The 72,089-nt window shown below is 46.3% G+C and overlaps 1 long non-coding RNA gene across 1 annotated transcript; it reads right to left on the reverse strand.

Moving 5' to 3' along the window:
* Positions 1 to 5,403: 5,403 nt before the first annotated feature.
* On the reverse strand, positions 5,404 to 25,685 carry LOC140905306 (uncharacterized). Its single transcript, XR_012156814.1, has 3 exons — positions 25,572 to 25,685; positions 25,332 to 25,457; positions 5,404 to 5,615 (listed from the first exon to the last, which is right to left on the reverse strand). It is a non-coding gene; the product is annotated as an uncharacterized lncRNA (long non-coding RNA).
* Between the last annotated feature and the right edge of the window lie 46,404 nt (positions 25,686 to 72,089).

The following is a 72,089-nucleotide window of genomic DNA, read 5'->3' on the forward strand; positions in this document are numbered from 1 at the left end:
AAAGAACCCTCTCTCCAAACTACTGAAACAGTCTCCAAGCCCACAGAACTGCTGTCGTATTGTTTGTCCTCAGAAACATTACAATGCTAGAATCTATCTGCCTGGATCAATGTTGAATGGCCTTTGCTCCTGAGGAGCACATTACCAAAGGTGAGTAATAAAGAAATGTATTAATTTTAAATTTGTTTTGAATGGTAATTGTATTTGTAAGATGATATTTCTGCTCCCAGGGGTTCACTCTGATTTCCAAATCTAGAAGAGGTTCCTATTTGTCTGAGTTAAGTACTATAAGGCATTAGTTGATTCTAACACCCATTGCTTCTTGAAAGTGAGATTACGATGAAACGTATGAGTTTACTCCATATAGGTTTTTTAATTGTAGATTGTATTCTAAAAGTACAATTTAATGGTATTACAATTAGAAGGATGGAAGGAACAATCCATTATAACTATTGTATTACTTATTTATTATCTGCAGTGAGGTAACACTTAAATGGCCCCAATCAAGCTGGGATCCCCCTTGTTCTAGGTACTGTACTAACTTATAAAATATGGATCCTGCCCCTAAAGGATTTACAATGTTTAAAATAGCCCAAGACATACCAAAGGGAGGGGAAAGAGCTAGAAGGTCCAATCATTGTGGCCAGGTGGTGAGAGACACATGTCTTATTGGTTCCACAGTGATGAAGATTATTGTTGTTTTGATTCAAACACTCTTCAGCTGTACTTGGCCATTGTTAGATTAGAAAAACATAGTAATCTCCACTCCCTTTTCCCAATTAGTGACTGTCCCCTAGGGTGCCCTAAATGAGACTTCCTTCTACCTCCAGGTCCCTTTTGCCCATCCCTCTCTGCGTTCAGCAGAAAAACACTCAGGGGAGAATTCTAAACTCCTGAAGAGAGTCTGTGGGGTCCCAATGGGGTGGGGGCAGGAGCCTTTGTGTCCTTCCTGTACAGCTCCAGTGTCCCAGGCAGCCTGCTGCCACCATGTTCTACAGCTTGGTCCTAATGGGATTCATTGACACGTTGTATCAAGAGTAGGGAGATCACTCCTTGGCATGGCCTTCTGGAGAAGGGGCAGAAACCTTCATGGCCCTCCTCGACACAGCCTCTCTCAAGGATGCCAGATGGCAGGGTGTTTGTTATTTGATCTGAATGTTATGCGCTGCACAGACATTCTGTTGACATTTTGGTATGGAAAAATATTTTCTTTAATTGCATAATAATTAATACATTTCACTTTTTGTCTGTAGAGCCTGGTGTTTGATGAAGGCTGGTGTGGTGTATTATCCCTTTATATAGGTGGGAGTTACATGAAGCACAGAGACTTACCAACAGTCACTAATAATTTAGGTCTCTTGCTTGCTAGACCCATGCTCACCCCACTAGAAAACAGAGCTACCCCTAAACCAAATAGTCAATATAATAATATAAATCTCACTGTGCGGTAGTGAAAAGCAGCTAGACTGGAGAGCCTGAAATTCAGAAGTTGTTCCATAAGGGAACCACCAGGGACTATTCTCACTGACTTTTTCAATTATCGTCCTGGCTCCGTGTCTGTCCTTGTTTTTACCATGTCTATTAAGCAGGAGAGCAGTGTCCAACCCACATCTTGCTAAGTTTGAAAAGAAGAAAACGTGGATACAAATTGCTTTTGGGAATTATCATCATGTTGGAATCATTTCACGGTCTCAAAAATAATCCCGGCTGGCAGTGTAGGAGCCCTTAATAGTCTTTAAAATTCATTTTTAAAAAAAATTGAATGAATGATCAAAATAAAAGAAAGTAAGGAAGAATATGCACTCACACCAAGGTGGACCAATCTGTTCCTAGCACAGTAGTCCAGTGTCTCCCAGTAGCATACTCTGGGTAGTCTACACTTACACTCATATTCAGGAGCAAAGGTTTAACCCCTGCATTTGCATTTGGCGGTGTACTTTTAAGTGTTGGGGTGTTTTAAATGGTACAGATGGTTGGGGACATCAGAGGAGTTTTGTAGTTCTCTACTATCTGTGACATTAAGGTGATTAGAACTCCACAGGGCAGATTCTTTGCTCTGACTGAGCTCTGCATGGAGAGGAACACAATGTGAGATGTGAAAGATGGCTATAACCATATTCGTTCTCTCCTATTCTGGGCTCAGCTGAAGGCCAACCAAGCTCCTCACATAAGAGCAGCCCCATGTCTACTCTGCCTTACGCTTGGCTGCCTATGGCCCCAAGGGGCTTTTCTGACTGCTGAGAATAGCTGTCTGGCCATGTCCCCTATATGCCTTTATTGTAGGGACCTGTAGTTCCCATTGACCAGATTTACTGGGTTTGCAGCCCCTTTACTGCAGCAGAGCAGCAAAATTTTCTTGCTTTTGGGGATAAGAGTTATGCCACTAGCATTACAGTGAATGACCAGTGACTGGAGAACTCAGTTGGGAGCCAAGAACTGGTGGGTTTTTCTCTCTCTGTGGCCTTGGGCATGAAACTTAATCACCCTGCCTCAGTTTCCCCATATGTAAAATAGTGATGACAAAACTTCACAGAGTAGTTGCAAATAGAACTGAAGCCAAACCAGGAAGTTTAGATCCAGATCCAAAGCAAAACTTCCCCAAACTTCAAGAGGGGCTTGAATCCAACATTCTGGTTTGACTCTACCTTACAGAAAATAGCCAGAATTACAAAGTTTGGGTCCCAATTTTCTTAAAGTTTGAAGGGGTCTGAGCCCAGTATTCTGGCTCAGGCTCCCCATGCTAGTTGTGATGATTCATTGGTTAGTGTTTGTGAAGCTCTTCAGATGGAAAGTGCTACACAAGTGTCAATATTGGGAATAAAAAGAGACAGTCCTGTCCTATCCCGCTGTTGGAAGGGTGGGTAAATGTGATTAGTTAAGAAAGATCTTACCCCTGAGAACAGTAATACAGAAATTTAACATCATTCACGATTTCCCCACAAACTACTTAAAAAACACATTCCACCCTGTAAAAAGCCTTTTTTGTATTTAGGGGCATTGCTTCCCTTCCTGGGCACTCAGATACAGTACTATGGTGAGGAGAGTGGTATAAGAACCGGAATAGAGTCTTACATCAATCAGTCACATTCATCCTTTATAAATAGATCATTTTTGATAATTCTGGTTTTATCAGTTTGGGAAGAAATACAGAACTAATCTTATTCGAGAGAAATCCTCCTCCTAGGTCTTTTCACAGCTAGAGTTGTTGTCAGATGCCACCTCACTCCTCTGAATGGAAGCAGTAAGGAAAAGTACCTTACTATACATTTGTGTTCCTCTTGATAGTCAGGTGAAGCCATGCAACGTAAGGGGAATAAAGACCAAGCAGATTCACAGTTAGACTGTACATACAGACTGTATTCTGAACAAACACCAGTGAAAGTTCAGGGAGCAAGAGGTTAATATTTACCTGTGGCGGCCTCTGTAACAAGGTGCTGGAGAAGATTCCAAGCTGCTGTCTTCTGAATGCCAATGTGGCACAACAAAGTAAAGCAATATGAGGTGTAGCTCACTGTCACGGGGGGAGCTGGTCTCTGTGGATAGACTGAGCCCAGCTCCCCTGGACAGAGCAAATGAGCCCAATCCAGCTAATTCAAGAGCGCTGGGCTACAACAAGGCCTATAAAGGGCTGCTAGCAGGCTGAGCCTTGGGGAGGAAAGCCACAGGAGTGCAGTGTGAATGCCTGTGGTGGGTCCCTGGAGCAAGGGGCCAGAGGCTCAGGGAAGCAGCTATGTGGCTGGTGCTCCAGGAAGGGAGCAGAGTTAGCTGAGACTCGGAGGTTGCCTAGAGCTGGAATGCCAGGGATTCCCAGGAGGGGTGGCGCTGAAGCCTGGAGTCCCGATTGAGTTGACTGTGTTCTATTTGTTTGTTAATCTCCATTCTGAAAACAAAACTCCTTGACTGAGACGGGGCATGGCAGGGTGAGCTGGGGAGAAGTGATGCCTGTGGACCCTCCCCTCCTGATGGTTTGTTGCATCTGTTGGCAAAATGACTAACTGCAGGGAATAGCAACAGTGTTGGTAGCCAGCTGTGAGATGTCACAAAAGGGAAAAACAGCTGGTCACTCAGCACTGGCCCACTGAATAGACCAGCAGTTCTTTTTTTTACTGGGACTATTCATTTCACTTTCCCCACCTATACATTTATAGTCAGGAGTATGCAATGAGGCTGAGGGGAGGTGGCTTTGTGTTTGTCCTAGAGGAGTGGTGCCAAATAATTGGTGGCTGGCGGACATGCGCAAAGAAACTACTGTAAGTAAGCATATAGGTAGACTGAAGGTGTTCCAGGGATGAGGAGCAGTCAAAAAACTTGGGAAACTTTTGTGTTTTACAAGATTGTAAAGCTCTGTTGAGCATTCTCATTGGCCTAAATAGTTACGTGTCTCCTATTATGTACTTCTCAACCAGGAACAAAGTCCCCTCTCTTCCCCCTTGAGATGGCTAAAATACCCAACACAATAAAGGAGAATGATTCAGTGAGAAAACTGAAACCAGCTAGGAAATGAGTCAAAAGAGCTCTCAGTCTCATTGGTAAAACTGAGAGCTGCAAAGTAGAGTGTTGTTCAGAACATCAAAGCTTTGAGACTATGGTTATAAAGGCAACACTATTCCCAGCATCCCACACCAGGTAAATACATGCAAGAGACAAAATCAATTTATCTGACAGTCAGTGCTATGCAAACACACCTTGGAGTGAGAGCAAGAATGGGGGGAAAGGTCTGCAGACTTGGCTGCTGGAGAGAGGCCTTAAGGTGTGCTGTGTTTAGTTTCCTGGGAAAGGAGATTGCTCTGTGATTCCTTGCTGGCTGCCAGAGGATCCATTTTGCCCCCACCGTATTGTTCTTCTGCAAAATGAGCTGAAATCACTCTTCCCTAATCTCTGCAGCCCTTTAGTAGGGACATCTGGATTTATTTATTTTTTTAGAACTGGCTGAAATTTTCCAAATTTTTATTTTTTAAACAGGAGTTTTTCATAAAAATGTTGATTCCCCCCACCCCAAAATCATAGATAAGTTTGCAATGACCCCTCTGCTGAGTTTTCAATCAGCTAGAGAGATGATTGGATTGTTTTGATTCTGAAAATGTCAACAAACTTTTAAAAGTTTGAAAAAATAGTAAAAAGAAATATGATTTTTTTTAACTAAAATTTGTCCTAGTTTTTCCAAACATCTCTAGCTGTTTTAGAACAGTATTTAGTGACAGTCACTTCTACTCTGGACAATATAGCTGACACCTCTTATGATGAATTCATATACAGTATTTTTTCAGTGCTGTACTGCCCAGTGTTTTAACAAGGTGCTCTAACTAAAATGTCCCCAACAGCCTTTAATAAACCCCATTAACCCCATATTTGTGCTGCACAGAAGACCAGCAGTGAGCAAAGAATGTATTCATTTCTTTATTCTTTTAAACAAAGGGGGGAAAAAAAACTTTCTGACAGTCATACCCAAGGAGGGAAATGACACCACCAAGGCAAATGCACTGATATTAAATGTTCTTACATTGTTCTTGAAAACTATACTGAGTACATTGATAGTAGAACACAGTGTCCACCTTGTGTAATTTGAATGGAATTGGTAACCTTGTAGGGCCTCCCCTCTGGAAAATTACTGACATCTGTAAGAGAAAGGAAATGTTATTAGCCTTAGCCCATTTTACGGATGAGGAACTGAAGTTCAGAGACACGAAGTGACCCCTCTAGGTCAGAAAGGAAACCTATGCAGAGCTAGGAATTGAACCTCCTGAGTTCTAGTTCTGTGTATTAACCATAAAACCAGTCTTCCTCTTGTCTATCTTGTTGTAAACAGTATCCCTGAGGAAGAATCCTTGCTGACCACAAGTGTATTCTTTTCTGGCCAGTCATTAACTGGCCTGCAGTTATCATGCAACATCATGACATCATGTTGGAAATATCACATCATGATCTCATTGTCATGCTGGATAAACTTTGAAAAGTAGCAAGTCTTCAAGCAGCTCAGCTTTCAGGAAAGCCAGAAGAGGGCAAACTGTGTTGGTGTTTGCTGCGCTATTGAAACCAGGTGAAATGTGGATGAAAATCTGACCTTCACTTTAGAGTGACTTCTGATTTATCTTTGAGATGAATAGTTGTCAATCTACACTGCACTGTTTAAAGAGGTTTGCTCTGATCTGATACAGTTTGCATAGCTGCTGGCTGCACCAACAGGAGAACCTCTTCTCTAAACTGTTTGCATTGGGTGTCTAGTGCTCATAATCCCAGATTTAATGTCAAATATTTTCTGCGAGGGGAATAAAAATGTCAATAGGAAGTGAAATGTGGTCTGATTAACAGTTAGACCTCTGCCTCATTTTTGACTGATGTGGTGTTTTCCAAGAATAATACAGCTGATTCCTCTTTATGGATGGGCTCTGATGGAAATATAAATTAAGCAATTATTACGATTCTCTGAGGCTCATAAAAATAAACCGTGCTGAGAGATAGTCATATTTATTTTTGAATTGCTTTAAAAACAAGAAGTGTACATGGCAGTACCACTTTTTTTTATTTTGAAGGAACGTCAAGATAAATATGACTTCCTTAACATCCAAAATAAAATAGGGAAGCAAAGCAAACAAAAGTCTGTGTGCGGTGGGCAGTTCATGATCGCTGAGGTGCATGATCGCTGAGGGAGTTCTGGAGTCCCTGATTTTCATGTCTTTTGTTAAAAATGAAACAAACAAACAAAAAATACTGTCTATAACCTTTATAGTAGCACTGAGCGGTCTCATTCCATGGCAAGGGGCCTTTGGGCTACCCAAGCACTGCCCAAACACATAAGGAGGCACAGTCCTTGTCATGAATTGCTCACAGTCTGACTCTTGATGTGTTTAAAGTTTTGTCCTGTGGATGGTTGACTGCGATAGCGACACTGGCTCAGTGTTTATTGAGGACCATGAGGCCTTCCAGCTTGAAACCTGGGTTGCATGGGAGGGACAGCAGAAACTCTCAGGATTGGTAGCACCTGTTGAGTGCTATGCAACGGTATTTGCAAACATTTCTTCTAAGCCTGAGCTGCAGTTTTGGATCCCTTGATGTTTGCGTGAATGGATTTTCTGCTCACGCAAATGTTTGGAGAATGTCCAGTACTGCCAAGCCCCAGGGGTTCCAAAGTCACGAGTCAAGCCCTAAAAAATAATAATTTTTCAGTGCTTTTTATTCACCTTCTGGTTTTCAACCCTTAAGATTTTACATTTACAAGCTTTCCTCTGCAGCCATGAAGGCTAGAAACTTACTTTTTTTTTTTAATGAAAGCAGAGATTCTCATGTCACAATACGTCCCCAGGAGCTGGGGCTCTAAGAAAAACACCAAATATAACAATGCTCACAATGAAATCGTGAGAGCTGGCAATGCTGAATTTGTTCTTCATACAAAGGCACATAGAATCATAGAATATCAGGGTTGGAAGGGACCTCAGGAGGTCATCTAGTCCAACCCCCTGCTCAAAGCAGGACCAATCCCCAATTAAATCATCCCAGCGAGGGCTTTGTCAAGCCTGACCTTAAAAACTTCTAAGGAAGGAGATTCTACCACCTCCCTAGGTAATGCACTCCAGTGTTTCACCACCCTCCGAGGGAAGAAGTTTTTCCTAATATCCAACCTAAAACTCCCCCACTGCAACTTGAGACCATTACTCCTTGTCCTGTCCTCTTCTACCACTGAGAATAGTCTAGAACCATCCTCTCTGGAACCACCTCTCAGGTAGTTGAAAGCAGCTATCAAATCCCCTCTCATTCTTCTCTTCTGCAGACTAAACAATCCCAGTTCCCTCAGCCTCTCCTCATAAGTCATGTGTTCCAGACCCCTAATCATTTTTGTTACCCTTCGCTGGACTCTCTCCAATTTATTCATATCCTTCTTGTAGTGCGGGGCCCAAAACTGGACACAGTACTCCAGATGAGGCCTCACATACTCATGTGCAAAGAAACAAAGCTATTTTGTGCAAGAGGGTTCGCTGTTTATGCTCATTATACATTGTTCTGTTTCAAAAGTTAGTTATTGAATTGGAGAGCAGAAGTAATGCCTTGACTTAAGGTACCACTCACGTGCCACAGAAAATGAACACTGAATAAGGGTAGTTGTAGCCATGTTGGTCTCAGGATATTTGAGAGACTAGGTGGGTGAGGTAATATCTTTTAACATCTGTTGGTCCAATAAAATAAATTACCTCACCCACCTTGTCTCTCAGATACTGAATAATGCAAGGTTGTAGTTCATGAAGAACCTCTAGTTTGAGATTTGTTCCCCAAAACTATTCTCTGAATAATTCTACATAGGGAATAGGCCCATGTAAATCTAAGCCTCTTCTTGGATGATTCACAAGCAGAAAAAAGGCTTTAAAATATTTGTAGCAAATGTTCACAACATCTGATTAATTAATCATTAATGAAGGAAGCATGGCCTAGTGGATAGGGCATTAGATTAGGACTTGGGAGTCCTGTATTCAATACCTGGATTTGCCTCAAACTTCTTGTGTGACCTTGGCAAGTCACAAAATCTACCTTGTACCTTGGCTTCCCTTCTTCACAGGGGGCGTTGTGTGGCTAAAATCCATTCATGATTGTGAGGTGCTCAGATACTCTGGTGATGAGGGCTATATGTGTACCTAGACAAACAGAATTGAGCAAACTCTGTTGTCAAGGTTAGTTTGTTGTGGGGGCTGGAGATAGTTTCATGGATTCTCTGGCTTCTGGGAAAAGTCCTGGAGCTTATACAGCTGGTTTGAGACTTCTGCACAGTGGTGCTGCTAAGATCTTTGCAGATACTGGGTCAGGAAAGCATCTCTGAGGAAGTGGTAGCAGTGTCTTTCTTACCTTCCTGCACAATTGTTGCTATGGGGCTGAGCTGGTCCTGGGATAGGAGTTTCAGTTATTATTGTATAGCTTTCAGTTATTATTAATTTATTTTAAATACATTGCTTAAAAATACAGAATCCTTTGATTAAGTAATGTAACTTGTGACCATCTGGCATGTCTATACTTTAAATTGTGACTTTTTTTCCTTTCTCTCTTTTATGGCCAGATCATGATAATTTGCATAATTACTGACAGGTTTCAGAGTAGCAGCCGTGTTAGTCTGTATCCACAAAAAGAAAAGGAGGACTTGTGGCACCTTAGAGACTCCTTTTCTTTTTGCATAATTTATGTGACTACTCTTAGTAATATCAAACCCCAGTTAATACTTACCAACTACTGTAACTAGTCTTGCAAACAGTGGAGATGTCTGCTAAACAGAGTAGGCGTTCATGGAGTCCATGTCTTTAGTTGTTGAAATGCACTGCTCTGCATCTGTTTCCTGGCAGTTGCCCCAGTTAAGTGGGTATGACCTTGAACTGGGTGCAGATGAAGTGGATTCTACCATTCTGAGGTTTCAGGTATGGTGGGAGTGGGAAGCAACATTGTGTTAGCAAAAATTACAGTTATAGTGGGAGTCAGTTGATCTGGGTTCTGCCCTTTGATTTGCCACAGGCTTTCTGGGTGACTTTAATTCAGCTGCATTGTGCATATGCATTATGACGTAGTCTCTAATTACATGATCACATACTATTTATTCCACAGGACACGTGCCTCATTCAGTGCACAGAATGGACAGTGCTCACTTAATGAGCAATTATGCCATTTTTTTTATCCTCATTGTTCAATGGGTGGCCACAAGCCCTATTTATTGGACACTATTCAACTCCTGCTGTGAAGACAGAATTATTAACTTTCTCATGGGCCTTTCTGTGCTGCTCATCACTATAGTATCTTAGCGCTTCACAAACAGTAATGAATTTAGCTTCACAACACCATGATCAGGTGATGCAGTCCGAGTCTCCTCTCGAGCTCCTCCCTGGCTCCTTATCCCAGTGTCTCTGCCCAGCCAGTCCCAGCTCTTACCCTGTACCCCAGCAGCACCTTGTAAGATCTGTCACCCCCTGTCTGCTACCCCTTTTCCCTCCACTGGTTCCTCATCCCAGTCTGCTTGTCCAGCCAGTCCCAGTCTTCCACCCTCCCTCCAGCTCCTCATTCAATCTCAGTGTTCCAGTTTCTCTCACTGGCTCCCAGTCCCAGCCTCTCTGTCCAGTCAGTCCCAGCCTCCCCTTGTCCTGACCAGTCTTAGTTTCTGTCCCCCCTTTCCAGTCTCCTCACACCAGATTCCTTGCCCCAGTCTACTCCTTTGCCTCCCCCTGCTCTGGATTTTGTCCCCTCTGCATTCAGATCAGATTGTTTCCTTCTCCACGCTGCCTGGTGTGTCAGCTGGGGGGTCAATGGCTATGTTTACTCTGTAAATAAACACTGGGGCTGGCCCAAGCCACTGATTCCGACTCCTGGGGCTCCAGCTAAGGGGCTGTTTAATTGCAGTGTAGACATTTAGGCTCCCGCTGCAGCTCAGACTTTGAGACCCACCAACCTCGCAGGGTCCTAGAGCCCAGGCATCACCCAAGCTCGAATATCTACACCGCAGTTTAACAGCCTCTTAGCCTGAGTCCCGCAAGCCCAAGTTGGCTGGCACAGGCCAGCCAGAGCTTTTAATTGAAGTGTAGATATACCCAATGAGAGCACAGGAGAGACAGGCTCCCTGCTCTCAGTCCCAGTGCCTGGTCCCACCCGAGCTGGGATCAGTTGGGAGCAGCCATTGCAGGGAACTCTGCAGTAGCCCCGGGCTGGAGTAGGCTCAGTCACTCAGTGGTGATGTCTGGTCAGCACTAGGAGCTGTCAGAGGCTCGACTGTACTCAGCCAGGAGGGAATCTTGGGAGATTTTAGCGGCTAAAGTCAAGGTCTCTGCTGAACTGTGCAAACTGTGATTTTTAAAAAGCTTAAAACTCGGCTGCATGTGGACAGATTTTCACAGGGACAGAAAAAGGCACATCCCTGATATAAAGGTGATCCACCTGCCAAATTGCAACTCGCTGCTCCAAAACATGAGGGCACTGGAGCTGTTCAAAGGAAAGATTGCCAGAATTTTTTAACATGGGTGAAACAACGTATTTTCCCCCTATCCTTGGTCTCAGAAACAGCTGACCTATTTTGGCTGAAATTTAAAAACGAAATCAGCCTGAGACAGACTTGTGGAAAACTTCAACCCAAATGGTTTCAGTTTGGCAAAGTTAGAAACAATCAACACCAAGATCATATAATGGGAAGCGTCTTGCAATTTTAAACACAGGTAGTGCTAGAAGCCCTGGCTATAATATGAATTCTGGCTGAGTATGCACCTCATCCTCTGGGGATCTGGCAGGGCTGATCCCACACCTCAAACAGGTAGGAAAAGGGCTTGCCTTTGGAAGTTCTTGAGTTCTTGGAGTTCTGAGAGTGACTGACCTTTCACACACATTTTCTCTCTGTGAAAATATTTCCCCATCACATCTGATTGTGAAACGACAAAAATTCCAAAGTCCCACAGGTTAATTTTAGCTCCTAGTGTGTCCGGAAACATAGGACAGCCCTGTTGGCAGGCTCAGCAGAAAGACACAGGACTAACTGGACACGGGGAGGCTACCTTCTTAGCTCTCCTTCCACGTCACGACTGAGGCACATTGGCAGCACTCACCTGCCTCAGCCATGGCTGCACAGAGGACTGCATTTGCCAGTACTCTCAGTCTGGCCCCAGTCAGCAGCACATCCAGTCGCTTTAAAATGTAGGGAGAGCATCAAAACAGTTTTGAGTGTCCACATGAGACAAGGAAGTTCAAGGCCTGATTACTGGTCACAATGATCTGCACAGAAAAAAGGCCTGGGGGAAGGAAGTGGTTTGGTAGCTTTCTTCTCTGGCTGCTTGCTGACTCTGTAATGGGGGGGGATTGTTGAATGATTCTGCACAGCCCTGCCAGTCTCTCATCCGGATTAAATAGAAGTTTTTACACAGTCCAGTGAAGACAGTCCAGTCGGACTCACACTGGCCCAGGCTGTAGCCTCATTGGGCAAATGGATTGGACAGTGGCAGTGACCCAGGGATCATGAGGCATCACAGGCTGTTACTGCTGTTCCAGATGTTGTCTACTGGAATTCTAATGCTGCTGCACTCCAGCACCATTCCTCCTCCTAGGGCTTGGCTACACGTGCAGCTGTAGAGCGCTGTGAGTTAAACCAGCCTTCGGAGACCACAGCTGGGAAAGCGCTGCCGTGTGTTCACACTGTCAGCTGCACGCTCACTGGCGTGGCCACATTAGCAGCTCTTGCAACGCCACAGAGAGCAGTGCATTGTGGTAGCTATCCCAGCGTGCAAGTGGCTGCAGCATGCTTTTCAAATAGGGGGGGTGGAGTGCAACAGGGAGTGTGTTGTGTGTGCGTGCGGGGAGAGACAGTGGGTTTTGGGGTGCTGAGAGTGTGTCAGCATGCTGTCTTGTAAGTTCAGACAGCAGCAGACCCCCTGTCTCCCTTTCCCCCCCCCCCACCTCTCTCTCACACACACTCACAGGGACAGCATTCCACACTAATGGTTGCTTTGTCCTGGAGCAGATAAGCATGCCGGCTTTGAAAGGGGGATATCCGCATTCCTACAGCCGATTCCAAAACAATGACAAGAGTAGCCACTTGACTTCTGAGGATTATGGGACATTTCTGGAGGCCAATCACAGCACAGTAATGCAACAGCCCGGGCATTTCAGCAGGGGCGCAGCAAGCTTTATGCGTCTCGTGGAGGTGGATTACCAGGAGCGCTCCAGCTGCAGAGTCCGGGCCTCTAAGTGCCTTGCCAGCGTGGACCCGTCGGGAGTTAAGGCACCTGGGGCTGCTTTCATGTGCTGTAACTTGCAGGTGTAGTCAAGCCCTTAGACGGCCTGTCGTGGCAGCATTTCACAGAGAGAAGCTTGTCTCTTCCGCTGGGCACACTTGCCTCGTGGTTTTTAAATGTTTGTTTCTAAACAAACCTGAAAACTGAGGTGAGAAGTGCAGCTCTCCTAGCTCCTGGGCTCTTACACTAGGGCTGTGTCTACACTGCGCACCTTGAAGTGGCACAGCTATGCTGCTGCAGCTGTGCTGCTGTAAGGTATGCAGTGTAGCTGCTCTTTGGCAGCCGGAGAGAGCTCTTCAGCCAACAAAATAAAGCCACCCCCAACAAGTGGCGGTAGCTTTGTCGGTGGGAGAGTGTGACAGGTTTCAGTCGGTCCTCCGAGCCCCTAGAGGCGATGGAGAGCTATGATCCCACTGGCAGGCCTCAGTCACACCTTTTGGGCTCTGGGGAATTAGCGGGGAAGGTGTGCCAGCACGAGTCTGCAGCGCGCCCCTCATGCAGTGGGGCGCCGGCACGAGTCTGTAGCGCACAGTCCTGCTACCCAAGGCAGGCTGGCCGGGGTAGGGGAACTCAGGCCCACCCGACTCCACAGCATTCCAGCCCCTGAGCCTGGTCAGTGGCGGGAGGCGAAGGTCCTGCCGCTGGGTCAGCGGGGCCGTCCGCGCCCGCTGACCAAACACACCCACCCCACGGTGCAGTTCTGTCCCTGGGCTACTTCCTACCCGGTCTCTCCGGCGGGTCTCTCCGGTCCCTCCAGCTCGTCCGGGTATTCTGCTGCTGGCAGCTCCAGCTCCCCCTCTGTGTCGGACTCACGCCGGCCCGGGCTGCAGCCGGGCCCCTCCAGATCCTCTGGGTACTCAGCGGCTGGCAGTCCTGGTTGCCACAGGCCTTCCTCCCGGTCTGGTTCCTCCTGGCCCAGTGCCTGCCCTGGGTCGGCAGCAGGATCACGAGGGAGCACCCAGCAGCCTGTGTCTGTCTCCCTCCCTGGTGCTCTCCTCACTGGGCAAAGGGCCCCACCCTTTGTACTTCCTGTCCCACCCCTCCCCTTCTGGGGATTGGCGGAAGCTTGGCCTGGCCCTGCCCACTCAGGCTGAGAGGGTGGCTCTTTACCCTCTGGTTTGGAGGGAAGCCACCCTGGCTCCCTGCATACCCCACCCCTCAAATCCAGCTCCCGATCTTCGGAGCTGGTGTCCTCACCCTCTCCGAGGCGGGATAGGAAATCCTCATTGGCATTGTCTCATCCTGCCCGATGGTGAATCGTGAAGGCATAGGGCTGCAGAGCGAGATACCACCGCATCAGCCTGGCATTATTGTCCTTCATCTTATTAAGCCACTTCAGGGGTGCGTGGTCCGTAACCAGTATAAAGGGGGCCCCCGAGGAGGTAGTAGCAGAGAGCATCGACTGCCCACTTAACGGCTAGGGCCTCTTTCTCCACAACGGAGTAGTTCCGTCCTCTGTTTACCTCAGTCGGAAGCTGTTCCCCAATCGGGTGTTCCTCCCCATCCATCTCCTGCGAGAGGACCGCCTCAAGCCCGACGCCTGAGGCATCAGTCTGAACAATAAAGTCACGATGAAAGTCAGGGCTGAAGAGTATTGGATCGCTACACAGCTGTTCTTTGATGGTTCAAAAGGCCGTCTCGCACTCGTTGGACTAATGCACCCGGCGGGGACTGTCCTTGGTCAAGAGCTCCGTTAGCGGGGCCGTAATGCTTGCGAAGTGGGGTACAAACCGCCGATAATAACCAGCTAAGCCCAAAAATTGACGCACTTGCCTCTTCGTGGTCGGCACCGGACATTCCTGGAGTGCTTGGACTTTCCCGATGAGGGGGCGGACCTGTCCCCGGCCCAAGGTGTACCCCAGGTAAGTGGTTTCCTCCCGCCCAATTCGGCATTTTTTTGGATTGGCCGTAAGCCCAGCTGGGCGGAGGTCCCGGAGGACTGCCGCTACTTGGTTAAGATGTTCCTCCCAGTTATTGCCATAGATGACCACATCGTCCAGGTAGGCGCAGCGTACTTTGTGTGGGGTTGCAACACCCGGTCCATCAAATGCTGGAATGTTGCCGGGGCCCCATGTAGGTCGAAAGGCATCCGGGTGAAATGGTATAACCCTGAAGGGGTGGCAAACGTGGTCTTTTCCTTGGACCGGGGATCCAAGGGGATCTGTCAGTACCCTTTGGTGAGATCTAAAGTGGTGATGTAACAGGCCTCCCCAAGCCGGTCGAGGAGCTCATTGACGCGGGGCATCAGGTAGGCATCAAATTTTGAGATGGCGTTTACCCTCCGGAAGTCAATGCAAAACCGCTGTCTCCCATCTGGCTTTGGTACGAGGATGATGGGGCTCCGCCACTCGCTCTGGGAGCGCTCAATAACACCCAGCTCCAACATCACCTGGACTTCTTCCTCTACGGCCTCCCGCATTCGCCTAGGCAATGGCCGGGTTGTCTCTCGGACCACCACCCCGGGTTCCATCTGGATCACATGGTAGGTGAGCGTAGTCTGCCCGGGTTTCGTGGTGAACGTCTTGGGGAATGCCCTTACTAAGCAGAGTGCCTGTTCTTGCTGCTCGACGGTGAGTGTCTCTGCAAGCTGGGGCTCACCATTATCCGACTCCTTGGGCGGTTGGGGCCCCAGTTCCGGTTCAGGGGGATATGGGGCAACTAGGAGCCCTTCCCGGTCCTGCCAGGGTTTTAAGAGGTTTACATGATAAATCTGTTTTTCCTTACGGTGGCCAGGTTGCCCAATCTCATAGGTTACCGGCCCTACCTGGTGGAGGACCTCATACGGACCCTGCCAGGGGGCAAAAGGCTTTGATTCCTCCAAGGGGAGCAGGAAGAGTACTCGGTCCCCTGGCCCAAATGATTGAGCTTGGGCTCCCCGATTGTAGTGCTGCTCCTGGGCTCTTTGGGTGATGTTTAAGATCTCCCTCGCGAGCTTGCCAGCCTGCGCCAGCCGCCCCTGCAGTTGTAAGACGTATTGCAAGAGACCCTGTGTTGCGGACGGGTTGTGTTCCCAAGTCTCCCTCAAGAGGTCCAACACCCTGCGGGGTCACCGCCCATAGAGGAGCTCAAACGGGGAGAACTTCATGGACGCCTGTGGGACTTCTCAAATTGCCAGTAGTAAAGGAGGGAGCAGCTGGTCCCACTGGTGGAGGTCCTGGGTGGGGAAACGCCGCAACATTCCCTTCAGGGTTCGGTTAAACCGTTCGACCAATCTGTCAGTCTGGGGATGGTAGACCGAGATCTGCAATTTCTTAATCCTCAATAGGGCACATACCTGGCGGAACAGCTTAGATGTGAAGTTGGTCCCTTGATCAGTGAGTATCTCCCGTGGGAGGCCCACCCTTGCGAAGATCTTCATGAGCTCTGCCGCGATAGTGCGGGCGGTGATACTTCTTAAGGGGACGGCCTTGGGGAAGCGGGTGGCGTAGTCCATCAGGACGAGGATGTATTGATGGCCCGCCTAACTTTTTGGAAAAGGCCCGACCAGGTCCATTGCTACCCGCTCAAATGGTACACCTACGACTGGTAACGGGACCAAGGGGGCCTTTTGTACCCCTGCCGGGGCGGCATGCTGGAAGTCCGGGCACGACGCACAGTAATTCTTCACCTCACGGTGGACACCGGGCCAGAAGAACCTGGCCAGGACCCTGACCACAGTTTTTTCCTGCCCTAAATGGCCGGCAGCCGGGGTGTCATGTGCAAGCTTCAGGACAGCCCAACGATGAATGCGGGGGACCACGAGTTGGGTCCGGACCTCTTGGGTCTGGGGGTCTCGGTCAAGGCGGTAGAGCCACTCGTGGTTGAGTTCAAACCGGGGCCATTGGGTGGTGCGCCGCGCCTCCACGACCTCACCATCCACCCGGGTCAGCTGCTCATAGGCAAACCGGAGCGTAGGGTCCTCCCTTTGATCCTGGCTAAAGTCCACCAGGTCAGGAGGGGGACCAACCATTTCCAGGCCATCCGGCGCAGGGGTGGGACCCGGGTCAGCGCTTGAGTCAGGTCCTGTCTTCCTCTCAGGCGGGGCTCCCTCAAACACCTCTTTGGTGGGTAGGGAATGGAGCACTCCAATGAAGTCTGGCCAGTCACGGCCCAGGATCACAGGATAGGCGAGGGATGACGCCACAGCCACATTCATTAACTGGGTTGCTCCGTTCACCGTGATGGGGATCTGAACCGTGGGGTACAATTTTACGTCTCCGTGGATGCACTGTATCCGTACTTCCCCAATGGTCCGCTTGGTGTCCGAGAAGAGCGCCTGGCAGACGAGGGTCTGCCCACAGCCTGAATCAACTAGACCCACCACAGGGACCCCTGCAACTTCCATGGGAGCTGTCAGTTTGGCCACAGAGGGCAGACGGGCCCGTCGCTCCCCGGAGCACACCAGGCCAAAGTTGCAGTCCATTGCAGGACAGCCCTGTTGCAGATGACCATACTCGCCACATAGGAAACAAGGTCCTACCTCTGGGTTCGCCGGCCACGTGGGGGCACCAGTGGGGCTGCAGAGTGGGCTGGGGCCCGGTGGTCGGGTTAAGCGTCCAGGGCCAGAGAGTGGCGTGGACTCGAGGCGTCGGGAAAACTTGGCTGCCGCCATCTGGTCGTCGGGTACGGTGGGGTGCATTGGTTTGGGCAGTGGGCCCCCTCCGTTCAAGTTTCTGTGCGTTGGGTCCAGGGTTTGGGGGGTGGGCGGCTGGTCCTATCGGGGCCTCTGCCTCGAGGAAGTCCTCCATAAGTGCGACGGCCATGCTCAGACTTTGTGGCCGGTGCCGCAACACCCAAGCCCTCCCCTGAGGTGGGAGAATGTGCACAAATTGTTTGAGGATGACCTGTTCAGTCACCTCAGCTGCGGTTCGACGCTCGGGTTGGAGCCATTGGGTACCTGTGTCCTTCAGTTCCTGGGCCACAGCCCGGGGTCTGGCGCCTGGTGGGTAGACCTTTTCCCGAAACCGTCGCCAAAAAGTCTCTGGGGTAATGTCGAAGGGATCCAAAATAGCCCTTTTCACTCGAGCATAAATGCGGGCCTCATCATTTGGGAGCCCACAGTAAACCTTCTGGGCCAGCCCCGTCAGATATGGGGTGAGGAGAGTCGCCCATTGGTCAGGCGCCCAACCAGCCACTGAGGCAACCCACTCGAAGGTCACTAGATAGGCCTCCAGGTCATCCTCCGGCCCCATCTTGGCTAGACGGATCGGTGGGGCGGGAGGGGTCGGGGTGGCTGCCTGCTCTGGTTGAGCACCACCATGGCCCGGCCACAGGGTTGCAAGCTGCTGGAAGCATTGGGTTTGTTGTTCCTGGTGCTGGGCCCCTAGGGTTTGAAGCAACTGCTGCTGGTGAGCACCCAGCTGCTGTACGAGTTGATGCTGCTGCTGTTGCTGGCTCTCAGCCAGGAACTTGATAAGCCTCTCCATCTTTCCAGTAGGGGAGCTTCACAGGCCCCCTCGCGCTAACCCCTTTCTGCAGGGATAGGGATCGCCTGCCCGCATTCTCCACCACTTGTGACAGGTTTCAGTCGGTCCTCCGAGCCCCTAGGGGCGATGGAGAGCTATGATCCCACTGGCAGGCCTCAGTCACACCTTTTGGGCGCTGGGGAATTAGCGGGGAAGGTGTGCCAGCACGAGTCTGCAGCGCGCCCCTCAGGCAGGGGGGCGCCGGCACGAGTCTGTAGCGCACAGTCCTGCTACCCAAGGCAGGCTGGCCGGGGTAGGGGAACTCAGGCCCACCCGACTCCACTGCGTTCCAGCCCCTGGGCCCGGTCAGTGGCGGGAGGCGAAGGTCCTGCCGCTGGGTCAGCGGGGCCGTCCGCGCCCGCTGACCAAACACACCCACCCCACGGTGCAGTTCTGCCCCTGGGCTACTTCCTACCCGGTCTCTCCGGCGGGTCTCTCCGGTCCCTCCAGCTCGTCCGGGTATTCTGCTGCTGGCAGCTCCAGCTCCCCCTCTGTGTCGGACTCACGCCGGCCCGGGCTGCAGCCGGTCCCTCCAGATCCTCCGGGTATTCAGCGGCTGGCAGTCCTGGTTGCCACCGGCCTTCCTCCCGGTCAGGTTCCTCCTGGCCCAAGGCCTGCACTGGGTCGGCAGCAAGATCGCGAGGGAGCAGTCTGTGTCTGTCTCCCTCCCTGGTGCTCTCCTCACTGGTCAAAGGGCCCCGCCCTTTGTACTTCCTGTCCCACCCCTCCCCTTCTGGGGATTGGCGGAAGCTTGGCCTGGCCCTGCCCACTCAGGCTGAGAGGGTGGCTCTTTACCCTCTGGTTCGGAGGGGAGCCACCCTGGCTCCCTACAGAGAGCATCTCCCGCCGGTATAGCGCTGTCCACACCGGCGCTTTTCGTCAGTAAAACTTTTGTGGGTTTTCTTCACACCCCTGACTGACAAAAGTTTTACCAACAAACGTGCAGTGTAGACATAGCCTAAGGTTATGACTCCCAAAGAATTGCAACCATCCTCCCTTTTTTTGGCTAGAGGGGAGAGCAGATCCTTGAAATTCTTCTTTTGTGCTGTAAAGTGGGGTCAAAGAATAGAAAAGACTGAGAACCACGGTCCCAGCCAGCTGCTGGGTGGTTACCAGCTAATAGCTGGAGCCATAGCACTGCAAACTCTCAGTGGTCAGCATTGCATCAGTGAGGTGCTCAAAGGAGGGCTGGGGTAACTTCCTTGCTACTGGTTGAATTCAGAACCTCTCTGGCTGCTGCTAAATAATCCCTGTCACAGCCTATTCCTAGGGACTATTAAATTTGCTTCCAAATAGGGATGCAAAAGATTAACTGTTAACCTTAACTGTTAACCAGAGCAGCCGCAGCCCCAGCCCCAGCCGTACCGGCCCCAGCCTCACCGGCGGATTGGCCCCAGTCCCAGCAGCACTAGCCAGTGGGATTGGCCTCAGCCGCTTAATTCGTTAACTGTTTAAACGACATATTTTTAATCATTTAAACAGTGACTTTTTAAACAGTATTTACATCCCTACTTCCAAAGAGCACATTGCTCGTTTTGCAACACGTAAGATTGCATCAAACGACATTTAACAAAACAAAGAAATCCCAGGGTAAGATATAACGGGCCTCGCTCTCCAAAGTCTCTAGCCCAGCGTTTCTCAAACTGGGGGTCCTGACCCAAAAACGGGTTGCAAGCATATTGTAAGGGGGTCATGCTATTGCCACCCTAAATCTGCACTGCCTTCAGAGCTGCGCATCCAGCCAGCAGCCGTCGCTCTCTGGCTGCCCAGCTCTGAAGGCAGTGCCACCGCCAGCCGCAGCGCAGAAATAAGGGTGGCATGGGATGGGAAGGAGGTCATCACCGCCTGAAATATTTTCAAAGGGGGTCCCAGCAAAAAAATGTTTGGGAATCCCTGCTCTAGCCCTTCTACCTCCATTTCAAAATTACACATGCTGAATGCTGGGTACCTCTCAATATTCTCAGTATGGGCCTGATCCAAGCCCACTGAAGCCAATAGAAGGTCTCTCATTGAGTTCAGAGGGCTTTGGATCAGGCCCTCTATTCTTCCGGAGCAAAGTGTGCATATTTCCAGGAAAATGCAGATGGAAATTCTTGATAAGTGCTGCTGCCTCCTTCCTTGGTTAGGAAGTAAGAATAGACATGTATATGTGGGAAAACAAATGAAAAAATTCCCTACTTGCTGACCTCTTCTCTGGGTGAATTTGTTGTGTACACACAGTTTGTCACATGGCTACAGGGCAAAATGTTTGTAGGATCCCCTTGTTTAAAATCGTGGCAGAATTTTGCTCCGATGTATTGTGCTTGCTGTGTGAAGAGAGGTTGAATGTGTTTGCTCTCCAGCATGGAGTGGTTTCTGTTTTCATGTGAAATGAACATTTGCTAATTATTCCCACACTATTCAGACTAGCCCTTTTGCAGAGATATGGCTTGCCTTTCCTAGCTATACAGTACTGACCTGAGAACATTGCGCCTCTTCAAAATATTTGCATTTGATGAATGGTGATTTCTTTCCCTCCCGGGTAGGGGTAAAGCAACTGGAAAACCATCTATAGAAATGCCTATGGTAGGTTTTCAAACACTGAACATGAGAAGTCTAATGACAGTCCCGTGAGAACAGAAAACGTGTGTAACATACTGCACCCTTATGGGTTAACCCAGACAACATGCAGTTTGTCTCGCTTGAGCTGGAAATGGCAGGATCCCAATGGGACTTATGGCTCCTCCTTAATGATAACTCATTATAGTGGCAGCAACCAGTACTGCTGAAATTCAGACTCTGTCAAGGTTTCTGCGGTGGAGTAGAGTGCTTGTTTCAGGCACTGGTGATGATGTAGCCAGGACGCTCCAGCCATCTCTGATATTTGGCCAAACTGCTCACAGTTAGGCTAGGAAGGGTTGGGGTTGTAATTTTTTTTTTATTCAGCTGAGAATAAATTGTGGAGGGGTTTTTGTATTAAATGCCAGAGTTGAAAAATAAAATGAATTGAATTTAACGGGCTTATACTGCTTATTTGCTCTTCTGTTGCCATGGAATTCCACTGAGAGCCTGGAATTAACCAATCGGGGGTTAGGGAAGGGGATCTTCTTTTTTCAGGGGGAGGGTAATTATATGGCATACGTTTTCCAAAAGATTGTCTGTTGTATATCTCACAGGGTCTAAAACAATCAACTTAAAAATCCCTCATGATATACTCTGAGCTGCCAGCTACCCCACCTCCCACCGTTCCCCAACAGGCTCCTGTGTGAGTGCTGTGGATAGGCTTTGTGGTGAGATATGCATTGCTAAACGCATCCACTTCTTATCAGAACTGTAAAATTGGAGAAGTACCACAGGAAAGCAATTAGCATCAATGCGTCATGCATTCAAAACCAATGCTGCCAAAATACCCTCTAGGAGGCTGAGTGATGTTAACCAAGAACATGCAAAAAATGTACCACTTGGGTGAAACTAACCCCAAAGCAGTGACCCACACAAATGCTCCAATTAAGCCCAGAATCAAATGGCAAATCCATGCCCCCGTTCCACAGCCACAGGGATCCCCATGGCAGGGGAACCAGTGTGGTTGTACTGCACAAGGAGGTGAGATATGAGCGGGCTGGCTTTGGGGGAGCTGTACAAGCAGTGCACACCCCTTAGATGCCCCTTGCCTGAAAACCATTATGTCCTGTCTACACTAGCAGAGACAGGGCAGTTGTGGGATTGGGAGAGGGAAATAAGAAGGGAGTCCTTTGCTTCCGCAGCAGGGTTGCATTGGAGCAACAGAGAGCTACTTCAGACATGACTCTGAAGTACCCTGTCTGGTTAAGAAGCTAAGATAACCTCGCTGGCACCTGACCAAAATGATCAATGAGGAGACAAGATACTTTCAAAGCTGGGTGGGGGACAGACGAACGGACAAAGGGTCTGTCTGTCTGTGTGGTGCTTTTGCCGGGAACAGATCAGGAATGCTCTTCAGAACTGCTGTAAAAAGTTATTAAGCAATCTAGCTAGAAAATGCGTTAGATTTTCTTTTCTTTAAATGGCTGGTAAAATAAGCTGTGCTGGAGGGAATGTATATTCCTGTTTGTGTGTCTTTTTGTAACTTAAGGTTTTGCCTAGAGGGATTCTCTATGTTTTGAATCTGATTACCCTGTAAGGTATTTACCATCTTGATTTTACAGAGGTGATTTTTTTACTTTTTCTTTAATTAAAATTCTTCTTTTAAGATCCTGATTGCTTTTTCATTGTTCTTAAGATCCAAGGGTTTGGGTCTGTGTTCACCTATGCAAATTGGTGAGGATTTTTATCAAGCCTTCCCTAGGAAAGGGGGTGTAGGGCTTGGGGGGATATTTTTGGGGGAAGACGTCTCCAAGTGGGCTCTTTCCCTGTTCTTTGTTTAACGAGCTTGGTGGTGACAGCATATGGTTCAAGGACAAGGCAAAGTTTGTACTTTGAGGAAGTTTTTAACCTAAGCTGGTAAGAATAAGCTTGGGGGTCTTTCATGTAGGTCCCCACATCTGTACCCTAGAGTTCAGAGTGGGGAAGGAACCTTGACAGGGCAGTTGTGGGATTGGGAGAGGGAAATAAGAATGGGGTCGTTTGCTTCCACAGCAGGGTTGCATTGGAGCAACAGAGAGCTACTTGAGTCATGACCCTGAAGTACCCTGTCTGGCATAGGTACTGACTCCATAGGACTCTGACTCTGGAGCTGGAGCACCCACGGGGAAAAAATGGTGGGTGCTGAGCACCCACCGGCAGCCCCCCCATTAGCTCCCCTCCTGCACTGCAGTGTTTGTCGCATACCTGTAGGCTCTGCTGATCAGCACCTCCTCCTCCCTCCCTGCGCCTCCTGCCTGCTATGATCAGCTGTTTCATGGTATACAGAAGGCTTTGGGAGGGACGGGGAGGAGTGAGGGCGCGGCGCATTGCAGGGAGGGGGTGGGAATAGGCGAAGCGGTGTGGAGCGGGAGCAGGAAGAGGAGAGATATGGCCTTGAAGGAAGGGGTGCAGTGGGGGCAGGGCCTGGGGCAGAGCCAAGGGTCGAGCACCCCCCAGCACATTGGAAAGTCAGTGCCTGTGCTCTCTGGAGTGGGTCTGCCGCTGCTGTTGCCTAAAGAAAGGCAAGAGGAGGGGAGGAAATTCCTTTTTCCTGTCCTCAGTGGGCATGGTGCTTGGTTCCTTATTAATGTGTTTTTTGTCTGTTATTTATACTGTGTGGCCCCAGTCAATATCGGGCCCCATCTCACTATGCACTGTACTGTCATATTGTAAAAGATAGTCCTTGCCCCAAGCTTACAGCCTAAAGTTTGGAACCTGTGTCAGGATCTATTAGCACTGACCCCTGCACCTGTGCAAAGTCCCATTAGCTTCAGAGCAATCCCCCACAGGTGCAGGGGATCATGCTAGTAGATCGCCAGGCAGAAGTAAGGCCTTAATCTGGATTTGGCTTTACGGACACAGGCTATGTGGACAGCCTGGTGCAGGTGTTCTGCACAGGGGTGGACTGACCCCTTGTGAGTACAGAAAGACACAGAAGCGGAAATGGACTCAGGAAGATATTGAGAGACTAGTTCTGGAGGTAAAATTTTGTGACCTGGTGCTCGGATCAGAGCCAAGCAAGACTGAAGCACTATGGGACCAGGCCTAAGGCCCTAGATCCTGGGGTTAAGTGATTACATCAGAATTACAGCTTACTTTCTTTTTAATTAAAGATTCTGGCTCAGATGGTTGCAAAGAAAAGCTTGAAAACATGAATTGAGTACGACTGATGCAGTGACACCTGCCTGAGTCTGCTGGTGGCCTGAAATAATAGATCAGAGACAGAGTAGGGACAGGATACAGAGGGACCTAGACAAATTAGAGGATTGGGCCAAAAGAAATCTGATGAGGTTCAACAAGGACAAGTGCAGAGTCCTGCACTGAGGACAGAAGAACCCCATGCACCGCTACAGACTAGGGACCGAATGGCTCGGCAGCAGTTCTGCAGAAAAGGACCTAGGGGTTACAGTGGACGAGAAGTTGGATATGAGTCAGCAGTGTGCCCTTGTTGCCAAGAAGGCCAATGGCATTTTGGGATGTATACGTAGGGGCATTGCCAGCAAATCGAGGGACGTGATCGTTCCCCTCTATTCAACATTGGTGAGGCCTCATCTGGAGTACTGTGTCCAGTTTTGGGCCCCACACTACAAGAAGGTTGTGGAAAAATTGGAAAACATCCAGCAGAGGGCAACAAAAATGATTTGGGGGCTGGAACACATGACTTATGAGGAGAGGCTGAGGGAACTGGGATTGTTTAGTCTGCGGAAGAGAAGAATGAGGGGGGATTTGATAGCTGCTTTCAACTACCTGAAAGGGGGTTCCAAAGAGGATGGATCTAGACTGTTCTCAGTGGTAGCTGATGACAGAACAATGAATAATGGTCTCAAGTTGCAGTGGGGGAGGTTTAGGTTGGATATTAGGAAAAACTTTTTCACTAGAAGGGTGGTGAAACACTGGAATGCGTTACCTAGGGAGGTGGTGGAATCTCCTTCCTTAGAAGTTTTTAAGGTCAGGCTTGACAAAGCCCTGGCTGGGATGGTTTAGTTGGGGATTGGTCCTGCTTTGAGCAGGGGGTTGGACTAGATGACCTCCTGAGGTCCCTTCCAACCCTGATATTCTATGATTCTGTGAGTGGGGTGGTAGATCAGACATTAGAATGGGGTGGTAAGGTCAAGACCAACTGCTCTGGAGGGGCCTCTCCAACATCATCCAAGCAGTGAAGTCTGTGTGGGTGGGAAGGAAGAGTGCCATGGGCCCAGCACACCCACCCAACCAGATACACCCAGCTGCTGGGCTAAGCATTGAGGTCTCCTTGCTACCACCCTGCCTGTTCAGGATGGGAGATGCTGGCTGCTACCCCTGGTGCTCCCAAGTGAAGGGAGGACACTGCTGTGGCTCCTGGGGTCGCTTACCACCACTGGGTGGGGATGAGACCATAGCATTAGAGAAGGAGCACAACTGCGGTGGATGTGTCGGGGAGAGGGCGAGCAGGTTGTGGTGTGTCTAGGCCCTCAAATTGTCTTCATCTGAGCGTGGACCCAAGGTCTTGAGGAAGTGGGCTGCACCAAGCAGAAACCATTTTGGATCCCAGCTCTTCTTGTCTGTGTCATCCTCCAGAAAACTCCAAATGCCTTACCTGTTCCTGGATGGGAAAGCAGATGCTCCTTCACTTTGCCAGCCAAGCCAAGCTGCCTTCTCTGCCCTCTTGAATTCCAGTGATGTGCTGTCAGTAAATCTTCAGCTAGAGTTTCCCACAGAACAACTGAGGAAGAACAGAGCTTTTCTTAATGTACTGTGGATGTCAAAAGCTTGCTGGATCCAGAAGACATTTTACAGCACAAAAATAAAGCTCAGTTGGTAACAGCTGAGTACCTACCTTCATGGCTCTAGGTTTCCATCCTTGCCTAAAAGTCCAGAAGATTTGACTTCATAAACTGTGTACCCACTGCCTGGTGATAAAAACGGTCCTGCGCAGGTCTGATAAGGCAGATGTACACATCAGCCTAGGCTGCTGGAGGAAAGAAAAATTGAGTCAGAATGAAAAAGAAAAGATTAAAAAGGAGAGTGAGGGAAAGATTTGGGGTGGGGAGAAGTCACCACATCTCATGCATGGCGTTAGGTCTGTGGCGTCTGTTTTGTAATGATTAATATAATGAACAAGGGGCTCACAAAAAGGCTGCTAATGCTCACAGATCAGAAGTAGAACGACGGGTGAGCTGCAGCTGTTTCAGTGGATCTCTGAACAGCAGGCGCTTGTTGAATGAGCCCCATGATTATTTGTCTTCATCCTGGTTCTTTATTTCAAGTTACTTGTTGTCTTTCCTATATTTTGACCGTCTCTCTTTATGCATAGAAATATCTGATGATGGATTTTTATTTTTTTTTGGAGTAGCCTCCTTTCCCTTCTGCTTCTACGTCCCAGTGTAGCCCAAATCACCACAATATGCAACTGCAAGGGGTTGCCAAAATTTTAACAAGTTTTCCCCCTAAAGACTCATAAACACAGGGTCCCAGAGTGTGCTGCAGAGAGAAGGGCTGGGAGACTATTTATTTTCCCCATTTATACAGAAATGCTTTTTCATAGTGATAATCAAGGAGAGAGGCAAACATATTAAACTATGTCCTTCGGACAATATGCTGAGTATATAGATAGCACTGCACAGCATTCAATTTGTGTAATTTGAAATATGTATGTAAGTGAAGGCCTTATAGGGCTGCAGAGTTAGCCTTCCTTGGTGGGGTTTTTTAAATATCTTGTCTTTGGGTCAATCTGGTCTATTTCCAAGGCAAAACGTTTGTTCTTCCAACTCACTTTTGGAAGGCGATAAGGTCTGGAAGAACGTGCAGGGGGCAGGGAGTGAGACAAGCCTGAGTTCTAGTCTTGGCTGGGCCAATGACTAGTTGTGTGATTCCACGCAAATTGCAGTTTCCCCGGTTGTGAGATCAAGATAGTATGGCTTATCTCACAGGGCTGTTGCATTGATTAGTTAGGCCATGTCTACGTCAGCAAGCTTCCAGCTGCACAGCTGTACTGATGCAGCTGTGCCGCTGTAAGATTGCTCGTGTAGCCGCTCTGTGCTGACGGGAGGGAGCTCTCCTGTCAACGGCACTGTGCGCTTTACCACTTATGTCAGCAAAACTTACGTCGCTCAGGGGTGTGAAAAAAACACCCCCCTGAGCGACATACGTTTTGCTGACATAAGTGGTAGTGTAGACATGGCCTTAGTTAATCCATTCACAATGCTTCAAACATGGAAAGTGCTGTATAAATTCTAGGTAGTATTTTTTTCTCATGAGTCCCAGCTGCCCAGTCTGGTGGCAGAATTTTGACAAGGGACTCCTGATCACACGCCCACTCGAGAGCCACACAGCTTGTTCAACGGTGCAAGAATGTTACGCATGGAAATTCATCATCTCAGATTGAAATACAGTCAAAGGGCCTGATCCTCAGCTGGTATAAATTGGCATAGTTCCATTGACTTCAGTTGAGCGAAGCTGATTTATGCCGGCTCGAAATGGGATCTGGCTCAAAATGTCCATATTTGTTAATATTTTAATATAACAGGGCACTTTTTGTATAGTTTTAATTTGTTTTAGCTGTTTGTTTGTTTGTTTGTTTGTTTGTTTGTTTGTTTGTTTGTTTGTTTGAAAAAATGACACCCTGAGAAGCCTAAACATAACATCCCTCATTCCACCAATACCAATTTTTTTTCTATTTGAGTTGTCATTTAGAACACTTCTTTGGTTGTCGTTTTTATGCAGCGCCAAGATAAAAAGTGTGCATGATATTTCTCACAGGCCTACAAGAAATGTTATTTTAAATTTTAACGGCAAGGTATCAAAAGCATTGAATGCTCTCCTTGTAGCCATAGCTCAGCCATTAACTCTACAGGTTATGTTCCACTACCCATCTACCCACCCACCTACTCAGGATTTATAGTCACAAAGAATCTGTAAAGAGGGCGCAAACCTATGTACTCCGCATTGCATGATTCACTCGGCAACTCTAAAAATAGGGGGTGAGTAGGCAGGAATATAAGCCCAAGTGTGCAAATGGCAGTCTTCGAAGGAGAATCTGTATGGGCAAATGCCATTTGAGTCGGGCAATACTAGATGACTGAAACCTAGAATTCATAAAAAAGGGTTGCCTAGAACTGAGGGCTCCCTGATGCCCTCTGTCAAAATAACACAGGAAGGCGAACAAAATAATCACAACTCCTGTGACTCTGAAAGTGTGGCCATTGTGCCACATTCCTTCCAGTGTGGATAGGAATGTGGAGCAACTGTGGGAGGGTCAGAGCCCCATTGTGCTAGGCACTGTATATATGAGTTATAAAAACAATCCCTGACCCGGAGAGCTCTCAGTCTAGATCCATGACAAGACGCAACAGTTGAATGAAGCAGACAAATGGAGGGAGCTAGGGTAACAGGTTGAGGTAGCAGTAAAGTGAGCATGTTGTAGTCTTGGCTCACGAGCTGTATATCTGCTGTCAGCTGGAGTGTTCTGGTGGCACCAAGGAGGGACTTAAAGGAGGACTTTCTAGATTTCAGTGGGGAGTTTTCTCCACACTCTTGGGGCAGCCTGGGAGAAAGTGTGACAGTGCTTGTGGGAGAAATGGAGTCATAGACGATAAAGATGGGCATTGCTGACAGAGTGAAGGTGGGGTCAAAGCACAATATGACTTAGATTGGATACATTGGGTAGGGTTAAATCATGAAAGGCCTTAAAGGTGAAGACAAGAAACATGTGGGTGATGGGGGGCCCAAGAAGGGGGTGATGTGATCACAACAAGAAGTCAGGCAGATCCATGTCATTCTGATTTCATCTGAGTCACTCAGTTAAATTTATTAATGAGTGTACAGCTCTTTGGGTGCTATATACATTGGGCCATGTTCAGCTCCAGCATAAGCAGGTTCAACTCACACCAGGCCAGATTCCTGTTTATACAACTGTTAATCCAGAGTAACCTCATGAAAGTTATTGTGGGTCTATTGCAATGTAAGGCCCTAATCCTACTAAATGGTGAATTGAAGGTGCCCAGCACCTTGCAGGATCAAGTGTAAATGATCTCAGAACCCAGCCCAATATGAGTTATGCCAGGGCTGAACCTGTAAGTGCTAAATATTATTACTATTTTATTTATTATTGTTTTATGTTGGAGATTTTAGTTGCACACAGTTGCATACATTCATATTCATTATAATTAACCAAATTACTTGCCCATAGCTTTTTTTGTACATCCAGCCTTTAAAACCCAGAAGGCATTTTTTGACCAGATTGTAATAATTTTAAACATTATAAATATTTTATCTCAGAACAACTGACAGAGTCTCTGCTCTGGATGATCAAAAGCCTGGTTTTAGCAGGTTTTAGTACTTACACGGCAGTTTTCTAAAATAAACCACCTTCTTTGAGCATTCAAATCAGTGCAGCATCTTTGCTCTCTGCAGTTCTGGTGAAACAGCACTGAATTTTGTTTTTCTTTGCTACTGCGCTGAAAGGGTGCTTGTGCTTACAAGACTTGTGTGCAGTGATGGATAAAAAACCATCTGCCGCCAGTGACTTTCGAGACATGGTATATTTACAAACCTTGTTAGTTGCCATGAATGTGTCATGCCTGGTTTAGGCCCTTATGGACAAAGAAGGACTGTAGGAAGGGTATTCTCCTTTCCTTTCCCTAAGAAGAAAAGGCCTCTTTTTTTAAAAGGTAGCACATACATGTGAGAGTCCCAGGGGGTAGGAAGGAGCATCCGGTAATTCACCGAAAAGTCAGTCTTAAAAGTGGTAATCATGGCCAGGATGCTATAAAGTCCTTCCCTATAGTCCAGCAACAGGCTGGAACTTGACAGACACATCAGTTTTGCTCTTTGTTTTTATACAGTGTCTTTTCCTACTCATAATGGGTAATGCTGGGGGAGCGTTATTATGTAATTCCTGTGCTACTCCAGTGCATCATTAATTCATCACCATATACTTGCGGGAAATAATTATTTCTTTTTCCAGAAGACACTACAATGCACAAAACCTTGATTGTTAGATACAGCCCAATTGTTACAGAGCCCTGTCACTTGAAAAAGGTTCTGAGGGATGATTCTGTGGCATTTCTAATCACAGGGTGTCTGCTAATGACATGAAAAAGTTGCATAGCAGTTTGGAAAGGTGCTTTTATTACTTCTGAAAAGGTGGGTTATTCTTAAATGCCTTTCTTTTAGACTAAATGCAATATTTATAAAGGGATCATATTTCTTTCATGGTGTTTGGAACAATTTTCTTACATTTTTTGGACTAACAAAATCAGCTAATAATACTTCAAAATTTCCAGCCAAATTTATAGTCTGTGTTTTACATTGTGGTCCAACCCTGTTCCTCCATTGCTACTCAGTCCAGAGGACATCACAGAGAAGTAGGTAAGCCTCAACATCTCTTCATGTGGTAGTTATTTTGGAATGAGTCTATAGATTATCATTAAAGGTCCATGTAGGGTAGGCAGTAGCTAAACCTTATGTAATACCTCTTACTCAATTTCAATTGAACACTGGCTGTAAACATGATAAACATGCATATGTCAGTAGTCAGAGGGCTTGAATCCCTATTCCATGCCAGTGCCTGTTTCTGTAACAAGGGCTTTTACTAATCCTAAGTCAATTACTTCAGTGATTGACTGAAGAACTAGATGTACTCACAACAAATTGATTATATTAAAAAAATCCCCTATAAGGATTTGCTCAAGTTTGGGCCAGAGATATTACAGACAAACCTTTTGAAGTGTAGGCATAGGTGCTAGAACTAGAGGTGCAGGGGTTGCTGGTGCACCCCCTGGCTTGGAGTGGTTTCCATTATATACAGGGTTTATAGTTTGGCTCAGTGACTCTCAGCACCCCCACTAAACAACTTGTTCCAGCACCCCTGAGTGTAGGGTTCACCCAAGAATATTATACATACTCAGTGTTTGTTTGTTGAGCTTCCACATCGAAAACTAGGCCATATTCACTGGTTGTTTATGGCATATTTGTTTATGTTTCTTTAATATCTTTTCCACAAACAGTGCCCTCCCCAATTAAGAAAACCTACACTGCTGCTGTATTGTGTAATGTATATAGTATATACTATACCCAACACTATAGTGTACTGCTAATAGAATGTATAAAGCCATCTGTGTGGAATTCTGCTGTATTTTTATAAAGGTTCCAAAAGTGCTAGAGCAAATTCTTCTCCCACAGTGAATTTGTAGTGTAGATGGCTCAAGCCATCAGCTAGTGGCCCCAGGTCTCCTGTAGGAGCACTTTAGTGATAATTGGCTCATATTCTTTTCCTTGAATCATGGAGCTGATATCTGCTGGTTCTCTTGACATGTAAGTTCCTCTTGTTTGGCACCCGCAGTGAATGCCAAGGGATGCAACTGAACCACTTCACCATTTAGAGCAGTGCTTCTCAAGCTATCTGATGTGGGGGGACCGGCAATTTTTTTTTCCAATGTGTGCGCAGACCGGCAGCCGATGGCTTGCGGACCAGCACCGGTCCACGGACCACCACTTTGAGTAGCACTGATTTACAGCATTTCTTTGACACCTCTACACGATATGTAACTTCTGTGCCCATTTATGGTGCCACCGAATTTGGCCCTGGCTTGCTTTAGTTTCTCATCTTATGCTTGAACGCTTGGGTTTGTAAACACTCCCATTTGCCAGGTGGGGAGCATGATGCCAGGCTCTGCTGTGTCATCACCCTAGCTCCATGCTTGACAGAATATGGCACTGTACAACATGTGCAATATGTCAAACAGACTCCTATGCCCTTTGCATTCTAAAAGTGTGGTAGGTCTCATATAGGACACACACACAAAAGTAAACCCAGAATGTTGGGAGTGTATTACAGGCCTGTTCCCATGAGGCACCATGCACACTCAACTTCCATTGGCTCCCAGGGAGCCTTCAGTACCCCACACCGCTGGGCCTTATAGCCGAAATGCTTCACCCAATAAGTTGTTTTTTAGAGCGTTAGTGAAGTAGGGAAGGGACGGGGCTTAGCATACATTCAAGTGCAAACTGTTGCCGGTATATGGAATGGCCAGCCTGAAGGCATGGAGCCTAGAATGGGCAAAGGAGACACGGGTGTGGTCCAAGCATTACCATCAGCAGGTGAAAGGCAGAGACATAAGTAGGCCTAGAGTTATGGAATGGAACCTTGGCCTTTAGTGCAGTCAAAGAAGGGAAGCCAATATACTGATTGAAATAATGGAGAAGCACTTGGAAGCTGTATAAACCAGTCTGGAATGTGGCTGATGCAGTTATGCAGCACTCTTTGATAGACACATTTAGGAGGCAAGAGCATTAAATATATGTAAACAAGCTGTCTCAGCACTAAAATTTTGTTACAAACTAATTAAATTCTGTCATCAACTTTAACTGGCAGCCGTGGCTCACAGCCTTCCATTCCTATTGTTTCATGAAAATAAAAACATGCCTCATACTATTTCCTTCTGAAGATTGATGGAAATCTCTTCCCTGTTCCTATCACCCTCTAATGAGGCCAAAAGACACCTTCAATATCCTAGATATCAGGGAGGCCAGTCACATTTATGTTCATCAATGTTGAGAGTTTTGGATTGCTGAAAGTTTGTTCATTTGCTTTGTGGGCCAAAGAGCAAGTGGGAAGTCCATAAAAACATTTAATCTAAATGGATCAGAATGTGTATCAATATACAAGGTTGGTGTTGCCCCTTTAGGGATCAGGGATCACGCCACTCCTCCTGGGGAGCAAGAGGTAATATTTCCTTAGCAAGCTGTTGTTTTGTCTTCTGTGCATACCTGCTTCTACTCGGGTGGGGTAGAAAGCGTATAGAGCAGATGCCTGTACCTGCACTGATGCAGCCTTCATCTGAGTCATTCTGTTTTCTGTGAATATACTCCTACTCAGAACTACTGCTTCGACCCATCAAATTATAGACTGATCTTGTCCACTTGGTTTTCCTTATGTTTATTTCAGTAACGGACAACATCAGTCTACGACATCTGTCATCTGTGGTGTGATCTGCGCTAATGTCATTTGTATAACTTTTATTTTAAGTCACTGTTCTTTCACGGAAATGTCACTTTCATCTGAACACTCGTTGATTTGTAGTGGAGCATTCACTTTCTATATGGCAGCTTTTCATTGCCAGTCATTCTCAATTGTCTACATGTCTTGGCCACCATCTTGGCTGATACAATGGGGACTGAACCAAAGATCTCCAGAGTGAAAAGCACAAGCTGCTGCAGCGTGAACTAAAGCTCCAAGCTGTCTAGCTGGGTTTAGTAACAACTCCTATCCTCTGCAGATCAAACTGGTAACACACTCGCCGCTGGGTTACCCAACGATGGGACAGTAGCGAAAAAAGCTCATCACCAGGAGTGCAGAAACAAAATGTAGCATCTAAAGCAAATAGTCTTGATGAATACAATAGGCCAAGAAGAAAAGGAGTACTTGTGGCACCTTAGAGACTAACCAATTTATTTGAGCATGAGCTTTCGTGAGCTGTAGCTCACGAAAGCTCATGCTCAAATAAATTGGTTAGTCTCTAAGGTGCCACAAGTACTCCTTTTCTTTTTGCGAATACAGACTAACACGGCTGTTCCTCTGAAACCTGACAATAGGCCAAGGTTTCATTTACACCAGTGTAAATCTGGGGTGCCTGTTGACTGAAGCCAGCATAAATGAGATTGGAATTTGTGCTGCTGCTCTTCAGATCATCTGCCACCTCCAAATAAACACTGAGTTTGAAATCTAGTCCTGGCCAGTGTTAGACCATAAAAGCGTGTCTCCCTCCTGAGTAATAAGTGTATGAATTAAAAAGAAAACCTCACAGGAGCACGTCCGGGTGATTAGGAGGCATTGAATGCTCGGCTCAAGCAGGTCCTGCCTTTGACATATTATTTACTGTACCTCAGGAAAATAAAGTCGTGCCGTTTTTAAAGCTCCCATTTGCTCCAGCAGAGATGAGAAGGCTCCAGCTCATTATCAGTCGAATGACTGCTGCTCCCTGGATAGCCCTTAACTGGCTCCATTCCCCTTTGCAGACTGCTCAAACCCAGCCACTTGTCAGTCGTTGTGGGAGTGTACCTCTGTTGATGGCCTGTGCTTCCACAGCCATTACATTCCCTTTCTGCTGGAGATTTGCTTATGTAGGGCTCAGATGCAATGAAATTAAATGTCCCTGCATTGATGAGTGACTGGATTGTTGTTGTTTTTGTGGAATAAACGTGTGTGGGAGTAGTGTGCATTAAACATGGATGAGAGGGTTACTTTCTCCAGGGAGGATGCTGGCCAATAATTCCAAAGAATTCCACTCTCCCTCCCCCTTTGCCTTCTCTGCAAAAACAAAGCCGGGGAGGGGGGAAGAGAGAGAGAGAATAAATACACAGGGGTGCTTAAATTCCCAGCTAACTGTTGTGCTCACTGTGCTGATTCAGACACTGAGCTTCCTCATGCAGCGGGAAGCAGCATGAAGCCAGGTTGTGAAGCCACGCTTTTAATCTTCTTTTCTTCTGCTTCCAGTGCCTGCTGTGCGGGGAGCAGAAAAAACTGCAATAGAAAATGCTAATCAGCCTAGCGGCTCTGAGCTCCAGTCTGCTCTCAGCCCCTTCCCTTCCCTCCTCCTCCTTGCCCTACCCAGCTTTCCCTTCCCCTGCCTCCTAATGTGCTCTCATACACAGAGCTATGCAAAGCCAGCCCTTCTGTAGGCTGTGCTGGCAGTATGTGTCCCTGGCTCTGTGTGTGCGTTTGTGTGCACCCATGTGAGCTTCTTTGGCTGCTCTGTAGCTTTGTTTACTCTCAAATTCCCACTGGTGTTACTACCAGTCCTGCTGAACTGGTGATAGCACCAGTAGGAGCCCTAGGGTAACAAAGAGCAGGTTTAATTAACACTGTGGTAAAAACACCAGAAGCCACCATAACCTTGTCTACACACCCAGCTCCCACTGGTGCTAAGACCAAGAATTGCACCGGTGGGAGTATTTTGTAACATGCCATACTGTCAACATGGAGTAACATTTTCAAAAGCACCCAAATGAACTAGGAGCCTAAGTGTCGCTGGAAGTCAGGGAGTTCGGCTTCAAAATGCCTTAGTCGCTTTTGAAAAATGGGGCTTGGGCTCCTCAGTCACTTAGGCACTTTTGAAAAATTTCCCCACGGCCCACGTTGGTGTAAATGTCTGGCTGTGAGATGGCCGCCGTCTTAGCCGACACCAGGAATTGAATGGGGGACCTCCATACCTGAAAGCCCAACTTGAGCTAAAGAGGCAGCTTTGCAACTGGGCCTGTGACAGACACGTCCTGTGTGGATCAGGCACAGAAGAGGAAGGACATGGAACACAAGGCTACCCCTGGGTTATATGTGCCTATGTGAATAGACTTTCAGCCTCTGGGAAGCCTGCCAACATAAAGCAGGGCAGCCCAGAATTTGTCTCCTTTCAATCAGTGTGTGAATGGAAGAGAGTTACCCCAGTGGCCAGCTAACAAAAGGAAATAAATGGTGGGTGGGAGGAGGAGAAATCTATCAATTTGTTTCTGCAATGTAAACACATTGGGCCAGATTCTCAGCAGGGGTAAATGGTTATTGGTCAGGCAAAGTCAGCGTGGTCCTGGCTTCCCATTATGTGTGGCCCACTCCCCTTCCTTCCCCAACAGCCCATACCATTTTGAGTGATCTTGGGCACAGCAGCGCCTTCGTTTTTGTTTCTGAACTGAACGCCTGAAAGACTTACGGGGTGTTTTATTGGTTCTGCCAACGCCACAGCATTACGCTGGGCTACTTACAACAGATCTGAAAAATGTAATTATATTTCTTTATAGGTTGGGACCCCCTTGGGACTGTCACCTGACATGCTGAAGTTACCTCTGAGCCCGCTTTCCCTGCCAGCTTGGGACTTCCAGAACCCTACCTTTTTGAGCCAGACACGCTAGCCTGCTGCAACCCAGACCCAAGGTCTGGTCCACGCCCCCAAAGCTGCAGACTTTAATTAAAAACAGCTCAGCACGTTACTTGCCTCCAGCACCCAGACACCCAGTTCCCAATGGGATCCAAACCCCAAATAAATCCATTTTACTCTATATAAAGCTTATACAGGGTAAATTCGTAAAATGTTCGCCCTCTATATCACTGATAGAGAGAGATGCACAGCTGTTTGCTCCCCCAAGTATTAATCACTTACTCTGGGTTTATTAATAAAAAAAAGTGGTTTTATTAAGTATAAAAAGTTGGATTTAAGTGGTTTCAGGTAATAATAGACAGAACAAAGTAAGTCATAAAGTAAAATAAAACAAAGCACACAAGTCTAAGCCTAATACTTTAAGAAACTGTTTACAGATAAAATCTCACCCTCAGAGATGTTCTAAGAAGCTTCTTTCACAGACTTGACTCCTTCCCACTCTGGGCCCAACCCTTTTGCCGGTATAGTCCTTGTTAGTTCCAGCAGACATCTTAGGTGGTAAGCAGGGGTTTTCTCATGACCGGGACCCCTTTGTCCTGCTCCACACCCTTTTATAGCTTTGGCACAAGGTGGGAATCCTTTGTCTCTCTGGGTCCCACCCCTCCTTCTAAATGGAAAAGTACCGGGTTTAAGATGGATTTCATTATCATGTGACATGGTCATATGTCACTGTAAGACCTCATTCTTCATTACCCACCTCAGTACACCAGAAGGCTTGCAGGTAAATAAACCCATTCACAACCAATTGTCGTAGTCAATGGGCACCATCAAGATTCTAAGCCATCATTAATGGCCCACACTTTTCATAATTACAATAGGACCTCAGAGTTATACTTCATATTCCTAGTTTCAGATACAAGAATGATACATTCATACAAATAGGATGAACACACTCAGTAGATTATAAGCTTTGTGATGATACCTTGCAAGAGACCTTTTGAATAAAGCATATTCCAGTTACCTTACAGTCACATTCATAAGCATATTTCCATAAAACATTATGGAGTGCAATGTCACAATAGGCACTTCAAGTGTTTTCTATACTCAATTCTATTTGATTTGGCTATGTCTGTCCGCTCTATAGAACTGTGAGAGAGACTCAGACTAAAGCTTCCAATACTTTAGTTCAGAGCCATGTTTGAGATGGATAAGCAAGGTGAGAGGGAATAGGAAAGACAAGACAGTCACGGTATCCCTGGGTGGGGCAGAAAAGACTTGCCGTCCCAGGAACCCCCAAGCCCTGAGGAGGACCTGACAAGGAGACTTTTTCCTATGAGAGTTGGTAGGGCCTTTAGACATGATAAAAAAGAATTAGTTAGCTATCAAATTCAGTTTCTTTATGGCATAACTCTGATCTTACCCTGCTTTTATGCTAGTGAAACTCCACTGACTTCATTGTTGTTACTCCTGATTTACACCAGTGCAAGTGAGATTGGTTAGCACAAAGCACCACTTGATTTAGGCCCTGGAAATAGGTCATAAGTGGTTTATAGGTCTTGTGCGGATCTCAGCACAGGGCTGAATTCACCCTGAGTGTTTTAGCTCTGTCTGTATCTGTTGGGCCTTTCTTAGCGCTTCGACAGTTGTATATTAGCATTATAAAAGGCATTATACCAGTTGGTGAGAAACGAATCAGGGCAAATATGTCTCTTCTGTATTCCTGGCTGTTTGATACGACAGGTGGCTATATCTGAGTTGCTTTCTGCTGTTGTTTTCCTTCCTCCCAAAGCTAGACAGAGTTTCTCTCCCTCCCGTTATAGTGAGAACAGTGGTAGTTAGGTCTCTCATGTGGCTACTGCCAGCAACTTGGTCTGCACATGGATTGTTCTTGCACACTTCCCCAGAAATGAATCCATTCTGGCCATCCATCATCACCACAGGCAATCTAATTACAGCCCTGTCTGAAAAGGAGAGGCTCATTTATAATAAAGACTGCATTATGGAAGTGTAATACCTTGAACTACATTTTACATTTTTTTTAAGAAAAGGAAATTAATTAATTGTCTTGTGCATAGAAAAAACTCCTGAGGTTGCCACGTCTGCACCTCTCAATGCATTCCCTCCCCCTGAGTGCCTGCTGAGCAACAGTGAAATGCTAAAATTATTATGGCCTGGAAACAGTCACAAAGGCTGTTGTTTGTTTTCAACAACAGAGGAATATCTCAGAATGCAGCCTGCCCCTCTGCCCTGTGGGACTGTTCCTAATTGCATACAGCATGCTGTAAAAAAGCATTCAAAATGCACTGGATGGCAAGCAGAATTAAACATGAGGAAAAGAACACATGTACAGCACACCCCCAGCTTTAGCGGAGCCAACCTGTTGTAAGAATGCACCTTTCTGAGAACACAAAAGTTTATACTAGAATAATAGGACAAATCTCTTAAGAACATAAGAACGGCCATACTGGGTCAGACCAAAGGTCCATCTAGTCCAGTACCTTGTCTTCCGGTGCCAGGTGCCCCAGAGGGAATGAACAGAACAGGTAATCATCAAGTGATCCATCCCCTGTTGCCCATTACCAGCTTCTGACAAATAGAGGCTCGGGACACCATCTCTGCCCATCCTGGCTAATAGCTATTGATGGACCTATCCTCCATGAATTTATCTAGTTCTTTTTTGAACCCTGTTATAGTCTTGGCCTTCACAAAATCCTCTGGCAAGGAGTTCCACAGGTTGACTCCTATTGGCATATGCCCAACAAACCGACGAGGGATTGGGGCCAGATCCTCGGCTGATGGAAATCGACAAAGCTCCACTGAAATCAGCTGATTTTCACCAGATGAAAAACTGGCCCATTGTATCCAGCCTGACACATCCACCTTTTCTTATGCTGATGCCCGCTGACTTGAGCAAGCAGACCTGTTAATAGGGCTGCTCAGATATGAATGAGAGTTGCCCAACTGGAGTTGTTATCACTATTGGAAATGGGTCAACACTAAAACCATTCATCCAAATTGACCCAACAGCTGCAGAGGGGTGGTCTTAACACATGGCTCTCTTGATGTGTTCAGGGGGGTGCTGGGTAGTCATTTATCTCCCTTTCGTGCAGGGAGGTCAGGGAACGGAAAGGGACTAAGGCCCCAGTCTTCCAAAGAGGCCTGGATAGGTGGACCTTTGCACCCACAGAGAGTCCAACTGAAGTGCAGATGGATCCCTTTATAGGACAGGGGCCTAAATTTGGATGTGACAAAAATGGGAGTAATAAACAACTGAAAGACTGGGAATGGGAGAGGTAGAAGGACTGTAGTGATAAGATCACATACCAGCTAATGCATGTATATGTCTCAATACCACTATTTTTATTTGACTTCTTAATGGCACTTACTGCACATGGCTTTTATTACAGGCTCTCGAATGTAACTTTGCAATGTTCACCATGGCATTTTGCATGCCTTTACGCACATTTTTGCAACTGGTGCTGGGTTTTGTGAATGGTCCTATATGTATTCTTGATGCTGGTTTACTGTGTAGCTCTCGTATGAATTTTGCAATGTTAATACTGAGTTTTATATGTTTGTTTCTATGTGTTTTGATTCCCTTGGTAGTCTTTAATGCAAGATTCATTTAAAAGAGAAAAGGAAATTATTATTTCAGTAAGAGAGCCCCACGTGAGCAGGAGAAATTGGAAAATGTAAATTTGGAAAATGTAAATCACTCCAATTTGGGAACAGATCCTCTGCTGGTGTAAATTCATGCATGGAGCTGATTTACACCAGCTCTGGCCCCATATTCCCGATGGCCACAATTTCAAAGCCGACATTAGAATAACTCCTGGTTTTGTGTTTTGCAAAAGTAAAAGCTGACAGTGAGGTTTTGCAAATTCAGATGCCCTTTCGATTTGTAATTCACAACCCTGTAGTTCAGGTTATATCGGTACTTTAAAGGATACACCCTTTTGGCTTCATTCTGATCTCCCGTATTCTGGTGTGAATCTAGAGTAACTCCAATTAAATCAATATAGTCAGACTGGTATAAAACCGGTCTAAGCAAGTGGAGAATTAGGGCTTGTGTACATGGCGAGTCAGTGCACAGCAAGCCAGAGTGTGAATCTACAGTGCACTAGCATGCCGCATACCATGTGGGCCTACTACTGTTGATCAAAACAGGAGCTAGAATTAACAATGGCCAGGAGTCTTGGTCTCAGATTCACCTCCTTTCCTGTATCTATCTTGGGGGGTTTGTGTTCCCAGATATGACTCAGACAGGATAAAGGTACAACCAGATTTATTAATGTGGTGGCAAGGACTCCCCAGGTAACAAGGTGAGACGGATAATAAACCAAGGCAGGCTGTATCAATAGGGATCTATATACAAGGGTCAAAATGACAATGACACTACCATCTCTAGCAGCTTGATCTGATGATGCCTTCTCCTCTTCTGGATTCCTCAGATGGAGACAGGACCTCCAGGCAGAACCAGATGAACGTCTTCTCGGGTAAAATAGAAGTATTCAGATAATTAAATCTCTCCCCCTCCCTTTACCTGTATTGTCGTGCGTGGGGCAAGTGATTGCTATAGGAGAGGAATTATGTGGGTGTAGGTAAGTATACTGCCTGCTTAAGACAACCCTTGTGGGGTGAATGGCCTACCCTGTTAACCCTCAGCCACTTGCTCTGCCTCAAACAGACAACAACAAGACTCTGCCACTCAGGCGGGCAGCCCCAATCTAATCTGAGCACCGCCCTTATCTAGATTGAGGGTTGCTAGGCAGATTAGCCGATGACAGTGATCATCTTTTCCCACCTAAACATAAAAAGGGCGCCAAATTCAGAGTGAAGAGGGGGCAAGCAGGGCTTACAAAATGGATGCCTAGTTGTCCTTTAGACTGAGGATCCAAGATGGCCTTAGGATTTTTACCTTTACACTTCCGCTCACTAAAAGTTCTGTACTGTGCTGTGCCTTACTCCCGTTTCAAACAGCAGTAGATCAAAGCACATCAACGAACTTTTAATGTGCTGAAGTAGGGTCAAAACAACCAGTGAGCATGCTGCAAGCTAGCATGCTGTAGAGTCACACCATGGCTTGCTGTGCACTACAACCCCTCAAGCCATTTGTTTCTCGGGATAAGAAAATTATCCTTGACAGAACTTGACTCCCCCTGCTTCTTCCCCTAAAATTAAATCTTAACCTGAGAATTTTGACAGTTTGACAGTTTGTATTTGATCGATTTGGAATTTTTGAGTGAAAACATGCAAACGAACAAAAATAACTGTTTTCATATGTCTTGTTCATGCTCATATAATAAAAAATGGAATGATTTAAAACAATGAAATGTTGCTGTACTGTGTAATACAGCCCATAGCTGTTTGCCATGCAAAATGAATGAGCACACAAGCAAAAAGAAAGGTGCTATGCAAAAAATGTACGAACATGAGTTGACATTTATATACATCAAATGGCTCCAAAAGTGCTTCTGACCCTGATTTTACAAAGTAGACTGATCAAATTCTGCACTAGTTACTCCCTATGTGTAATTCTGTGGGATGTACATCAATGTAGAAGTTGGTGTGTATGTATGTGTGTGCGTGTGTAGACATAGCCAGAGAGAGCTGACTTTGTCAACTTAGATTTAAGGTTATGCAAATACATTTCCTATCAACAAAATCATGGCACATAAGAGAAACTTCCAATTAAAGCAACACTGACATTCAGGCTTTTCTCGGTTCACAAGTCTTCTCAGCCTAACAAGTCCTAATCTTGTCACACACCAAGGAACCCAAGAATCAGCCCACACTTGGGGACTGCCAGTGTCACTAGCCCTTGTGATTTCATCACAAGGCTCATAGTACTGGTTATTTTTATTAAAGCCCAGCTCCTGGATTCATAGGATTACATGGAAGTCTCAACTTTCATTAAAAATGGTTGCTGAAAAAAAGCTTGAAAACGTGTTCTGAGTGCACCCGGAAGGCTCAAAAACCAGAAGAGAAAGTCCCCCAAATGTATTAGTTTTTACAAAATCTCAGGATTTTTAAGTGAATCCCATTATTTTGGCGGCTCTGGCTCATGATTTTTGAACACATGGGACTGGCAATACTGGACTGCAGCCTGGGACATTGGCCTGGCTGGTGCACCAGGTTCCAGGATCTGCTAGGCTCTGCAGGAGTGCCCACTGCAGGGCAGCCCCATTGTTTTGCAGCGCAGGCTCTGGGCTTGTGAGCCATAGTAGGACGGTTGGGGATGGAGAAGGCAGAGAAGTGCTGAGCTGCTCTTGAGCCTTCTCACCTGGGCTACCTGCAGCCTCTCCTTTCTGGGCTTCACCTCTTACTAGCTCCAGCACTTTTCTTCTCGGCTGGGAAGCTCATATCTAAGGTCAGATTTTGGCTCTAAGTTGTTAAAGTAACTGATTACAGTAACAGGTTACTTTGAAACTATATAATCTGAATTATTTTTCAGGATGATTTGGATTATTTTCAGTTACTTTCCTTAGTAGTCCTTTCATTCCAGTCCCCATGGGTGAGGAGGCCATGACAATCCTACTATGCAATAGGGCCACAGTGGCTCTGTGCAGTCTCCCCTGTATAACACAGAAGGACCCACTCCAGCCTGTTCCAAATGCTACTATCAAAAAAAATAATCTCTCTCATCATTTTCAGCGATGGTTCCATTTTCTAACATACACCAGCCTATTCCATCATGTCTAAATTCGGTTGCACGCTCTTCTTTCTTCTGTAAAGCACCTGTGCACATTTTGGGTACCTTTTAAAATGATTAGTAATAACAATAACACCAATGAAAGGAATCTAAAAGGAATCAGGAATTGAGCACTTTTAGGAAATCAGTTATGAATAATGTTAGGCTCCTGCTTCTAATGCACCACATCCTTGGACTTGGAGCTACAATCAGAGAAAGAACAAAAGAAATGCCAGCAATTAAGGTATTTCTTACAAATGATTTTTGGCCTCTGCTCCCTGTGTCCAGGCCAACCCAGCAAAGAAATGGAGTGGGATTTACTGCAGATGTAAATCTGAAAGGCCCAGATGAGTGCAAGTTTCTCGGCTACCAGAATCCCCCTCAAGTTTCCTTCTCTTCCCATCCCCATCCCAACCACCCTTTTGGATGGGGCTGCTGCATCGTTGGAAGAGAACCAAAATATTCATTCAGAGCAGCAAAAGTCAGTTAAAAAAAAATTCCCCAGTGAATGTCACACTATTGTTAATCAGATTGAGAGCTGATTAGCAAAATAAAAAAAAAATGAGATAAATGCTTTGCATAATTTGGCAGACTGCTGTACGTGTACTTGTGTGTGTGTGCATGCATGTGCTTATGGGCTCTTTCATCAGCCTGGTGAATTTAATCCATCACTGCAAGAGAAGCACTTTTGCATTCATAGAATCATAGAATATCAGGGTTGGAAGGGACCTCTGGAGGTCATCTAGTCCAACCTCCTGCTCAAAGCAGGACCAATCCCCAACTAAATCATCCCAGGCAGGGTTTTCATTCCTGTTATTGAGGCAAGTCGGCAGTTGCCTTGTACGGGTCTGGCAGGATGGAGAGGGGGAGTGAGAGGAAGAATCCTGCTCCCAGAGCTCCCAGAGCTTAGGAGCAAGATTGGAGGCAGGCTTGTTGAAACCCAGGGCACTGTATTTTGCCCCGCTGCCTGACTTGGAAATTGCAATAGCGTTACATTTTTACAGCAGGAGAGAGGGGAAACTGGGGAAGTTGTGGTACCTCAGAACTTGGGAATGGGCTTACTGTTAGATGTGCCAGATTTTTGGAGAGCCAGGGACATTAAAAAATAAACCAAGCCCACCCAATATCGCCTGCTCCATTCACTGAATCTAAAAGACAAAACTGTGTCATTTCTGAAGGGCAAACAGGCTGCCAGTTCCTCCGGTGGTGTAAATCAAAGTCGATGGAGTCACATTGATTTACACCTGGCTCCTTCTCACTGGAGGAAATCCCTGCTGCTCGCAGATGTCCCACATGTACCTATGCACTGCCTAAGGCCACCTCTACCTTCATTTGCTCATGCCGCGTCCTCCTGAGTTAGATGTACTAAGAGTAGGCAGGGGAAGGATCAGCCAGAGAAGTGGAGCACCAACGCTTGCATGTCTTTCTCCAGGTAATAGGGGCAGTTCTTTTTTTTCTTCACTGCACCCCTCCTGCATTGTCCCCCCGCTGCCTCCTCCTCTCCTCACTGTTTCCAGCGTGAATAGTTTCTTGGGAGCATGAAGTCCAGGTTGGCTGCTCCATTCAAATCCAGCCTCATTTTGTTGCTGCCACTGCCAGACTACCTCCTCACTTTGGCTGGCTCCAAATTAACTTGTTGCACTCCCAACAAATGCAGAAGGCCAGTTCAACCTTTGTGTAAGTGGGTACTTCTCCATTGACTTCAGCAGCGTTGGATGCATCTTGAGGGTTGAATTTTGCCCATATCTTTGATTCTTTATTTTCTCCAGGAAGGGGAGGGCCTTTGAAACTCCAATAATGTCCTTAAGAGTAGGTCTGTCTGGAGAATGGAATATTCAGTTTGGCTGCAGGTCTGGGGGGAAAAAAACAGTCAGTCCTAGGAGCAAGAGATTGGAAACCATGGTAGTATGAAAAGAAGTTTGATCTAGATCTAGCGGTTAAAGCAAGGGAGGTCTGATTGCCATGTAAGGCTCTGCCACTGACTCTGCCATTGACCTTGGGCAAGTCATTTAACTTCCATTTTGTCTCTCTTTTCTTATTGGTAAAACGGTGCTGAAAATATGCACAAGGCTGGATTAAAGAATTTTGGGGCCCTGTGCACTATGGCAATTAGGGACCCTGCATCATCCCTGGCCCTGGGGGCTGGGAGGGCAGGTCCTGCCCCCCAGAGTGGGAGGCTGTTGGAGAGTGAGCCTGCCTGCAGCGGCTTCTGTCTCACAAACTGGCCCAGCTCCCCACTTCAGCCTGTTGGCTCTTGTCACATCATGCAGGTGACCCCCCACCTTATCCCCTTCCTGATCCTGAGTTGTTTGTGTGTGTGTGGTGTTTCCCGCAGTGGTTAGGGTACCCCCCTGACATCAGGGTCCTGTTCAACTGCACTGAGTGCACATTGATTCCTCTTGGTCTGAATATGTACTTGTCCTGCAAGAGTGTTGGGAGGCCTCATTAATTAATGTCTGTAAAATATCTGGAGATCACTGCAAACCCTGGCATATCTCCTGCCTTTGCAGCACATGCCAGGCTGGAGGGGCCCACGAGTTCAAGGGCCCTGCAAGAACCAGGAGAAGAGTGAAGGTCCAGGAACAGCCCCTCCTCTGCACTGACTGGGAATTCCCCCAGCTGGACTGATGCCACAGGCGCAGCAAAGCACAGGAAGGTTCCTTCAAAAATTGCCAGCCTGTGCCTGTCCCTTCCCTCAGCTCTCATGGTGACCCCCGGACCAGCAGATCTACCCAGAACAGCAGCAGAGAGTGGTGACTTTTTTCCAAGGCCTCTGCCAAACACAGAACCACCCATGAATGTAGGACAGGGACAGGGAGAGGGAGAGGCAGAGAGACACAAGGGTAAGGAAGTAAGAGGGAGCATATTTTGGGTGGCTGAGGGAAAAGGAAATACTTCAAAGCTGTCTGTGTGTTTGTTGATGAGCTCACTTTGATTGGCATTTGAGTTCTATCCAAATGTTGTCGCACTTTGAACCTGAAGGATGACGTTGTTATATGGGGGAGATAAAGATTTTTATGTCCAGTGCAAAGTAACAGCTTGATAGAAATGATAAAACTAAAAAATTAGGTGAACTAAAATTTGCTGAAGGACTGAGTCCTCAGTTGGTGTAAGTCATCATTTACCGTGTAAATCATAACAGTCCCTTCTAACTTTAATATCTATTAAAATTGGCATAACTGCATTCAGTTCAGGGGGGCTGCTGCGATTTATGCCAGCTGGGGATTTGGCCCGATGTAGGCACATTCTGTTACACACAAATTAGAATTCTCTCTGGCACAGCGGCTCAGCATCCAGACGGGCTTGGCTGGCTGAAATGTTCTGAGCCTGCACTGGGCTCTTCTAATTTTCATGAAGCCCAGAGAACAACAGGATCTTTTGTTTTGGCTGTTCTCTTAGTTTTCCTCAGATGTTACATCTTTGCATTTGCTTTGCTTCTATGCTGTGTTTATAGCACCACTATTGCACGACATGTTGCCACATGGCATGAAACTGGGGGAGTGGCTGTGCTTTAGCCAAGAAAAGCCTTTGGTGGGCTTGGATAAGCTAACTTGTCCTGTCAGATGTGGTTTAAAAATGCTATCGGAAAATGCCTCTGTGCACCTTGCGTTTTTGTGCGCAGCACCCTCCGAGCCTGTTCACGTCTGGATCCTAGGCATAGCAAGAATGCACAGCAAGCATGGAATCAGCCAATTAACAGAAACGGAGTCTTACTGCGTGAGATGAAGGGATCTCTCTTTCTGGCTGGGGTGCTAGTAGTCGCTGCTGAGAAGTTAGAAGCGGGGTGAACAAATCACTTTCATAGCATCGGAAAAAGTTGGAAGAGGTATCCCAGAACAAGGACTTTTGTAGCCCATAAGGAGATTCAAGGTTGCTCAGGTTTCTTTTCAGGTAGAACAGCAAATCACCATAAAGTCTCCAGAGTTTGATTCAAAGTCATTGGTCTCACACAGCTTTTACTGAGGCCTTTGCTGATAAGCAGAAGCTGTGGTAAGGCTACGCTGACACTTGTCTTATGTCCTGTTTTCTGGTGCTTGGAGCTTTCTGAAAAAATGATTATTCTTTCATGCTTGACCTCAGCTCAGAAGTAAAATGTGATTTTTGAGCAAAATTCATTCATCATACATTTTTGAGTTGCAGCATGGGAGAGGGGGAAAAACAAACATTTTCTGCTGTAAAAGGTGTTTAGAGTCTCACGCAAGCAATTCAAAATTGTCTGAACTTTCCAAGTCAGGAATTACCAGCGGTCTTGTTTGCACCAAGTAGCATAATAAATAAATAAATAATATAAAAGTTAGAAGCCACTGAACAATTGATTTTTGCACAAGCTCAGTACAAAATTTTCACTAAGTTTAGAGTTAGGAGGGTACAACTCACAATAAATAAATATCTATGTGAGACTATGAAATAACACACATATATAGGGACAAATTCCGCTCTTGATTAAAACAACTAACTCTACACTGAAAACTGGGGAAGTTAAGGTTATTGTCCACATGCTTTTACAACTTCAAAATTTCATTAAACACAAAATTTAGAGGATTCAGGATTTTGGAGGGCTGGTTTTTGAGAGTTGGGGCAGGGGGATTGTTTTGTTTGCTTGCACATCAACTAGTAAAATTCAACTAGTAAAATTCCTTCCAACATGACATTTTTTGTCCTGAGATATTTTTGTGGATGTGCCTTGGCAGCCACCTTTAGCAATTTTGACTTGTGAGTCTGGGAACGTCTGCACTGCAGCCGGGAGTGCGATTTGCAGCTTGTGTAGACATACCAGTGCTAGCTGTACTCTAACCAGCTTGCGAAGAATGGAAGTGAGGATGTGGTGGTGTGGGCTTCAGCACTAGCTGCACAAGTGAGTAGGTACCCCGCGGGGTGTGTACAGCCTGTGCTGAAGACCACACCACTGCATCCTGGCCTCTATTTTTAGCAAGCTAGCTGGAGTACAGCTAGCCTGGGTATATCTACACAAGCTGCCATTCCCGCCTCCAGCTCTAATAGATGTGCCTCTAAAAGAGCAGAGTGCTCAATGCAAAAATATGCAGCTTCCTCCCCCACCTTCCCCTATGCGCTGTTCCTTTTAGTAGAGCAGTAAAAAAATGTACTACATAGACCAGGCCCCTGAGCTCCTCTGTCCTGTGCCAGCATGGTAGCTCGGGGACCCTGTGCTGGTCTGCATCCCTCCTCTCTCCCCGCATAACAAAGGACAGATTTTTGCCCCAAAGTTTCATATACAAATAAGACTGCCTGTGTGCCTTACACGGGATCATCTTGAGAGGAAAGCCAGGCCATTTGGTTTCAGAATGAGCAGTCTTTCACTGATTGCAGCTTTCACTGCAGCCACCCAGGCTGGCTAAATGTCAAGTTTCTGTGAGCTAGGAGTGGTTCCCAAAGGTCTTCATCCCACTCACTTCTGACCTGTGCTGGCTTGCTCCAGTTGTGGTTCACAAGGCTTTTATGGGAAGCACTTCAGCAGTAGCTGTTTACAGTGCGGTGGCCTGTGTCTCACTCGGTACTCCTCCTTTGATGCCGTGCATACTAGAGCTGGTTGAAAAATCTCCAGTAGAATCGTTTTCCATCGGAAAATGCTGATTTGATGGAATCAAAACATTTGGCAGGAACATGGCCATTGCATCTGTAAACGGGGGAATGGTCTTGCTATTGTGGGGAACTTTCCTGGCTTATACACTACCCCGGTGAAGTGGGCTAGCAAAAGGATCTGAGTCCTCGCTCCCACTTCCTTTACCCTGAGGCCTGCCTGACCTCAAGGGCTCCCCTTCCACTCTCCTGTGTGGCAGAGTCTTTGTAACCCCAACAAGGCTGGGCCCAGGATTCCTGGGGGCTCGACCCCCAACCTTGTTGTGGTCGCTTAGGGCAGGGGCTAGGGTATCTCCACTCTGGAGTGCTCTCTCTGCACTGGACGCTTCCCTGACCCTTCAAAGGAAATACAATGTATTAAACAGCAATAAATTAAAAAAAAAATAAGGGAAAAATGCTAAAGGCTAAAGGAAAACACAGAACAGCGCTCTGTGGCATGGGGACATCACAATCAGCCCTCTCTGGAATGTCAGGGCAGGTCACAGTCTGTTCCTCACACATCCCAGGCCTCCTGCCCAGACCCTGGCTGTGCTGCAGGGATGCTGCGGATCGGACACTTGCTCTGGTGGTGGCCACATGCCTTCAAGCTCCAGGTGGCAGGACCCTGCTTCCCAGTGTCAGCTCCCCTCCAGCCCCATCAGAGTTACGATCCCCCTCCAAGTCTGGCCTGCAAGGCCTCTTGGCTGGGGGCGTCTCCCTGCGCTGGGCCCACTGCCTAGGGTCCCCCCTCACTGTCCCCAGCTGCTGTCCCGCACCCTGCTCCAGACTGCTCCAGCCCCAGCCCCAGCCCCAGCCCTACTCTGCCTCAGCTCCAGCTCCACTCTGCCTCAGCACTGCTGCTGCTCTGCCTCCAGCCCCCCGGCTGCTTTTCTGGCCCCTCTGCGTCTGGTTGCTGCGGCTCTCCTCCCAGTGCAGATCTGCTCTCTGAGCTGCTTCTCTGGCTCTGCTCCCAACACTGCCCTGCTTCCTGGGCTGCTTCTCTGGCTTTTGTTGCTGCGGCCCTGCTCCCAGCATGGATCTCCTGCCTGGGCTGCTGCTCTGGTTCTCTCTGGCTGGTGTGGCCCTGCTCCACAGCTCAGCCCAGGCTCCTACTCTCTCCTTAGCTTGACCCCACTGGCCCACTCTGTTTCAGGCAATTCCAGCTCAATCCCACCCCTGCCCCCCTGACTCCCGACTCCCTACTCCCTCATTAGCCTGCCCACCCTGTCAATCAGTCTGACCTAGAGCATTGGCCTCTCCCTAATGTTCCTGGGGACTGTCAGTCTCAGGGTCCTGATTTCTCATTGACCCTTCCCCTTCCTCTTGGTACTGGGAGCTAGCCAACCAAAAAAAATCCACTGAGTTTTAGTACAGGGCCAACAGTCCCCTTACACATCAACTCTTTTGACAGAAACCAGGCAGGCAGGCTTTGCAGCTGGTTTGCCAGCTGACTGGATCCCCAACTCCCCAGCTGCTCATTGGGCGGATGGGCTGGCTGCCTGTCTGCTTATCTCCCCAGGCACAGCATACCAGCTCCCCTGCTGCCTGCCTGGTGAACAGGCTGATCATCTCCCCAGCTGCCTGGCTGGCAGATGCCAAGACAGGAAATTGTGGAATGTTGATGTCTCGTTCCGCATTGGAACAAAATGAAACATTGTGAGCCCCAAACATCCCATGAAATGAAAATTCTCTGTTTCATCCAGTTCTAGTCAATATTTGCTCATACAGGGGCAGATATGGGCCTGTGTTTCAAGGTTAAAATCTACTCTTTTATTAATTCCTTACTCATCCTTCAGAAATTCCTCATTCTGCTTGTAACATTTGTCATAAAGATTCTGATCCTGCAAGATGCTGATGCCCTAACGCAGAAAAGCTAGTAAATGCTCACTGTCTATTGCTAACTAGGAATGGATTGCTGAATCAGGTTCTGAGAGCATCCACCTAGGTGCTGAGGGTCTCCTGTAGGGACAGGTGTAGGGCATCCTCAGTGCCCAGTCCTTGTACTCCCCCATCTGTTGTCTCTGGTCTTATACTTAGATTGTAAACTCTCTGGGGCAGGGACTGTCTTTTTGTTTTGTTTATACAGCACCTAGCACAATGGGGTTTGTTCCCTGACTGGGACTCCTAGGTGCTACAGTAACACGAATAATATTAATAATAATATTGACTTCAATGGGAATTGAGGGTACCCAGCTCTGTCCAGTCAGTGCTCCGCATCTCACAGGATCAGACCCTCTGTGAATGTAGACAGGTGCTATTCAGTGTCTTTACAGATGCTGGAATAGAAGAGTTTTAAACAGGAACCTAATGTGAATTTGTTTTGTCTTTGTGACATTTAACTTCTCCTTGTAATAAGCCACTTCTGCTTTTATCGAGTAGACGCTAGTGAAACCTGCCCCCTGCACACTTCAGTGTCTTCTTTTTCAGTCACAGAGCTGGGCAGTAAGGGATGTGGCTTTGCTACTGCCCCAGGTGCAGGGCACATATTCAAAGGTTTGAAGAAGCTGTTTCCTTTCTGAGACCTTAGTACACCGTACAGCAGGTGAAAGTTTGGAGTCTGCAGCAGAGAGAGAGAAGTGGAATGAAACCCTGGCTTCCTGCTGCCCCAGCTGAGCTACTGAGACATAAAGAGTGAACGATTCTCTTCTAAGTTGGTTGTGCTGTGGAGGTGTCCCCTACTTGTTCCCTAGGCAGAGAAAGTGTCCAGCTGCTTGTGTTGTGAGTTCCAGTCTAGCAATGACCAGTTCAAATAGTGGCTTCCAAGTCTGCAGCTAGCTGCATAAGGACCCCAGGACATGGGCTTCCAACACACCACAGAGCAGTTGCAATACTAGTATGATGTTTCCTGCTCATGGTTCAATTCTTCAGGGTGTGGGGTACCAGCAGCTTCATGCTCACAGAAGGATCCGTGGTGAAATTACCTTGAGCCATTTCCTGGAGGTACAGGATGTCTCCCCCTTTATTGCATCCCTGTCTGGGGCAACTTCCAAGTTCATCACTTCTTTTCTGGAACAAGAAACCTCTATCCAGTCTTCCCTTAACTCCTTCCACACACACCCTATTCCCTCCAATGGGTTTGCACCCTCCCCTCATGACAATCATTCATGCACACAACAAGGGGGAGGTGATGTGGAGAAGGCCACACACTGAACCTGGGACCTCATAGCTCTATTGAATGGCCTTCCAGAGAGCCACATGTGTACTTGAGCCAGCCCTGTCTGTTGTTTGCAGCTGCAGTACCTGCCCCATGACCACTGTAACACATGCTAACTCCTGAAGGCACACCGCACCCTGGCCTGTGTGATGGGCAGGGATGTAGGTATGTCATGGGGCTCGTGGACAGTCGCAGAGTCTGTGGTTTTTTTCAGAGCTATTCCTCAGCTTTGTAACTCTTTTCCTTTTTTTTAACTATCAGTTTTGAAGTGCTGCCCACTGATGGGAGAGATGTCACCTTGCAACTCTCCAGGCAGGGTGTAGAGAGGTCCTGCTGCTGTCTGTCCCCCACCACCTTGCACAGAGGTGATGACTCCACTGCTTGGTGAGAAACACAGCAGCATCCACTCCAGGCTGCTTCCCCCCATGCCACAAAGCTGATTCCAGGAGAAGGAAGAGCCACAGTGTTTTAAACACAGAGGTATGAGGCAGAGAATATCTTCATCCTCTCTTTGGGCCATACAACTGGCCCTTGTTTAGGAGTGCCTCCTTCCCCCCCCGGGAGACATCACCCCTCACTCAGCTTAAATCTGCCTCTGGACACTGGTTTGTAAAACATGCTACATTTTCAGTGCCCTGTAACTCTTCTCCCCCTCTCCGCATTGTGCTGAGGTCATGGCACAAACCATTTCCTCCAGTCTGAGCATTATGTTTCTCAGTTTTATAGTTAATATTGAATCTCTAAATTGGATTCCTTGCTATCTTCTCTCCTCCTGCAATAACCTAGAACATTAGGTTGACATTCCTCTGGCCAACAAGTGCAGAACTGATTACTGTGCAAAACCTTGAGAAAGCAAAGCAGGATGGGATCCTTCAAGCAGAAAAGTGTGTTATAATATGAAGCTATTATTACACAATCTGGGTTTTAATTAACTACTTTCCTGTTTTGCTTACTACTTGCTGACTTAGCACCTATTTTGTTTTTAGATGAATGTGATAAGAGCAGATGATATTATTTATCACAATAAATTTAGCATGTTATAAAAGCGTGTTATCTTCTTTATTGATTACAGGCTAAAGCTTCCTAGCATTGCTGAAGAAAAGCTGATTCTGTATTCCAGATAAATGCTGAGTTAAAACTTTTGCTCACATTCAGAATGTTGGACAAATCAGAAATGGCTACAATGTAATACAACAGTTTGGCTAGTTGTGATTGTTAACCACTTTACATGAAATATGCCCCACTGTGTAATACAAAACCTTTCAGGTTTTCATCTTTCCCCTTGATAGTGTGTGGGGAGTAACATAGGATAAATACTTATTGCAAACCTAAATATATAGAAAATCCAGACAATGGGTCAGATCCTCAGCTGGTATAAACTGGCATAGTTCCATTGACTTCAGTTGAACTACTTCTATGCATAGAAATAACTTTGTCCATTCCTGCAACCTCCGAGCTCTCAATCAAAGTTGTCATTCTTTTTACATGAAAAAAAATCAATCTCCATGATTGTGGCATAAAAGACTACACAGAAGCAAATTTTCAAAAGTAAGGAAGACTAGAATCGCTGAGCCTGGTTCTCCATTTGCCCTGCTCTTTGTACGCTCATTTATACCTTTACCTCATTGGGTGTAAGGCACTGTCAGGTCAAAATGGTTGCGATTAAAACTCACATGGTATAGGTGTGACTGACTGGAAGATGGTAAAGAATCAGATCCAGCGCCTAGGAATGTTATCAAAACACACCTGGATGCCAAATTTAATTTTCACTTTGTTTGATCGTTACAGGTTACTGGGGAAAATACAAATTCTGCTGGCAATTATGCTGATGTAAATTTGGAATAAGAGCCAAATTCTTATCTCACTTACACCAGTGTAAATGGAGATCAGCTGAAATCAGTTGTTACTTTGGTTTTAAACTACTGAAATTCATAGCAGAATATGGCCATTCTATCTTTTACACCAGATGTACAGGAGCACTTGCAAATATAAATGTGATTCCTGCTTTAGCTTATCTCTTATTGTGCTGTTTATTGCTGCACACTTATCATGCAGTACATTGCTGATGACTAGACCTTGGACTGGCTTGCTATATGGGGAGGGCTGCATTCTATCTTTAGAGCCTGGTCTCACTAAGTGAACCTAAGAAATGAAAGTGCATTGCATGTGCAGGGACTGCTGAGTCAGCCTTGAGAGTTACAAGAAGATGCAAAAAATATAATTGCTCCAGTGGTACCTTAGGCAAAGGTGTGGTGCAGCTAACAAGTACCCAACATTTATACAGAAAACAAGACTTCAACCTCAGCTATGTTGGAAAACAGACTTTACATGCTCTATAATCTTTTGCTACACTTTCCTGGCTGTGGAACACTCCCCAGATTTCTCCTGGGAATATTGTGGGCTGGTGGGATGATGCGCCTTCTGATCAATTTATCTTCAGCTTGGGTGAAGATGCCAAAACCCAATGCAGCAAGAATTAGAACATTACAGACTGATGGGACTGAAGAAGTACAAAAGAGGTGTTCAGCTGCCTTTGCACCCACCACCATGCTTGGGTTCTGCCCCGTGCTCGATTCAGCCAGAGGTGAGGAGTGAGTATCTAGTCCTGTAGCAGGGTGGGCTCCATTCCTGCCTCTGTGCACCACAGACACCATCTCAGACTCCACTGGCTGTGTATCCACTGGGCCACCAACACCCTCGCAGACCCATTCAACTGTATTGTTTACACAAGATTCCCTGTGGCTTAGGCTGTCTCCTCAGGACCTGAGAGGAGCCGAGGTCTCTTTTGCCTGAGACCTCTATGAGATTGGGCTCAGCTAGCTCTGTTACCCTCCCCCTAGCACATCCTTCCTGTTCCTCTTTATCAGTAGGGCCGTACCCAATTCACAGTCCATTTTGGTCAATGTCATGGTCATAGGATTGAAAATATCATAAATTTCATGATTTCAGCCATTTAAATCTGAAATTCCACTGTGTAGTAATTGTAGGGTCCTGACCCAAAAGGAGTTGTGGGGGGGTCATAAGGTTATTGTAGGGGGATTGTGGTGCTGCTGCCCTTACTTCTGCTCTGCTGCTGGTGGCGGCGCTGCCTTCGGGGCTGGGCAGCTGGAGAGCGGGGGCTGCTGGCCGGGAGCCCAGCTCTGAAGGCAGAGCCACCACCAGCAGCAGCGCAGAAGTGAGGATGGCATGGCATGGTACTGCCCCCCTTACTGCTGCGCGGCTGCCTGCAGAGCTGGGCCCTCTCTGGCCCAGCAGCTTTTGGCCACCCATCTCTGAAGGCAGCAGCGTAGAAGTAAGGGTGGCATGGTGTGGTAGTCCCGCCCTCACTTCTGTGCTGCTGCTGGCAGGCTGCTGCCTTTAGAGCCAGGCGTTCAGCCAACAGCCGCTGCGCTCCAGCCACTGGCCACCACTCTCTGGCCACCCAGTTCTGAAGGCAGTGCAGAAGTAAAGGTGGCAATACCATGCCCCCTCTACAATAATCTTGTGTCCCCACAGTGACCTCCTTTCAGGTTGGGACCCCCAGTTTAAGGAACGCTAATGACACCTGCATAGTATAGGGGAAAGGTATAAAAAATACCAGATTTCATGGGGGAGACCAGATTTCACAGTCCATGACGCATTTTTCACGGCCGTGAATTTGGTAAGGCCCTACTTATCAGCCCATTAAACTGATGGGCTGACTGACTTATTAGGTCACTTCACCCACCAGCCTGATTAGCTAATTGACTTTAATTACTCCAATCAGTTTTCTGTGGGAGCAGGGGGAGGGAACTAATAGAGTCAGAGTGATCAGAGTGCAGGCTGACCTGTTAACTCCCTACACGGTGGGAACCTTGCCCCGCGAGCCCCCTCTGCATACCCCAAGCCGGCTGTGTGACCTGCAGCTGGTTCGCTTCCGAACCGTGCCTAAGGAACAGCTATACATGCTCGTGCTCCACACATTCCATTTCCTCACCCTCATGTCCCGCCCTAACATGAAGTGGTGTGACCTCCTTCCACCTGTGGAGGGTGAGGAGTTCTGGTGGGCCAACCTGTATTCCACAATGGTCCAATGGCCCACTGGGGATATTAACTGGTGGCTCCTTCATGGAGCCATGAGCACGGGTGTGTACTGGGCACGGTTCACTCTCCTCCCTGACACCTACCCCTTCACATCTATCTTGAGTGCACCAGGTTGCAGCCCCTTTTACGGCTCCTCCAGAACCTTCTCCTTAGGTGCTGGATGCATTTTCCGCTGCACCTCCTGATTTATGCACCCCTTATCCATGGCCCCATGAAGTCGCAAGATCTCCTCATCAACCTCTTACTGGTGCTGGCCAAGGTGGCTATCTGTAAAACCAGGAGGAGGATGCTGGATGGGGAGGTGCTCTGTGACTGTGGGACCTATTTCCGCTCCTAACTTGGTTCATGTATACAGGCAGAATTCCTCTGGGCCACATCCACTGGCTCCCTAGACACCTTTGAGGAGCAGTGGGCACTGTCTGGGGTTCTCTGCTTGGTGATCCCTTCTGGCTTCCTGTTTTTGTCCCTGTGACCCTCACGGCCATTCCTGTTTTATCATTTGTTGTCCCCTGACTTTATTTGAACCCTGGGTTTAGTGGCTGGAAGAGGGGCGCTCAGATATGGGCAGGCTTGCGTCTGCCCATCCCCCTGGGATTTCAGTAGGTGTTAACTCCCTATGCTATGTCACACTAGAGCTAGAAAAAAGCTGATCGGGAATGGCGGTAGAAAGATTCACCTGAAATCCATGAGAAAACACATTCCTGTTCTCTACTGCAAAGAGCCTGCAAGGCAGAGTGTAATGATCTGTGTGCATAGCACTGTGGACAAAACACTACAGTCCCCATTCCCTTATGATGGATGTTCTCACCCAGAATGAATGCTATTCAGGTGCTTAAACCAGGAAGTGGATTACCATTTGCACGCCAATAGGTACTGCTGTCTGTGCCATGTGAGCAGACAACAGTGGTAACACAAGTATTTGTTTGTATTAGTCTGTGTTCCTGCATGAATTGGGCAAGTTTTTGTGGCAGCTGTGCTCAAACACCACCGATCACTGTTAGAATGTGTAGGGGACAACTTCATATTTCAGAAGGTGGAGGACGTGACTAGGGGGACAGGCATTCTATACTTGATTCTAACAGGGAGAAATTGGTTGTGAATCTGAAGGTGGAAGGCAATTTGAGCGAAAGTGACCATGAAATGATAGATTCCCTGATTCTAAGGAAAGGAAGGAGTGAGAGCAACAGAAGAAGGACAAAAGACTTCAAAAAAGCAGACTTTGACAAATTCAGAGACCTGGTAGGTAGGGTCCCATGAGAAGAACATCTAAAGAAAAAAGGAGTTCAGGAGAGCTAACGGTTTCTCAAAGAGACAAAATTAAAGTCTCAACAGCAAACTCTCCCTATGCGAAGGAAAGATAAGAAGACTAGTAAGAGGCCAATATGGCTACATCAGGAGCTCTTTAGTGACCTGAAAATCAAAAAGGAATCCTTAAAAGAGTTGAAATGTGGCCAAATTGCTAATGATGAATTAAAAAGAACAGCACGAGCATGTAGGGACAAAAATCAGACAACTAAGGCACATAATGAGTTACTCCTAGCAAGGATCATCAAAGTCAATAAGAAGAGATTACATAAACACACTAAGAGGAAGAAGAAGAAAAGTGTAGGTCCACTACTTAGCAGGGAAGAAGAGCTAATCACGGATAAGATCAAGAAGGCTAAAGTGTTCAATGCCTATTTTGCCTCAGTCTTCACTAAAATGGCTTATCACTTAACACAATTAACTACTTAACACAATTAACACAAGTAATTGAGTTACTTACCTCAATTAGTATTAACAACAAGGAGAAAGGAACACAAGCCAAAATAGGGAAAGAACCATTTAAGTAATATTTAGATAAGTTAGATGTACTTGGGTTGGCAGAGCCTGATGAAATCCATTCGAGGGTACCTTAAGGAACTAACTGAAGCAATCTCAGAACCGTTAGCAATGATTGTTGAGAGCTCATGAGGTCCCAGAGGACCAGAGAAGGGCAAACATAGTGCCTGTCTTTGAAAAGGGTAACAAAGAGGACCTGGGGAATTATAGACTGTCATCCTAAATTCAATACCGGAAATATACTGGAACAAATTATTAAACAATCAATTTGTAAGCACCTACAGGATAAGAGGGTAATAAGAATAGTCAACATGGATTTGTCAAGAACAAATCATGCCAAACAGCCTAATTTCCTCCTGGATAGGATAACTGGCTTAGTGGGTGGGCAAAAGCTGTAGATGTGATATATCTTGATTTTAGGAAGTCTTTTGACACTGTCCCACATGTCATTCTTGTAGACAAACTAGGAAAACGTTGTCTAGATGAAATTACTATAAGGTGGATTGAAAGACCGTACTCAAGAAGTAGTTATCACTGTGAAAATGGGAGGACGTATTAGTGGGGTTCCGCAGGGGTCTGTCCTGGGTCCAGTACTATTCAATATTTTCATTAAGTACTTGGATCATGGAGTAGAGAGAGTGCTTACAAACTTTGCAGATTTCACCAAGCTGGGAAGGGTTCCTGGCACTTTGGAGGACAGGATTAGAATGCAAAATAATCTTGACAAATTGAAGAATTTGTCTGAAATCAAGAAGATGAAATTCAATAAATACCATGTAGGAAGGACAAATCAGACACATAAGTACAAATTCTACATGTAGGAAGGACAAATCAGAGACATAAGTACAAAATGTGAAACAGGCAGGGTAGGCAATAAAGCTGCTGAAAAGGATGAGTGGGTTATAGTGGATCACAAACTGAATATGACCCAACAACGTGATACAGTTGTGAAAAAGGCTAATATAATTCTGGGGTGTATTAATAGGATCATCTTGGCACTGGTGAGGCCTCAACAGGCCTCAACAGGAGTACTATGTCCAGTTCCGGGTGTCACACTTCAAGAAATATGTGGACCAATTGGAGCAAGTCCAAAGGAGAGCAACAAAGATGATAAAAGGTTTAGAAAACCTTCCTCTGAAGAAAGGTCAAAAAAACTGGGCATGCTTAGTTTTGAAAAAAGAAGATTGAGGGAGGACCTGATAACAAACTTCAAATACATCAAGGACTGTTATAAAGAGGACCATGATCAGTTGTTCTCCATGTCCACTGAAGGACAAGACATAATTGGCTTAATCTGCAGCAAGGGAGATTTAGGTTAGATATCAGGAAAAAGCTTTCTAACTTTGTGGATACTCAAGCACTGGAACAGGCTTCCAAGGGAGGTTGTGGGATCCCCGTCACTGGAGGTTTCTGAGAAAAGATTGGACAGACACCTGCCAGAGATGATCTAGGTCAGGGATGGGCAACTTTAAGGTAGCAGATCATCACAAAATCCACTAAAACCCTTTGGTGGGCCAAACGTTTTTTCTAGAGGCTACATCCTCATCCTTGGGGCAACAACAAGCGGCAAGAGCTGTCAACGCAGGCAGCAGCAATACCTGATCGGGCTTTGCTTCCACTACGGGAGCCACAGAGTGCTCTCAGCAGGGGCAGTAGCAGCATGTCTTCTCTGGCCAACCGCAGGTCACAAGCACCACATGGAGGATGCAGGAACAACAGGGTGAGATCGGGAAAGATTTGGGGGGCGGGGGGGGTGGGAATCTCCTTCCCTGTACTGTACATGGGGTAATGGTGTGGTGGGTCGAATGACATAATCAGGTGGGCCAGATGTGTCCCTTGGGCCATCAGTTGCCCATCCCCAGATAGGGTGTACTTGGTCCTTCCTGGAACCTCTCAAGCACCCTTGCAGCCTGACAGAGATGTGATTCTATGATTATATAATGTAGTATTGCAAAAATCTGATGCAAATTTGTAATCCACATGTAGGAGGTTACACCCATGTGCTATAGTTCAGATACGTTGCATAAAGTTGTAACATCCCTCTCTGTCAATGTACCTCTTGTGTCTAGAATTTGTCAATCCATTTTCCTTCACATTTGTTCTTTCTTTCTTTAGGGCTCAGTGCTGTGAGGTGCTGAGCCGTCTCAGATCCTCTGACTTCAATAGGTTCAGCATACAGCAGGATCTTGCCTTGATCTTGCACCATTGTTTTGTTGTTGACACCAATGGGAGAAGGATCAAGCCCAAAGAGTTTCAAGTGCTCCTCCCAGCTTGGAACCCCATAGCATTTATTGATCAGTTTTCCATTTTTCCCCCTAATTTTTTCACTCTTAAGTGTTTCTGTAGCCCTCATATAAACAGTATCTGAGCATTTCACATTCTTTACTGTCTTTATCCTCATACCACTCTGTGAGGCAGGGCAGTGCTGTTATCCCCATTTTACAGATATAGGGAACTGAGGCACAGAGAGACCAAGTGACCTGCCCCGCCTCACACAGGAAATATTGGGCAGAGCAAGTCCCAGACTAGTGCCCTAACACTAGATTTCCTTCCTCCCCTTAATTTAGATTTTCAGATAGAAAAAAATAAGCAGCTTGTAGACCCAAAACTGTTTTACTGTGGACCAGATTCTCAGCTGGTGTAAATCACAGTCATGCCATTGACTTAACTGGTGCTACCATTTATACTCGCTGAGTATCTGGCCCCACCGTTTTTAAATTAAAAGCATAATCAAAAGCAGTGTGAGAAAATAAATGTTCTCTGTTTAAATGGAATACTTGCCATTGGCAGAGGCATTAATCATAATGGTATTTATTTGTTCATTGCTTAGTGCAGTCAATGTGCTCTGTGCTGTACAACAAAAATAAAATCAGTCCCTGCCCAGAGGAATTCACAGACGTGTAGAAGACTGGCTCCAATGGGAAATCCAAACTTATTCATTACCATAACCTTTATTTTTTTTAATTTGACTAGGAAAGGTATGGGGAACAATATGATCTTAATGTAAGCATATTCTTATCTTTTCCAAACATGGGTTTCCAGGAGACTTTTTTGCTCAAAGTCTAGCACCACGCTTGTAAATCATTAAAAAGCCTTGTCAGTAATTTTGCCTGTTGCATTTTGAGGTGCTTTATTCAAATTACGGCCTAGGTATTTAATTGTTCCCCTCAGGCCCTCCTGGGTGTTTCTATTCTGTAAGATTGTTTGTAGGCAAAACACAAGAATGAGCAGACACAATATTTATGAATATACAGTTTGATCTCCAGTTACATATTGTTTGTTGCTAGATAATAGAATTATGAAGTCTGAGATAGCACCACTAATGAGCACCCCATTCATGGCGGCTTATTTGAAGTCCTGTTAGTCAGATGATGTAAAAGTTGTTCATTTATAAATGATCTTAGGGCAGAGAGTTCCCAAATTGTGGGCGGAGGATGTGTGTGTGTGTGTGCAGCAGGACAGCGCCCTCAGGGGGCAGGGAGGGATCACCACCCAGACCCACTCCATCCCTTGACCAGCTCCAATCCCAGCCAAAGCTCCAATCTATCCCCTTCTCTGACCCCAGTCCAGCTCCAGCCCCAGCTGGAGCTCCACCCTGCCCCTTGCTCTGTCCCCAACCCAGCTCTGCCCTCACTCCCTCTCCACTCCCAGGCCAGCTCTGCTTCTAGCCCCAGCTCCTCCCCCAGTCCTAGTTCTTCCCCCAGCTCCACCTTCAGCCCAAGGTCTTCTGCTGAGCCAATTGTGCCGTAATGGAGAGGGGTGCGGACAGATGCCATTACTGGTAAGGGGGACGCAACAGGAAAAGTTTGAGCACCACTGTCTTAGGGCTAAACTCTGTCCTCAGTTACAGACAGTGAGCTCCTAGGAGTTGCTCACATGCCCATGTCCCAGAGAAGAACTTAGTCCTTGTATTTTAATATAGGTCATGTTTGTAAGCAGGCCCAGCCCTAGGTGTTGCACAGCTCTGTGCAAAATAAACCGTCAAGCTTCCTTCATATAACTGTGACCATTCCCACTCTATGTTCTCACGATGACTCTGGCTGCCACCCATCTGGCTGTGAACATATTGCAGTGAGGTTTTGCAAATTCAGGTGACTTCCCCCCCACCCCTCAAACACTCTGAGGCCGGGGGGGAGCAGGAGATGAAGATGTAACACAGCTAAAGTAGGGAGCCCTAAGGAGAGCAGTTAGGGAATGAGTCACTACCATGATCTGCTGACACTGAAGTCTGATTGGATGGTGGATGGCACTCTGGCTGACAACCAGGAGATCATGTCTGCTGTTAAGCTTAATAAATTATCAATAATCCCTATGTTACCGTGGGTTGCATAGGCCTAAATCTGCCAATGCTTGTATGCCTCTGGCATCCCGACTAAGAATTACAGCCCTTTGGCTACATCATAGCTGTGCGTAATAGGACCCTTGTTTTACTGGCTGGCAATGAGATTTTGGCCATGTGGCACATGCACAAGCTTGTTTGTTAGAATTATACCAGGGCTGGGCCCTAGTAGATCGTGAAGGAGCTACCAGTATCTTTGGCTGGGTATGGTCATGGTGAGGGACTTGATTCTGCCAACGTCATAGGCTTAACGGGGGCACCTGCAGTAGTTTTTAATCTAGCTTCTGTTCTTTTGGCAGTCTGATACATCCTGAGATGAATGTTGTGTGATCTAAATGGTCCACTAATCCACGGTCCCCCGGACAGCTTCCTTGGGAGCTTCCAAAAGGGCAAGAGTTTCTGGTTTCTACTTCCCCTACCCCAGAAACCTCTCTTCATAGCTATTAACCTTCCAGTGGAAGAGGGATTAAAAATGCCTTCCAGTCTAAAGTCCTTGCTGCTCCAGAGCTGGGGCTGGGGCTAGGTTAATGTTATGCAGTACTGAGTATTCCACATCCATCCCCCATTTCCCTCCCTTAGGCACTTCCGGGCCGGACTGTCTTTATGTGATCCAGTAGCGCAGTAACATAGATCTGCTGTCATCAGACGATTTTAGGATGTTCTGAGTTTCAAAATAAAACCAAAAATAAATAAGGCCTGGTACCATCTGCATTACTGGCATTTTGAATACTATGTCTGTTGTGTCCTGAATGCTTTCCCTTTCCCTTCTGCAAACTTTTGCTTGTGGGTTTTGTTGTTTCTTTTTAAGTGGAGCAGCTAGTATGGAGGGTGGTGTTCGTTCATTGCCGCATGGTTACAGAAAAGGTGCCAGACCTCTGCAATAAATTATTTCCCTGAGACATTAAATATACAGACAACTGCCTGTCAAGGACTCCCCCTGCACAGATGGAAGCGGCAAAGCAGTAGATCTGTGGGGGTCTGAATCTCATGCCACACAAAAAGAACACTTTCATGTTACAGGAAACCACTGCGCAGGGTCTGAAATTAATTCCTTTGGAGCAAGGGGGAATCAATTTTGGTCAAATTGCTTTCAGTCAAATGACTAACGGTTTTGTAAAAAAATCTCATTGTCAGTCTTTAGGAGAGATGTTGATCTGGATAAGCTGCCCTGAGCTTCCCCTCCCTCCCTTGCCATTCATGGCTTGAGAAAGCTCTTCAGAAAATATCCCAAGCAGCGTATTATAATGTTATCATGTGCTTGCATATCTCATTCACAGACCTAACCAATTTGATTGTAAATTGTCCATAAATCTCCAACTAAATATAATTTGGGCTTCCTTTTATTTTATTGTTTTCTTCCTCTGTACCATTTCACACAGTCAAACCCATATTTTCTTTCCTAAATCATGGGATTTTCATCATGGTAAGGGTTATATTTTGGATGTGAAGTGGGCAAAACGACTATGTTTTTTCTCTTATAAAACGGGGGGAGGGGAAGCTTGTTTGTTTGTTTTTTCCTTGCAAATCCCAAATCTGAGCTGGTTTCAATCTGCATCCCTTTATCGGAATCCCCAAAATCTGATGGGGGGTTAGATAAAATGTTTCCATTTTGGACTGTTGTATTCTGGATAAACAATTCTTTGATTTCCCTTAGATTGTGGTGAATAAAGAAAAGGAGGACTTGTGGCACCTTAGAGACTAACCAATTTATTTGAGCATAAGCTTTCGTGAGCTACAGCTCACTTCATCGGATGCTTATGCTCAAATAAATTGGTTAGTCTCTAAGGTGCCACAAGTCCTCCTTTTCTTTTTGCGAATGCAGACTAACACGGCTGTTACTCTGAAACCTGTCATTGTGTTGAATGTTATTTGCTCTTTGTGTGCAGGTGTTCTATTAGATCCAGAGGAATTCACTTTGGATAATGGGGAGGGGAATATGTGAGAGCTCAGTAGATTATTCAGTAATTCCCCAGAAAAAATTCTGAAGCGTATTCAGGTGATAAACACCATCTGTGTAGGGGAGAAAAATCTGTGGCTGTTTTTGGTTAATATGTCTTGTGTGGTATGCATGTGCATGTGCTATTTGCACCTCTTTCTTCCAGGCAGAGTGAATCAGCTCCATAGTCTGAATTCAAAGTCTCTTTGTTCAAAATCAAGAGATTTTATGGATTTACAGATGGCTGAAGTGTCCAATGCGTTATTTCGAGGTCTTTCTGTGGGTCAGCAGAGAACGGCTATTTGCTAGCTGTGCCTGACTGCTGTTCTTCCTGCCTTTTTTTGTTGACTAAAATGTTTCACTTTAAAACTTTCTGCACCATGTCTTGCTTTGGCTCATTGTAAGGATTTGCATGATCCTGTAAATAATTTTACACATCGATACTGATTTCACAATTGATAAGGTTCTTTTTCAGGACATCTTATATTGCCTCCTCTGTCTGCCTCTTGACTTTTCCCTAATGTACATTTTCTTTAGTAACTTGGTGTCTTCCAGACAGGACACGTCTGGTCCTGCAAGCTGGGTTTAATATGCATTGCTTCAGTGCTAGTTTTGAAATCTCTTTGCCAAGCATAATTATTTCACATTTCATCTATATGCATAACAAACTGAAGGCGCCGTGGATGAAATTTTCCAGTACCTTGATGTACCAGTGGCAACTTCTGTGTTTCACTGCCAGATAGTAAGGTGGAAATTTGGAGCCTGGTTCGCCATTGTCTTGTGCCTTGTGCAGTAATTTACACCTGTGCAGAGATGGTATAAAAAATGAATGTCTTGGACTGTAGTAGCATTTGCACAGCTGCAAATGACTATAGAAGAAGCAAATCAATGGAGAATCAGGTCCTTGATCTTTTGTGTGATGTGATATATGGATTCCAGTTGCAATCAACATTCTATAGAGCATGTTACATGTCTTTATAACTCAAGAAATGATTTCTTTGTCTTTAAGAACAGTTTCTTCCAAGGTAACATTACTATGCACTGCTACGGATTATTTGGGTGCATATGTTTTTCCAAATGTTAGGGAAACCACTCTAATTGTCCCTTGAAAAGTTTGATTGTCTTCACTGACTTGAGTGACGTTCGTAGTTTTAGATGATGTCTCCATGGTGCTGCTGAGGAAATTGCTCCCTTCAGTAATTAGGAGAAGGTGGATTCTGCAAACTGAAATGCCATATTATTTTTTTGCCTGTGTGGGTAAACTGTCTTTGAACTGATATATAGGGTTTACATTATCAAAGATCTAAAATGTGTGGAGATAACATTTTTATCTCAAAATTTTCTATGTTATGAACCTATCTTAATACTTTCTATGTGACAAATGTGTTATCTCCATGCTCTAATTTATCAGGCTGTCTGAATCTTAACATCTGGCAGTATGTTGCAACAGTTGTTCAGGATTTTTATTTCTTAAAATTCAGAGTAGTCCGTGGTGAGGAGTGGATTTTTTTCATGATTTTAAGGTGCCTACGTAACCCACAAATTGTGGAAATTAACAGAGCCATGACAAAGTTGCCTTGTGTAAAATAATTTATGCCATGCTTTCCTGAATCTATCCTCATCAGAGTCTCTAATAGTCTCTTTTAGGGCAAATCATTGGGCCATTACTCCATCCTCATTTTCCTTGACATCTCTGCTGATTTCATTGGGTCAGTCATCCACTCCTTGAAACCATATCCTCCCTCACCATCCATAATCTTAACTCTTCCTGGCTTTCTTCTTACTTCTCTGGTAATTCCTTTCATAGGCCTTCATCCTCTCCTCTCTCTCACTCTCCGTAGGAATTCCATAGGGTACTGCTTTGCCCCCCTCCTCTTCTCACTCTCTACATGTTCTTGTCTTTTCCTCCCTCAAACCCCTCCTCAAGAGCAATTTTTCCAATGACTCCCACAAGAAGCCAGATGACCAATGATGAGTTGGCTGTGCAACATTTCGGGAGAGCTGATTTAACTCTATGATTAAAAAACACACAGATGCATGCGGAAACAACCTGTACCTGCTGATGGGGGAGGGGGCAGAGTGAGGGCAGCTGGCTTCAGCAGTATTACTGAGCATGCTCAGTCTTTGTGAGCATGCTCAGTACAAGCCAAGAGGCAAATCGGGGGGAGGGGGCAGGCACATGACCCTGCATGTCCCGTCCCCCCCATGTGTCACCTCATACCAAAAAAAGTCTTCACAAAAGCATTATGCTCAATTGCTTGGTGTGTGTGTATATAGGTGTATAATACATGTGTCACTTCGGATGGAAGAGACTGCAACCTCTTCCTTTTCCTCTGTATTGGTTTTAGATGTGACTGTTGTGGGGTGTGAAATAATGAGCTTCCTTGTACTTAGCTGCATTTTGGTTCTTTTAAAATGTAGTGCATGTAACAATAAGAAACTAGTAGTCGCATTATCCTGGAGCTGTGCACATTTCCTCCACCTGAGGTTGCCACCCCTATAGGATGGGCCTGGAGTCTCCAGGAATTAAAGATTAATCTTTAATCAAAGTTTATGTCATGTGATGAAATCTCCAGGAATACATCCAACCAAAACTGGCAACCCTACCTCCAGCGTACCTCAGCTTTGGTTTGCACCTGCCGCTGCTCCAGTTCTAGGCCTGTCGCTGAGATAGATTGCCAGTCACGACAGATTGTACCATGGTTCTGGAATGTAGATAAATGTCAGCTGGGGACTAGGTCAAATGCAGCAAACTTGCAATTAAAACGATTTAATGTAGAGCACAGGCACAGCGTCATGGGTGAGCGCTGTTCGAAAGTGCAGCCGGCAGGCATTTTCAGGGCACAAGCGGGGCACGGGTACAGGGATAGGCCACAGATGAGGCTGGGAGAGTTACTGAAGGATGCACTCTGTACATATATGAAGAGATCAATGAGTGTGTGTGAGGGGGTCGGGGAGGGGGGAGGGGATCTTCGTATACATGCTATGTATGTGCAAAATATTATTAAACATTGGGAAACTGTCAGCTGCAGAACTCTCTGTGATTACTGAGGTAAGTGGAACCCCTTGCTGCCTGCCTCGGCCTATCTCTAACAATGGGCATTAACAAACTGGGCTTGTGGAATTTACCAGAAATCTACTAGTGGAGGCCTAGAACTGGCGTTCTACTTGGAAGTAGATTCAAAAGAAAATGGTTGGGGTTGGGAGCTCCTTAGTGACACCTGGGATCAATCCCTCAGTGAGAAGCCTTAGACCCTCTACCACCCTACCCTGTGAGAAGGGGTGTTCTACCAGCATGCTGTCTCTAGACCCACCTTAGGGGTGTCCAGCCCTGGTATCAGCTTCTAGTCTGCAGGTATATTGTAAATCTGAAGCTCTGCCCGCCCCCACCCTTAGTAACCGAAAGGAAGAAGGAGAGACAAGGTGGGCGAGGCAATATCTTTTACTGGACCACCTTCCGTTGGTGAGAGAGACAAGCTTTCAAACTGACACAGAGCTCTTCTTCAGGTCAAGAAGAAGGAGGCTTCATTCTGGCACCAGGTAGGGAGGTTTCTAATGGAGGCCCAGCACTAGGACCCTCACAAAATGTTCAGGTCGGTGCTAGCTGTCTTTGGGCAGAAGGCTGTTCAACCTGATGACAACACTTGGCATTTGTAAAGGGCTTTCCATCCATGTGTCTCGCGGCACTTTGCAAAGGTAAATAAGCATCATTATCCCCATTTTGTGGAGCAAGAAAGCTGAAGCCGGGCAATGTGACTCGCTTGCAGACACAGGGAGTCAGAGGCAGAGCTAGGAAATAGAGCTCTGGGCTGCTCTCTGTAGCTGGTGTGTCCTAACCCCTGGGGTGTGTGTGAGAGAACAAGTAGGAGGGAAACAAGTAGGGTGGTGAAAGTAGGCCAGTAACTTTGGGGTTGTGAAAGCAGCCCAGAAGAACTAGAGGAAAAAGATCAACACTGAATGCACAGCCCCACTCCCTCATGCATTGTATCAAAAGGCAGATGCTGGCTTGTGCAAGGCTTTTAGGCCACTTGCAAACTACCTTAAAAATTCTGATTGTACTGCTGTAACCAGGTCACTTCCTCCAGCTGTAACTGTAGTGTAGCTGGACCCTTACACTCGGCATGGTCAGAGCTAGCTGTGTCTTGGAGTTTAGCCTAGATTGTTTACAGAGCGCTCTGACATTCACTTCTAAAGGCGTTTTGTAGTTTGTGTGTGTTCCTCTGCAGCTGCTTTGGTGAAGAGAGAGCTCCTCAGATGAAGCAGAATTATCTAAATACCAATAAAATCTGGTGGCGGATAGAGGGACTAGAAATGGGAAAACCCCACAATCCAGGTAATTAAGCTGTAAGGCCCTCCAGGGATGGGCTGTCATCAAGTCATCTGATGTGTGATGAAGACCAAAGCAGAGCCAGATGCTTTGTCTCTCAGTCCCCTCCTCCACTCCCCAGAATGTTCTTATTCTCCTAGAAAGTCTGCATATGGAAGGTGGGGGGAAAAGGCTGATAAAAATAAAATCCTAAAGGATAAATCTTGTAATGCAGAGCACTGAACAGCTGGTAGTTTAAGGCACCAAACAACAGTTTAGTGATTAACGTACCTCTTTAAAATGCTGAACGATGCAATACAATAAAATATGACTTGTATGGTGTATGGTCTCTTTCACACCTCCTGTCGCACAGTGCTCTCTAGGGTTAAAAAAGGCAACAGAGCTAAATAATAAGTAATAGCAGAAGCAGTGAAGAATTGAGAGATGGGCAAGAGACCAAAATATCAGCTGCTTAGGAGCTCTCTCGCAATCCATTTAATTTTATTGAAAGGAAATAGCCTTCGTATTTTCCCTGATTTGTACGTATTGATGTCTTTTGCCTTGTGTGCCCTTTCCCTCTCCTTCCATCCCACACAAGCATCTGTCTTCGGCTGCTGTCGGTGACACTCCCTGGTGGCATCAATGTGCTGCTGAGACTATCTTACCCTGGATGGCTGCCAGTTCTCTCTCTCTCTCTCTCTGTCTCATGATTATATGTTGCCTCAGGTGCATGGTTGACCTGGTATCATCACCAAAGGGTATACTGCTGCCTCTGTGTCCTATTGCCTGATACAGCAAAGTCCAGCAACCTACTGTATTCGCAAAAAGAAAAGGAGTAGTTGTGGCACCTTAGAGACTAACAAATTTATTTGAGCATAAGCTTTCGTGAGCTACAGCTCATAGACTAACACGGCTGCTACTCTGAAACCTGTATTTGCATAGGCAATCTGTGACCACTCTGGAGATGCTGAGAACTGGAGCTCAGGCCTGCTTCATGTATAGCTGTGACTGACGTCTTCAGAAAAGCATGTGTGGTGTGGGAAAGGGAGAGACGGGGAGAGAAGGAGGGGAAATCAGGCCTATAATTATATTGGTTATGGGGGGAATTGCTGTGGTGTCAGGCCTGTGCGATCAGATTCATCCCTGCTGTAACACCTTTTAAGTCAATGACATTACATCAAGGTTTTATCTGGCCTAGGAAAACGGGGAGCCATGTAACTGTTCCCAGTTTAGTTGTCAAATTCATGACAAAGCAACTGCTTGGGGAGCACATTTCGGGGGTGTTCTGTTTCTTGAAACCTTCAAATCTGTGGCATTGAGATCTCCTGAAATCCTGTCTCTGCCTGCCTGCTATTCATGGGGTAATACTAAGGTAGTTAGTTAGCAAACAGATGCTAAAGCCACTCTTACTCCAGTCAGAATTGCAAATGCCTGTTTCAAGGGCTGCTTTTTTTTCACACAATGACATTGTTCATTTTCCCAAGTCCTTTGACTTTGGAATTCTCTCTTGCAGACACTAAATGTGGCAATTAGCTGGGGGAGAGAGGCAGGGAAATGCCATTTCTAGGCCTTGTCTACACTACAAAACAGTGAATGCATACACACTGCAATGCGACTTTTGGCAGCAAAAATGCCCTATTTCGGCAACAAAATAAAATCGCCCCAAGGAGAGGAGATGCATAAGACTTTTTGCACAAAATTTTTGTCAACAAAGTGCCAGTGTACATACGACACTTGATTTTATCACTTTAATTGGCACCTAGGAGGTGTCCCACAATGCCCATCCTGACCGCTCTGGTCAGCAGTTTGAACTCCACTGTCCTGCAGCCAGATAAACAACCATCCACCCCTCCCCCTTAGAAGTCCCAGGAATTTTTGATATTCCATTCCCTGTTGGCTCGGCATGGAGAGGTCTCATTGTATCTTCCCAGGTGATCATGGCAGCTTATCACAGCAAATGTTCTTCCGCTTGTACCACTGTGGAGCTGCTGGATCTGCTCAGTATATGGGGAAAGGAGGCTGCGCAGTCCCAGCTGCTATTGAGCTGTAGGAATTTTGATACCTACAGGCAGATTTTTCGAGGCTTGTGCAAAAAGTGCTATAATCAGGACACGCTGCAGTGCAGAGCAAAGATAAAGGAGCTGAGGCAGGCGTACCATAAGGGGAGTGAGGCAAATCATTGCTTCACCTAAGACCTGCCCGTTCTATAAGGAGCTGGACTCTATTCTTGGTGACAACCCCACCTCCACCTCCAAGAGCCCCGTGGATTCTTCTGAGGGAACAGAGGCAGCGGAAAGAGGACCTAACCCGGAGGATGAAGTCATTGATGAAGAGATAGAGTTAGACGAGGATGTGGAGTTCCCGGCGGGGTCGCCTGGTGGGGCAGGCAGCCAGGAACTGTTCACCACTCCGGAGGTGTTTAGTTAGTCTCAGCAGTTGCTCTCCGGCAATCAAGAAGCAGGAGAGGAGATGCCTGGTCAGTGGCTCTCGTCTGTGTAGTGCGGAGGTGGGTTCAAGGCATAGAAATGTGGAAGGCTGGTTGTGTTTCTGTGAGTTGCACATTTCCCTGTACAGCTAATCGGTATGGCGGAACAGGGTGTTGATGAATGCTGAGATCTCACGGGAATCGTCCAGAGAGATCTCCAGAACATCTCCAAGCAATGCATCGTGGGACACTAATGTGGTCCCAAGATGCACTGTGATCCGCTCCGCCTTCCCACAAGACCTAGCGACAGAAGCTGTTGAGCTGGACTATGGGATAGGTAACCACAGTGCATTGCTCACACTGTCGATAGTGCCACAACTGTGGACATACTCTGCTGACAGAGGGACCGAGTGTGAACATGCAATACTGGTTTTTATTATAGCGCTTTTTGAGTGTTGACATAACTTTTGTCGACAAAACTCTATAGTATAGACAAGGCCTTAAAGTAATCCAAGAAAAGTCCTGACAGTTCTCATAGGAAGGCAAATGTCCTGATAAACAAAATACTCTTAACACCCATTGAGTTGTATGGTGTTCACAGCATTAAAAGGTGTAAATCTCAAGTCCCACTGATTTCAGTGGAGTTACTTAGTTCCCTACCTGCAAAATGGGGATTTACACTCTCATGAGATCAGAATCTGGCCCTGAGACTTATTTGCAAAGAGATTTTATTAAGTAACATCATGATGTGGAATTTCTCTGAACTTTATGTGTTCAGCCTAAAAATCTTGGCCAGTCTCACCCTGTCCAGAGCAAAGTATCTGATACTACAGCTCTGCATTTGAAAAGGCACCTTGTGCTTTTCAAAATGGATTGGTGGCTGCATTTTCCCCCCAACCAATCTTTAATATAGATCTAATTCTTACTACATTGCAGTGCAGTGAAATCACTTTAGGTAATTTAAGGAGACTGGCAACCCCTTCAAGCATGATAAACCTTTGATTGCTTCCCCCAAAGCACTAATGAATCTGCATAGACTGAGTGTAATGGAGAATTGTTATATCTGGAGTGGTTCTGAGCTTAGGTGCAGTTTGCCATCGTGACCAGGTGTTAGCTGGGGAATGACATGGTTGAGTCCCAGTCTGATGAAGCAGGTGCTGTTTCGCCCTCTAGGTAGAAGAAAGAAAGAAGAATGAGAGGGGAAGGAGGAGAAAAAGATCACAAAAGATTAAAGGATGCAATTTCTTTGGGATTCTTTTACCTTTATAAAAAACACCCTAGTGTATTCAACAGTAATAATCCAAACCATGGCTATAACATTGCAGTGAGCTGTGTTGTTTTGGACCACTAGTCTCAGCATACCACAGCATTTGTATAAGGACAAACAGATTAGATGTATTCATGTTTTGTTTTTCAGTTACAGACTCTGTTTCTCAAGCAGCAAAATTCAGATCCAGATCTTGAAAATCCCCAAAGTCCAGGAGTATTTGGCTGCCCTCTCTGTCTATTAACAGAAAAAGAAAGCATTTCACCTCCTCAGGAAGACTACTGAATCCTGAAAACTTAAATAAATTTTTTTATCGCGTGCATATGTATGGCAGATTGAGAGGTTGCCGCAAAGGTGGGGCATTTTAATGATTGGGGTTGGCACAAAACAGTGCTTATCTCTTTAAGAAATGGAAATGAAGTCTAATTAGCATATACTGGTAGCAGTTAGCATATAAGTCCCATTCTGGGACTTGGAGGAAGGGAAAGGACCAAGCAGCAACTTAACAGGATTTTGTTAGACAAAATTAGCTACCATCGAACAGTCATAAAAATATCTAAATTATTAGTAGCTCTGACTCTTAGTGTTAATACTACATGAACACAATAATATCTAGCTGCTCTATATCATGCCACTCACCAATAAAACAAGCCATGGTACAAATGTAATCTATCTGATGTGTATTGTTATACTACAGAAAGCAAAATTTGGCAGGTTTTATGTAAATATTAATTGAAAAGTGTTAATATTCTTAAACGGACTTTGGAGAATGATTTTTGCTGATGGTAGCTGAGTTACCAAAATGGACCACATTTGAGGAAAAACAGTCATGCTTTCTTTTTAAAAAAAAACCCATTCGTGTGGGCATTTCTTGAACTTTACACTCTGTTAATTCAGAATGAAATAGAAA

Source organism: Lepidochelys kempii, chromosome 1 (genome assembly GCF_965140265.1).
Source record: "Lepidochelys kempii isolate rLepKem1 chromosome 1, rLepKem1.hap2, whole genome shotgun sequence".
NCBI lineage: Eukaryota > Metazoa > Chordata > Testudines > Cheloniidae > Lepidochelys > Lepidochelys kempii.